The following is a 57500-nucleotide window of genomic DNA, read 5'->3' on the forward strand; positions in this document are numbered from 1 at the left end:
ACTCACAAAAACTTCAATTAGTTAAATGGTATGCCAAGATTAGGCAAAAAAATTGTTTATATTTTTTTCAATACTTGGTAGAAAATGTACGTTGTGTTTATTAGTTATAATTAAATATTTTTCCCATGTTTTACTGCAACCAACGGGTAATTTTTTTTCCTCCATATTGAAGTGTGTTTTTGAAATTAAACTGAAGATGGCAGATGCACTAGCAAAGTATACTATAGGTTCATTTTAGCTTTTTTCCGAAGATCATTATTTTAATTGCAATTTGTCATGTAAACAAAATACTACGAAGTTATTAACATTCAAATGTTGACATATACGATTTTCTTTGATTTTGGTATTTTTTATTATTTTAAGGCCTATGTTTGACTTGTAAATCACCAAAATACCAAGTTAAAGCACATTTTCTCGAATCAGATATCAGATAAAATGGAATTAAATAATTTAGAAATAATAAATTAAAAACTGAATCAATTATAGATATCCAACTGACGATTTTACACACCTTTCTTAACAAAGTTTTATCATGAATCAATTTATTTTATTTCATTTAATGAGGATTCAAATTTTTCCAAAAGACTCTTAAGTAGCAATAAGGAGAAAAATGCTTTCAAATGACGAAATTTCATAGTCAAAAAAAAATAGTTGACAATTCTCTAGTGTTATTTATGACATCATAAAATTTCGTTTAATTATGTGTTACACCTTTTTAAAAGTCTAAAGACAATTTGCTATAAAAAAATATTTTGATTTAAAAATTTTTCAAATTTCTCTAATTTACCAACGGAGATAAATGAGCAAAAAATCGTTTTTCTCGGAATGCAAAATTAATCGAGTAATTTAATATAAATTTGAAAACTATATTTTACGATTATTTGAAATATTCTACAATTTTGCATTAAAAAGTGCACTAATTTCTTTTAAAGATTTTTTTTATTTCTCAAAAGTAAACTATTGAATTTCAGCGACTAGAACTGATAGAAAAACAAAATAAATGCAAATTAGAATTCAGTTTCCTTAAAACAGTCAATATTTGATCTCGCATTCTTGCAATTTTTAATACAAATATTTAATTATCTCTTCTGATTGATTAAAACGTCCCAATGATTTTGTTGAAATGAGTAATCCAATTCACTATTTTCTTGGATGTACCGAATATTCAGCGTTGAAAACCGCATCCGTAAAGTCGAATATGAGGTTTATCGAAAAGTTGTGCTAAGTTTTTGGACGAATAGTATCAAGTATCGCAAAATATTTTGATTATCTTTTATTCCAAATTTTTCTGTTTGTTCCGTGCCTTTGCATACAGTACCGTTATTATAGAAATTGGAAGCACGCGCACTGTCATTTTGTCTTTTAACTTCCATAACTTTTTACTCTGATGATATTTTTTGATCGATTGATAGATCAACTATCACACTATCATTCCACAGAATTTGAGCTTTCTAAAGATTGTGTGACCAGAGATACAGTACTTCTACGAAAATCTGACATTTTGGACTTTGACTATTCTAACTGCAATATCTCGGAAACAAATCAATGCCTTTTATTGAAATTTTGCAGAGTGATTGTTAAAATATAAAGTTAACATGTCAGAAATTTTTGAAAAGTTCTATCGATGAGATCAAAAGTTATGCGATTCACAATATTTCAGGCAACCTTATGACGCGATTTCTATACAATTTTGGACGATTCATGAGAACAATATCTTTTCCATCCACAAATCATTCAAATAATGTCTGAAAGAAGCAATGAGGAACAGAAAAAATTGAATGATATTCCATGTGTGTTTCGAAATCAGACTCAAACAAAATTGTTCCAGGTTTTCTATTGAAACAGATGTACTGGTTGTTGAACATAAAATATGATTTTCCTATGGAAACATTCGCCCAAAATTCTATAGAAATCGTGTTTTTAGGATCATGCCTAAATTATTGCACATCACATAACTATTAATCTCATCTATAGAACTTTTCAAAAACTTCAGACATGTCAACTTTATATTTCAACAATCACTCTGCGAAAATTCAATAAAAAGCTTGAGTAGTTTCTGAGATATTGCAGTTTGAATGGTCAAATCCAAAAAGTCCGATTTTTGTAGAATAGCTCTATCTCTGGCCACACAATCTTAAGAAAGCTCAAATTTTGTGAAATAATTCCAATTTCTATACAATTATGAACGGTACTTTATATTCAATAAAAAAAAATCAAGATAGGTTAAATTTGGCCAAGATTCTCAGGAATTCTTAAAAACATTCCGAATTTAACATGGGTTTATTCACTCTATTTGCTAAATCAAATAAAAACTCGAATTCTTTTTTGAAAAGTAAATTTAAAAATAAACATCAATCTTGACTTTTGAATCCTTGAATACAATGTGAACTCTAATAAACCACGCCATAAGATAAGTTCAGATACCGGTATTTCGATACCAACTGAGTTCAGATACCGGTTCAACTCAATATCATCTTCAATGAGCGGTATCTGAACTTACCCAGCAAACATTTTTGTAGGTATATTTCCCAACATACTTTGTTAAACGTCTCGTATAAATTAAAAAATCATCGCATCAAACTCGAAAAAAACAGTATTTACCTACCAAAGTGGAGGCAATATACATACATAATTTTAACTTTTGGCTTGAGCGATAAGAATCATACAAATTGGGCGATATTCAACACCTTTTTCGTATACCCTGAAAGTATGCGAGATGCGCAAGTTTTCCTCTTAATGCATGCAAACCGTTGTCAGCGACAATATTTGCTGCTTCTCTCATTGGACAATTTTCCCAAATGAACCATCTGATTTTTAGTAATCTGGCTGCACTGCTTATCGCAGAGAGAACAACATTTTTTCTCACTTGAATCTGGCACGGGAGAAAAAATTTTCAAACATGGCGATTTTAAGTAACGATTTTTACGATACTTATTTGTTAGGAGTTACGATTTGCATTAACATTTTCAACGATTTGAGCTATCATTTCTAATGCAATTTAATGTTTGTTGGGTACCTGATACCGTGGTTGAGTTAAAGGGAATCTTTCGATTGATTTGATTAAGGGAAAGAGAAGAATAAATGAATTTTGAAAAGTTATAATTTTGCACTTGCAATAATTTAAGTTATTATATTTTCGTAAGTTTTTTTTTTCGAAACACACCGTTCGAAACACAACGTGCCGAGGCGGCTAAATCAAGATTCTATCAATTGCAATTGATGACCACGGCTGACAACATCAACCACGGACGGCAATGATTGCTGGACCAGGCAGGCCAAGTTGAATGAAACGATTGGTTGCGACGGATCGGTTGCGTTTTGCAAATTTGTTCATTGACCCATGATTGCATCCCGCGACAGACAACGACGGAATGGGAAGATTCAATTGGGAAAGGTCCCGAAGGTTAGATAAATTGTAGCTATGTTTACATTGTTGCCGGCAGCAGATGGACAATTATACGGGCGAATACATGCTGGAGTGACGCTTTCGTGTCAATAAAATTCTCTCCGAAGTGGAAGAACAACTTCAAAACCGTCAAACAATAATTTTCCTAGAAATCTATTGACAATTGAATTTGCTTCGGAAAGAGAAAAGTTGCTACGAACAACTGCAGCACCCAAAAATTTGGCATGTCTGAACTTTTGTCGAATGAGAGCAGAAACTGGCATCCAGCTCATTCATTGACCGAACACTTTGTGAACATTCATTATTTTGTTTCCACTTTTATTGGGCTTTCTCATGTTGCAAGTATTATTTAGGTACTAAAAAAAATCGAAAGTTGGTGGCATTGTTTATAACAGTTATAATTTATGTTAACGTTTACCAAAAACATCTTTGAATGCAATACTCGTGCTTTAAAAATTTAAACTTTTTAAATTCGACTTTGAAGAATTGTTTTCTAATTTTACTTTACGTTTGTAGAAAATAACGTAAAAACGTTAGTTCCACTACCATTTTGTGCCCTTAATCTGAGCGACTGCTAGACGACTTTGTGATATCAATGTTTCTTCAAGCCACCTCATGAACGTAGTAAGGTGGGTAGACTGTTGGCAAACATACTTCACAAAGCATTTTCTTTCTCTTGTGCGGAAGCACAAAATGTGCTGGATCATGTTGAACAAAGCCGCTCGCTGAGCAGCTTCAAAGAACAAAAGAAATTTTGATTTAATTCATAATTCATTCATGTGTTGTTCCTTCAGATTTGCTCTTGGGAAATCGTTCAAATCAGTTTTAATTCTAATAAAACTTTTATTATTCTTAAAAAGACTATCCATCGATCTTGTCTAAAGTATTATAAATCGAATTATTCTTGGAAAATTTCAAAGAACGAAACTGAAAAATCAACAAATGTTCCAAATGATGATCGGTAATTTAGATTTCATGTATGATAGATTAAGCGATAGATTAAGCAAAAAAAAAGCAATCTCGTCAGAATATAATGATGATTATCAATAAGAATCGAGAAAAAAGCATCGGATACTTACTTCAAACACCAAGTTGAAGTTCTTTCGGAATGATAATCTTAACGTACGATAACAAAGTAAACACATCCAGGTACCAAAAAGAACGAAGGTTTTACTTGTGCAGAATTACAATTTTGACATTGAAACTCAAGAATGGCTTGAAAATGGAAATTTATTCATATCATCTTCAGACATGCATAATTTTTGGCGTTATGTTTGGTTAGGTTAAGATTCTTTGAATGTTGATAAACCTGACAGTTCAACGTAATTCTTTTAAATTCAGGATTATAAGATTTATCGATTGAAACTCATTTATTTAAAATCATATTGAAAAAAACCAAAACAATACCATAGTCGGAACTGATGTCTTTTGCAGAAACTTCACTGAAATTTTTTTTCATGAAATCGAAAACCTAATACAAAATCTGTAAAAAAAAGGATGTTATGAAATTATTTGAATCAATCGTTACTTCAAACAGTCAAGGCATACGCACTTAACTGAGTGGATTTGTGGTCTTTTTCATTTTTCTAATACCCTGCTAAGACCATCATTGTTTCCGTTCAAAACGAATTTTGCGTGATTTTTTTTACATAGTTTTAAAGTAACGTTTACATATCTAAGTGTGTTCATCTGTTAAGTTGGTATGGATAAATTTCACATTTCTTTATTAAAAAAACAAACATGTTTTTTTTATTCTGGAGTTCAACCATGATGTCGTTTTTGTCGATGAAAATTCATAAATACATGAACATAATTTAGTTCCAGAAATTAAAAAAAATATGTTCGTTTTTTTTCCAAAACAAAATATATAATTCCCCCATATTAACTTAAAAGTTAAAATTAACTTGAGTGAACGTTACTTTCACATTTTACGAAAAAAAAAAATGGATTAACGCATAAAGTTTTTTTTTAAATCATTTTCAATTTTTTTTTTATGTAGTGCGGCAAAAAAAAATTATCCCCCACAAATATGACCTGCACGTTTTTAAAGTTGACCACTAATGTACCAATTCTTGTCCTAGTCCTTGTCTTTGTCCTTGTCCTAGTGCTTGTCCTAGTCCTTGTCCTAGTCCTTGTCCTAGTCCTTGTCCTAGTCCTTGTCCTAGTCCTTGTCCTAGTCCTTGTCCTAGTCCTTGTCCTAGTCCTTGTCCTAGTCCTTGTCCTAGTCCTTGTCCTAGTCCTTGTCCTAGTCCTTGTCCTAGTCCTTGTCCTAGTCCTTGTCCTAGTCCTTGTCCTAGTCCTTGTCCTAGTCCTTGTCCTAGTCCTTGTCCTAGTCCTTGTCCTAGTCCTTGTCCTAGACCTTGTCCTAGTCCTTGTCCTAGTCCTTGTCCTAGACCTTGTCCTAGACCTTGTCCTAGACCTTGTCCTAGTCCTTGTCCTAGTCCTTGTCCTAGTCCTTGTCCTAGTCCTTGTCCTAGTCCTTGTCCTAGTCCTTGTCCTAGTCCTTGTCCTAGTCCTTGTCCTAGTCCTTGTCCTAGTCCTTGTCCTAGTCCTTGTCCTAGTCCTTGTCCTAGTCCTTGTCCTAGTCCTTGTCCTAGTCCTTGTCCTAGTCCTTGTCCTAGTCCTTGTCCTAGTCCTTGTCCTAGTCCTTGTCCTAGTCCTTGTCCTAGTCCTTGTCCTAGTCCTTGTCCTAGTCCTTGTCCTAGTCCTAGTCCTTGTCCTAGTCCTTGTCCTAGTCCTTGTCCTAGTCCTTGTCCTAGTCCTTGTCCTAGTCCTTGTCCTAGTCCTTGTCCTAGTCCTTGTCCTAGTCCTTGTCCTAGTCCTTGTCCTAGTCCTTGTCCTAGTCCTTGTCCTAGTCCTTGTCCTAGTCCTTGTCCTAGTCCTTGTCCTAGTCCTTGTCCTAGTCCTTGTCCTAGTCCTTGTCCTAGTCCTTGTCCTAATCCTTGTCCTAGTCCTTGTCCTAGTCCTTGTCCTAGTCTTTGTCCTAGTCCTTGTCCTAGTCCTTGTCCTAGTCCTTGTCCTAGTCCTTGTCCTAGTCCTTGTCCTAGTCCTTGTCCTAGTCCTTGTCCTAGTCCTTGTCCTAGTCCTTGTCCTAGTCCTTGTCCTAGTCCTTGTCCTAGTCCTTGTCCTAGTCCTTGTCCTAGTCCTTGTCCTAGTCCTTGTCCTAGTCCTTGTCCTAGTCCTTGTCCTAGTCCTTGTCCTAGTCCTTGTCCTAGTCCTTGTCCTAGTCCTTGTCTTAGTCAATGAACTAGTCCTAGTTCCAGTCCTTGTCTTAGTCAATGATCTAGTCCTAGTTCCAGTCCTAATCCATCTTCAATAGTTCGTAAATGATAGGCTTGTGATATAGCACAGAAAACAAGTCAGTTGCCTTCTCAGCTTTTCGCGAATTCGAGCTCAGTTGAGCCGGATAAGCTTTTCAGTTACTTTCCACCGACTTTAATCCAAACAAAAAGAAATCTTGGAAGAATAATTTGCCGCAATTCATTTTTTCTTCTGCACTCCAGGAGTTTGAATTAATTTTTTCTGCTGGTAGGATTTAATTTTTCTTTTCTGATGTCAAAAACATTTGAAAATAAAATTTCACTATCATTATAAAGCTCCTAAAAATGGAAGAATCCCGATCTTATCCGATTGCAATAATATCGAGGAAAACATTCCGAATTCAGACAACTTAGCTATGGTCAAAACAAATTTGCATGTTTTTTTAAAGGTCAGACTATTTGATGAAAATTATCAGAAATGATCAAACTTTAGCTACAAGTTTAATAAATTTAGTTTCCAAAAATATTTCAACTAATTATCCTTTAAGCAAGTTCCACTCATTGGCTTCTAAATAAGTTTACCAGATAGACAATACGTTGTTTGATAACAGAGATACGCGTGAAATAATTTTAAAAGACTGATCCCAAACTTTTGGCCGTTAAAACATACTGCGGGTGATCCAAAACTTTTGGACGATAACTTATGTAGTTTTTTTTATTTATTTTAGGTACATTGCAAATTTTTTTTCACAAAACTGAACAAATGTGTTTTGATGAGTATGAAAAAAGGATTCAAATGCATTTCGAGTATAAGATGATCGGGTTTGAATTTTAAGTGCAGTTTTTGGAAAATGGCTCAACTTTAAGGTAATATAACTTTAAGGTGATATGAACTAAACATATACTTGTTTTCAAAAACAAAGTAAGAAAGTTTTGCTCACGATCTTTCGAATCAGATATAAAGAATTGCAATATGTCATCAGATGGCTGAGATATGACCGATAAAATTTTCATGTTTTTGAAGGGTTATCCCAAGCTTTACGGATATATTTTTGTTTATCGCCGCGATAGATTGTGAATTGAATAATCGACTTTTTTCGGCGGGTTATCGAATGATTAAAACTTTTTTACCAGTTGTCCATACGTTTCGAGCTACTATGGCATTCGCTCCTCTTCAGTGGACAATTTTACTGGCCTCCGTCTATTCTTATTTGTTTTCGGTCAGCTTGTTTTGTCCCAAGCTTTTGGCCGGCAGTGTATGTGCTTCGAAAAAGATAATTTAAAATTTGTTTATTTTTAACCATTTTATTTGATTTTTTATGAGAAATACCTGGATTTTGTACAAATTTGCCAGCTATTGCCAGATTTTTGAGTTGAAAAAATCGATTTTCACCAGATCACCTGGTTTAAACCAGGTTTTTTAAAATAAACGACCGAGATTTTCGCGGCTTTAATACGTTCAGAAAAACAATCTGGAAAGTTTATCTTTAAACCATGGCTCATATTACCTTGTACACTTTAAAACTTTTTTGTCATCAAACCAAATCATCAAATTTGTAGAGCAATCGGTGCATTTGCAAAAAAAAATAAAGGCCGATAAAGTGGATTTTGCAGTTTCGCTCAACAAATAATTCATGTCAAATGTTCAAACAAATTCGAGGCTTATTGATTGATCCCTTTAAGTTAACCAAATGAGCTGAAATTAGGACAGTAGGCCAAAGAACGATTTCAGCGTCAACTGTTTTAAATTTGGAACATATATTAGGCCATCCTACTGTATAACAATAATTGATGACATAATGCCTTGATTGCAAAAATATTGAATATGTTGGAAATTCTTAGAGTTATGCACAGACAACTAGAAGTAGTATTTTATTTTACAGATTATATCGTAAAGAATGTTATTTGAACTCATTTTCGTATATCTGCACCTAAAATGTACTACAAGAAGAGACTCGTATTTATGTACATATTAACTCGACCTTTGTGTACGACAATAAGCAAAAAATCCGTTGAAATATCGATATACGATGATCAGGCGTGATTGACAGATTTTGTCGTGCTATGCATAAAATCATTCGAAATTCAGATTTTTTTTAACATGAAATACGATTTTTATTATCATAACAACCAGGTGTTAGATCTTTGCAGAAAGTACATTTTTCTATCAAACAAGATTGCTAAAAGGGAGATTATATTATAAAAAGAAAAAATTTAAAATGTCAGAAGAGTGGTATCTGCAGTCGATTAGTTCAGCGATACAAAAGTACTAAGGTATCTACCCGAGCAGACTTTTATGGCAAAATTATAGCAAATTTTGCTATCACGCCCTGAGAGCCGAATTTGCTCTCATTTTGCTTGACATAAGGTGGTACACAGCAAAAATGAGAGCACAAATTTTCATACTTGGTTAGCAAAGTGATACCTAATTTTGCTAAAAGTGAGACCATAACTACACCTCGTTTTTTGAGAGCTTGGAGAGCACGATGATGCCAATATAGAACATCACTTATTTTTCATGTACACCAAAATTTGATATCATTATGCTTTCAAATCTTTTAAAAGTGAGGTGTAGTAAGGACTAAGTTTAAGCTAAAATTGGTATTATGTTGCTGAATATGTTCGAAGATTCCTTATGTCGAGCAAAATCACAGCAAATTTAACTCTCTAGGCGTGATAGCAAATTTTGCGATAATTTTGTCTGAAATGTATGCCTGTAGAGTTTTTAAGTCTTTTATTTCAAAAAAGTTCACGTGGATTTGCAACTTAAGTCTGAACGGGTATTCATATTATGAATATCGCCTTTAATATTCATTACATACGTAAAGGCGATTTTCACTATGCACAGAATTGCACCTACCATGTTAAACTATGGGTAATAAAAATCGCCTTCACTTATGCAATCATAATCAGAAGTGGTGGCGTTATCTGTATACATGACAATGTTCATATAACATGAAAATTTGCGCCTTTGTTTATACAATGATTGACTGTAGATGGAAAACCTCTATTTTTTGATTCGTGTGATTCCTAACCAAATGCGTTTAAAGTTTGTTACAAATTAATTTCAATATACAGGAAGTCGCAAAGTTTACGTTACTGCAAAGATTTTTTTGCTTAAAACTTTCTATTATCTGAGATTTGATTTTTTTTTATGTTTGAGACTTAAATACAGCACTTGACTTTTTGAAAATCTTATCGAATAGTGAGATAACATTTCACAGTTTGATGATAAAATATCACTGCAGTAGAAATTTATGGAACTGCAGGGTTTGGAAACCTGTGTGAGTGCGACTGTGAACGGTCAATTATGTGATTAACTGGTACATCTTTGAAACAAATTTTAAACGCATTTTGTTAGGAACCTAGCACACGAATCAAGAAAAGTATTTTATCATCTTCAATCATTCGTAGTGTAAACCAAGGAGCAGGCTTTCCTGTAAAAGAACATGTCTATGTATTATGAATGTCATCACCATTCACGATTGTATAAGTGAAGGCGATTTTCCTTATCCAAAGTTTTGTTTTTAACTGTATGTATTAGATAAAACTGAAAAGGCAAAAATATAACACTAGTGTGTACAATTTATTGAAAATAGTTTATATAGTTAAGTTAAAGTGCGTCTATCAGTGTTCTATTTTGACAATAACACAGTTATTTTGATAGAATTTAGATAAGATGGTGAAATTTTCGAAAATTGTGTTATTTTTTTAAAGATTGAAGCCATAAATGGTTACTATTACATTGAGTACTAATTTTCAATAATTACATTCACATATCAACCGTATCTCAACTTTATCAGCCATACTAAAGAACATGTATTTCACCCTGTTAGCCAAAATTTAATCTTATGATTTTTTACTATACCCGTACAAACAAAGAACATATGAATATTATTCAAATATTCCGGGATTCATACACAGTTATGACAGCCTTCACTTATGCAATGGTTTTAAAATCGAAGGAAGAATATTCATAGTACAATGGAATAAACCGTAAATTTTGAGGCCTAGAAATATTCAAATTTTTGAGTTATTTTATTACATAAATGTCAGATAAAAAAATGTCTGAATCCTTCTTACAAAAAAAAAACTGTTCTGTTTACAGAAGCCTGCAAAACTATGTTTAAAAAAATTGAGCGACCCGAAATATCAGCTAACAAAATGTACTCCCTTAAAAGCATACATGGTAATCACATGCATTGCATACCTTAAGGAGTTAAAATTTGTGATTGGTACATATATGTTGATACGATAATCAATATCATTTCGCTTTAAAATGGTTCAGAACTCTTGGTTGCTCTTGGAAAAAAGCATAAATATGCATTACATACTTACCTCTGCTACTTTGCAACACCCACGCTGTACCTTTGAAAATTCTAAGGACTGGCTCACAGAGAACTGCACTGGTTTCATAAAAACTTGTGATGTTACCGCTAAGTATTATCGAGCCGCCATCAGAGTTGTTCGCCTTTTCCAATGGAAATAGAATGATGATGCATTGATTAAATTGGCTCCTCTTTTATTGTTTCCGTTTGGAGCACTGGTAGTCGAATGAGGAAGAATTGCCTGAGCCGAAAACGATTCACTTGTTAGTAAAAAAGTTTAATTGTTATTTATAAAAAATAAATTTCGATTAAAATACTTACTAACAATCACAACTTTCCAGTACCAGTAACTGAATAATAACCGCTAGTGAGAATCACGCCAACCGAAACCCCGAAAAATGGTTTTTTTTTTCGGGCAGGGAGCAGCTGCTGGAGTTTGTTGAGTGCCTGTGACGAAGATTGTGTAATTGAAATTATTGAATATATACATATACATAATTGATGGTGGTATCGTAAATCTTACCTTTTTCTGAAGCTGCAGTTACCTTCAGGCTTTGTGCATGCATGCTACTCCGTATGTTCCTGAATTCACCTACGTTCACCAACCGGTTATCCTTCAAGTCATCTTCCATGACCAACAGAGATCTTGCCGGGATCCATCGCGTCGCAAACACTTTTTACCAGCCAGTGATAAAGAATTTGTTTTGTTGCTTTTCTGTTTTGTTTACTCTATTCATGTTGGATCAGTAACATAAAAATATGGCTAGCGCTACGCATTTTACGATCGAGAAATCAATTTTATTACTTTTTAAATTTGTGTTAAATTAATAATACTTTAACATAAAATCCATTAAGCCGAACCTCGTCCAAACGGTTAATTTGGTTGCTGAGAAAATTAGCCTGTTTGTTCGGGATAGCAAAAAAAGCGAAACCGTTGCCGAGTTTGGAATATGTCCGAGTAAAAGTTTTATCAAAAGCTTGGATAGAAATTTCTTTTTATGAATCCATGCGTTATAGCAGGAACATATGTGAAGTTCTCAATCTTGTTTTAAATTCAGTACACACAATGACTGTGGAATAAAAAAACGAAGTACGATTCGATTCATGTTTCAAGTTTTTCGAGGAGCAGATTCGATTTTTACATTAAAATGAAAAAAATATTTTGTTTACGGTTATTTCTTGGCAAAAAAAAATTTGTGAGTTGGAGTTAAAAATTAAATTAACCTCTTCTGCATGAATTTAAAACCGTTGAGAAAAATGTGATGCCAATGGAATGTGTAACTTTATTGACCTCTATCTAAACGATTTATGCCAAAAAACAGAATTGTTTTTGGTATAGTTTTGAGTGTTTAAATAGAGTAGAATATATATTTTTTAATTATTCTTTAAAAATTTAAATGTATTCTTATAGTTTGAAATCTTTCACAGTACTTAATCAAGCTGAAAATGTGAGAAAAAACCTCAAGGACTTTAACATAATATTTAGCTATAGTACAAGATAACTCATTGTGATTTTTTCATTCAGATAACAGAGAAATTACTATTTACGTTTTTTATTAAATAAAGGCAAATTTCGTGTTATGTTTTGCAGTCCATGTAAAGTGAACTCACTTAAACTTTTCATATTTTTTTCAAAAACAGTCTCTCAGTAATAATTTTTTTAAAAGTTTTTGATAAAATTTGAATTGCTATCTATGAAATGACCAAGGATTAAAAAGAATAAGGTTATTGTACCAATGTAGTTCAAAGAAAAAATTACAAATAAACTAGAGATCAAAATTTGAAAATAACATATTGCATACAAGGGTTACTACGCCATTAACAATTATTTTGTGATAGGAGTTTCAATTGCCTGTGTATCGATTCATAAACATGAAAAAGAAATTTATTTAAAAAATATATAAATAGCTCAAAGATGCCCAGTTTTGCTATCAATGTTTATTCTATTAAATGAACTCATTCTTTATTCGATTCTGTTATAATTTTGATTTCAGATTTATATTGTGTAAAAATTAAAGATGCTATAATGATGCCTAATTTTGCTAGCTTTTGGTTTGCAATTTTACAAACCACGTTGTGTATTCCAAACACAACATAAATTTGTGTGTTAAGCGATGGTCGAAATTGAATGATTTAGTTTTTGCTGTGAAAAATATATAAATTATAGATAGCTTATCATTGCCTATTTTTGCTATCAATGTTTTCTTTCAAAGAAGAAAAAAAAATTTATTTTATTTGCCAGATGAGGCTACAATTTTGATTTTTTTCTTCAAAATTAAGTGTACCTCAATTATGCTGAATTTTGTTGTTGGGTTAGTTGTACAGCAAATTATGCTATAATTTTGGTCTCAGGCTTCTATTCATAAAAACATATGGATACCTTTATTATGCCTAGTTTTGCTATCATATAAAATTCTACACCAAATTGTGCTCATCATTTGCTGTTGATACCTAAATGTGACATCAATTTGCTGTAAAATAAACGTTTAAGAAACCTTAATTATGCCTTATTTTGCTCTCGTACAAAATTTTACAGCAAAACATGCTGTCAGTTTGCTGTTGACACCGTATTATGATCTCAGTTTGCTATCAATTCGGGCATCAAAGTCTGCTCGGGTACTGGTAATAAAAGTTCTTCCCATAGTGCGGCGGCGAAACATTTCTACCCGAAATCCAAGCCGATGCTGTATCCAATATCGTACCTGTCGATGAAAATAAAAATTCACAGGAAATTTCCGATAGGGATCAGGAAGCCTCCGAAAACTGTAACATACTTTGGTATACATCTATATGCTTAATATATCTATATATATAAAAATGAATTTCTGTCTGTCTGTCTGTCTGTCTGTCTGTTCCCTATAGACTCGGAAACTACTGAACCGATTTGCGTGAAACTTGGCAGGTGGGGGTATTGGAGGCAGGGGAAGGTTCCTATTGTGGTTTGAGACCCCTCCCTCTCTCATGAAGGGGGGGAGGGGCCTCCCAAACAAAAGACAATTTTTTGCATAACTCGAGAACCCATCAAGCAAATGGTATCATATTTGGCATGGGATGGTATGTGGGAAAGAGGAATATGTCTATGAATATTTGGTACCCCTCCCTCCTTTCAGTGGCGTGATAGGAAGGGGGGAGGGGGGCTACCTTACAATTTTTCATATAACTCGAGAACTAATCAAGATATTGGATCCAAATTTGGCATGTGAAGGTATTTGGATACGAAAAATATTTCAATGATTATTTGAGACCCCTCCCTCTTTCCAGTTGAAAGGGGGAGGGGCCTCTTTCATATTTTTTTATATAGTTCAAAAACTAATAAAGCAATTTGAACCAAATTTGGCATGGGAGGGTATTTGGATACGAAAAATATTTCTATGATAATTTGAGACCCCTCCCTCTTTCCAGTAGGGAGATATAAAGGGGGAGGGGCCTCTTTTATAGTTTTCAACATAACTAAGAAAGTAATTAAGCAAATGGAACCAAACTTGGCATGGGCGGGTATTTGGGAACGTGACATGTTCTAATGATTGTTTGAGACCCCTTCCTTCTTACAGCGGGGAGGAAGGAAAGAGGGAGGGGAGTTTCATACAATTTTTACTGCATAACTCAAGAACTAAAACAGCAAATGGAACCAAATTTGGCATGGAACGATATTTGGGTACGAGAAATGCTTCTATGAATATTTGGTATCCCTCACTCTTTCGAAGAGGTGGATGAAAAGGGGGAGGCGAGGTCTCCCTTACAATTTTCAGTTTAACTGGAGAGCTGATCAAGCAAATTGAACCATATTTGACATGTGAGTGTATTTGGAAACGAGAAATGTTTCTATTATAAATTGAAGCCGTACCTTTTAAGCGGTAAGATATAAAGGAAGAAGGGGGGGTTTCCATTTTTTTCCATAACTCGAGAATTAATCGAGCAAATGAAACCAAATTTGGCATCAAAAAGTATTTGAGTACGAAAAATACTTTTATGAATATTAAGTAATCACCCCTCTATTGAAAGAAGAGAACGGAAAGGGGGATGGTACTCCCTTTCAAGTTTATACAAAACTCAAAAATTTACTACGTAAATAAAACCAAATTTGGCATGGCATGGAACATAGGAAGGGAAGAGGGAAGCTTATATTTAACTTTTATTTTACAAAATCCGAGAAATGGACAGTACTTAACATGGAAAATCATTTTGGTATGACTCTATGATTATTTGACACATCATCCTCCTTACATGGGAGGAGGGAGGTGAGCCCAATACAATTTTGTTAGCATATGTTCTCAATTTATGCTTACGAAGCCAACAAATGGAAACAAATATGGCATGGAAAGGTACTTGGTTACGAGATATGTTTCTACGATTGTTATAGACTCTTATGCTTTACAGTGTAGAGAAGGAAAGAAAGAAAGGGGCTCCATACAATTTTTGTTGTAAAGCTTAAATACTTATCCACCAATGGAACTATATTTGATATGAGAGGAGTTTTGGGAACGAAAAAAATATTTATTAAAGATTACAATCTCCATTCAGCAGGGGTGAAGGGAAGGACAGGGGGGGCTCTCTAATCAGTTTTTTAGCATAAATCCAGAACATATCAAGCAAATACAACCATACTTTATAAGTAAGATTATTTACGAACGATTAATTTGGGACCCTTCTTTTTTAGGGCCAAACTTAAGGAAACAGATGAAAATTATCAGATCTTTAAAACAAATTTATAAATCAAGATTCAGAATATAAGTAATGGTTTGTGTTGCAATTTGAAACTCCAGCTGAAGCTCTCATTTTATAGTGGTTGCTCATTAATTTCGTCATAATTTGATTTAAAATAATACCAAAAACAATAAAAATTTGAATGATTTCTGAAAATATCATTTGATTCTGAAAGGTGTAGCAAAGCACACCGGGTCAGCTAGTAGTCTTATATTTTTAGCTGACAGCACAAAACTAGTTGATAAAGTTCGAAACTGGTCTACCAAATTCCTTGAATTTATATATTCCTGTTGCACGACGGTTTAATCAGTCAATTTTATTATTAATTCCTTTTGAAAGAATATAAAATTCCTGAAAATATATTTCAGTGTTAGACTATGTCTGGTTATTTAGTTGAAATGAACTTACAGTCAGTGATTGATCGTCTAGCAACTCGATATGAACTTGGCTTAAGCCGTTGGTTCAGTGTCGTAACAACCTGTAACATTTTGAGGTTAAGTTCTCTTATTGCATTTAACATATTATATGAAACCTCACCGTGTAGTTATTTCGAATTTCAGCAGTCGTCTGCTTACTCAAAGCGTACCTCTCAATTACGATGTTGGGTACTAGATTATAATAATTTGGAATTACTTGTAGTGAAAAGTTTCTGATAATGTAAGATCTGCTTAACTATCATGAATTCAAGCACTTACTGCGGAAGGCACTGACGAAACTGATAGCGGAAGGGCTAATTATCGGCTAATAAATCTTCGTAAACTGGCTAATTAATCGGCTTATAAATCTTCGTAAACTGGCTAAAGATAATAAAGCTTATAAGTTTAGGTATCGGCTATAAATCGTATCTTATACCTGTTCACTTCGTAAACTACTTAAGAGCATAAGTCACCAAACCGAGAAATGCTGTGTCACGTTTTCTGCTACGCTTGTTTCTCAATCTTCGCTGTCGTGTGTCGAGATTACTGACGTTCCGTTGCTGTACGTGTCAGGGGTGTTGCTGTAGGCGAACTTGTTTTCACTTCGTTTCGTAGTTGATAGGGGAGCGATGGGTTCAATGTTGGCTCGGTGCGAGTAACAATTCCAGATAGCGTCGAGGAACCATCATGAGCTGCAGATTGTATCGTCAGGGGATCAAGTTCAGGTACTACAATAACTTCATAAACGTTGAAAAAATTCAGCAATCAAGAAAAGAATAATAAACTTGAACTTGACAGCAAAAAACGAATTAACTATAAATAATCTTATTTTTATTCAACTGACGGTAAATGAGAGCCCTGCACACAAGTCGCAGAGGACGTCCAAATAAGTCGTCATACTTTCCATAGTGTTACAAAAAATGTCGTATATAAAGATATACCCAATCGCAGATTGTGCGAAGACCTACAAGATTACAACCTAAATCATCTATATGATGATGTAAATTGTCGTAGTATATCCCAAAAAGAATCAGGGTAGTCGTGAATGATTCGCATGACAAATCGTGCAAATCGTAATTCAATACAATCCAAATCAAGAATAAGTGTACTTATGTACCTATATGCCCTCCAAAATGATACGTATATACTGGTTTTGTTGCATTATATACGATATGTTATATTTCAAAAAAACTTGGAGAACTCACAGAATCGAAAAAAAAAATAAATTGCTTATATGTTCAGTAATAGCTTTATTTTAAGCTTTGGTGACCAAAATTTTCAAGCATAATGATTTAATCGAGGTTCAAAAAATTGGCCATCATGACGTTTCTAGGATTAAAGAGGGTAGTCAGTTTAGTCCCTTTTAGTACATACGAGTATTTCTGACCTGAGTAACATCCTCGTAGCACGACGATACTATCACCCAAATCTTGAAACCGCTGAACGTTCGTCAAGCAATAAACTTCTCCTCAGGATCTCGTAAAGCAATTAAACCATCCTAATCTTCACTAAATACAAAGCCTTAAGTACTGCCCAGCTTCTCCTCGAAGCACTCCGGATAACTACCTCAGCAGAAGCCCTCACCCACTGGCATACACAACTTAATTCGTTAATTATGTGATGAAGAAAGATTTCTTTCACGGATCAAGTATCTTTTGCGTGCCCACCCACTACCATCCATTTGATTCCATTTCATCACGCGGCGTGGTCACGATGGAACGGTATCAAAAGATGAAGAGCCTCTCGTGATGATGATGATTATGCTGAGCACCCCGCCATGCCCCGCCACTTATATAGTCATCAACTGTTTGGTGTACCTATTTGCTTAAAATCCAAGACCAAATCAGAACCGGAAGCAGCACGATTTGCTGCTTCAGGAAGGTTAATCCCGCTGAAGGCAAATCGTCCTCAACATGTTCATTCTCAATGAATAAACTAAATTGAGAGATGGCATTATGTTCAACTACCTAAGTCTACAAATCTACAACAAGGTATTAAATGGGAAAGCCAGAAGATGAATTAGTGTCGGAAGTGAAATGTGAATAATTAAAAAACATTGTCGTAATTGTCGTAGAGTACACTCCTGCTAGCGGACATTCTCGATGGGATTTGCTTCGGCAGTGATGCGTGTCGATGACAGAGAAGTAATGTTGCTTTCTCGAGCATCACATACCTAAAATTTCTATAATTTCTTTTAGATTTCCAAAGAGATCGTAACATTTTGTTCATTATTATCCATTAAGCCTTTTTAATGTCACGATTCCTCAGCAAGCAGATAAAGATACTCATGATGTAATAAATATAATATTCCTAAGATCAACAGATCCTGATAAAATGTACCCAAGAAACGAATCGTTCCAGACAGAAAAACAAGAACCAAAAGGGAAAGTGGATAAAACTTCTTGCCTCCGCCCACACTATGATTATTTAGTATTCTTTTGCTCTTGAAATTTCCCTCAGCGAACAGACCACGGGCTAGGTCAGCTCAACTTGACATTGTCTTGTGCGGTGCTCATTATGTTCAAGATTTTGTAAGTCGCCCTCATTCTGGAGAATTCTCGGCGGAAGACAACGATAGAACCCTGGGCACTTGGTATCCAGAGAATGAAATGTGGAGCCCATTTGTCTTCGTTTGAAAGCCATTCATTCGTTCGGTTCCAGCCACCTAGTCCTATTTAGAGCAGTGAGTTGGTGGAACGCCGCATGGTTTAATTATTATGTTTATGGGCGCAATAAAACTACGTTTGGAAACTTTTTAATCTTTCATTGCGAAACGACTTGGAGGAAGTCCATCATGTTCAAGAAAGAAACAAGCGAAAACAGTGTTGGCATAGATAGGGTAGTTCATTCAGATGTAAATACAACAATGAACAGTTTTTACTTTTAAAGGAGGACCATACCATTAAGTTTTATTGCAGTAGGTTGAAGCTAATTAAGGTGAAGGCCATTGGGTCGAAACTATTTTTTCAAACGCGATTTTTGATCAGTAAAAGGTAGGGGAGAGTGGGATAACGTGGGCCATGGGGAAATGTGAACCCCTCTGAACATCTCAGCTGTGTGTTGAGATAAAAATATCAATTCAACTGTCATCGTTATCGCTTTGCGTAAGTATATATTTCTATATTAAGGATGCCAAAATTTTTTTAGCACGTATCCCAGCCGGATAAACGGGAAATTTTTTTAAAATAAAAACCTGGCAAATCCGAGCATTTGATGTGATCATACACAGCTCTCATATTTATATCCTCATCCAAACTTGCTTGAAAACCACTAGGTATATAAATTATGAAATTACAGTTTTGGCTCAACTCATAAACTTTGCATGTAATTTGGTCACCTATGATTTGGTGACCCACGATTCTGCACTTTTTTTTCAAAATCCAAAATGTATTACTTTTTAAAACAGTCAGAACTCGGGTAAAGTAATTTTTTGAAAAATATAAAAACAATCTAATGATACGTTAAAAGTGCTGAAAACCATACCATTTTAGTTTTATTTTATTTATTACTAGCTGACCCGGTGTGCTTTGCTACACCCTTCAAAAATAAACGATATTTTCATATATTACTCAAACTTTTATTGTTTTGTTAGTATTTTTTAAAACCAAATTATTACATAATTCAAAAACAACCCTTATACAGTGAGAGCTTCAGCTGGAGTTTCGAATTGCAACACAAATATGACTTAAATCCTTTCTTTCCCTCTTTACACTGTAAAGCGTGAGGGTCTATACCAATCGTAGAAAAATATCTCCAAACCAAATACCTTTCAATGCCATATTTGTTTCCATTTGTTAGCTTCGTTAGCATTAATTGAGAACTTATGCTGACAACATTGTATTGGGCTCAAAACCCTTCTCCTATGTACCTACTCACTGAAAGGTCAGGTGTGTCAGATAATCATAGAATCATATCAAAATGTAAATGTAAATGTAGAAAAAAGTTTAATATAAGCTTTCTTCTTCCCTTCCTGTATTCCCAATTCTATTCTCCTGCCCCAAATTTGTATGGGAAATTTAAAACCTGTAAAATGGTATACGCTGCAGGCTAAAATTGGTCCTGGGCCTAGTACAAGATCTCATGCCAAATTTGGGCCAGATCGGACCACGGGAAGGGGTCGCTCAACGAGCCTGAAGTTTGTATGGGATTTTGAGACATTTTGTTCGAGAGGAACATGAAAAACCAGTTTTTCGTCAATAACTTTTGTCTCCCTCGACCGATTTTCAAAAACGGGTTTTCTTAAAGCCTAAATTATGACAAATATTTCATCTGAAGGTTGCATTTCAATTAAAGTTAAGATAAAAAAGTTGTTAAGCTTCAAAAATTGGTTAACTTTTTTAAGGGTGATATTCATCACTTTTTTAATAAGGCGAATAAAGTCTGACCAGAACACTCAATGTGAAATGCATGCCGTTTCGTCAAATAATGACCGATTTTAACCATTGTTGTTGCGCTCGATTGCACTTTTTAATGTTTTTCTGATATTTGAGTTTGGATGATATTCACTTGATAGTTCGGAAAGAAGTAAGGGCGGAAAAATGCTTGACAATTTAAATAAATTGCATAACCACAGTGGCTTAGGAACATGACTGGACGATTTGTGATGTCAATAAAAAAACAGTTTTTCATCAATAACTTTGGTTCCCGTCGGTCGATTTCTTCCGAAAACAATGTTCCGCCCTTACTTCTTTCCGAACTATCAAGTGAATATCATCCAAACTCAAATATCAGAAAAACATTAAAAAGTGCAATCGAGCGCAACAACAATGGTTAAAATCGGTCATTATTTGACGAAACGGCATGCATTTCACATTGAGTGTTCTGGTCGGACTTTATTCGCCTCATTAAAAAAGTGATGAATATCACCCTTAAAAAAGTTAACCAATTTTTGAAGCTTTATAGCTTGAAGCTTTATTTTGAAGCTTTTTTATCTTAACTTTAATTGAAATTCAACCTTGAGATGAAATATTTGTCATAATTGAGGTTTTAAGAAAACCCGTTTTTGAAAGAAATCGGTCGAGGGAGACAAAAGTTATTGACGAAAAACTGGTTTTTCATGTTCCTCTCGAACAAAATGTCTCAAAATCCCATACAAACTTCAGGCTCGTTGAGCGACCCCTTCCCGTGGTCCGATCTGGCCTAAATTTGGCATGAGATCTTGTACTAGGCCCAGGACCAATTTTAGCCTGCAGCGTATAACTTTTTCAAAAGTCGGGTCATTTGGGGCAGTCTAATACTCATAAATGTATTTTTCGTACTCAAATACTTTTTGATGCCAAATTTGGTTTCATTTGCTCGATTAATTCTCGGGTTATGCAAAATACCTTCACATGTTAAATATGGTACCATTTGCTCGATCAGCTCTCCAGTTATACTGAAAATTGTAAGGGAGACCTCTCCTCCCCCTTTTCATCCACCTCTTTGAAGGAATGAGGAATACCATATATTGATAGAAGCATTTCTCGTACCCAAATATCGTTGCATGCCAAATTTGGTTCCATTTTCTGTTGAAGTTCTCCAGTTATGCAGTTAAAATTGTATGAAATTCCCCTCCCTCTTTCCTTTCTCCCCGCTGGAATAAGGAAGGGGTCTCAAACAATCATTAGAACATATCACGTTCCCAAATACCCGCCCATGCCTAATTTTATTCCATTTGTTTAATAAGTTTTTGAGTTATGTAGAGAAAATTAAAAAGAGACCCCTTCCTCTCTATATATCTCCCTACTGGTAAGAGAAAGGGGTCTCAAATAATAATAGAAATATTTTTCGTACCCAAATACCTTCCCATGCCAAATTTGATTCTGTTTACTTAATTAATTTTGATTTATGTAAAACATTATGAAAGAGGCCCCCTCCCCCTTTCTACTGGAAAGAGGGAGGGGTCTCAAATAATCATTGAAATATTTATCGTACCGAAATACATTCCCATTCCAAATTTAGTTCCATTATCTTGATTAGTTTTTGAGTTATATGAAAAATTGTAAGGTAGAACTCTCTCCCTTGCCTATCACCCTACTGAGAGGAGGGAGGGGTACCTTATATTCATAGGAATATTCCTAGTTCCCAAATACCACCCCATGCCAAATTTGATACCATTTGCTTGATTGGTTCTCGAGTTATGCAAAAAAATTGTTTTTCATTTGGAAGGCTATTCTAATCTTCTATCCGTCTATATTCTTTCAATTCTTAAATATTCTTTCTCAAAGAATATAAAATTTCACCGATATAGCCGATAAAATAATTTCATAAAATAAATTTTTGCTGAATCACTCTTCATTTCAAAAGTTAATAATAATTCTGGGCAAATTTTTAAACTACGCACTTCTGTGTTGGTCGATCGATTTGACTTGATGCTTAATTGAAAAACTTCTTTGAAGTGAAAGTGGTTCACGGCTTTAATTCAAGTTTTTTTTAAGTTTGTTAAAAATCTTCAAAGTATAAATTTTTCTAGGATAATAATATTTTCAAAGAAGGTTCAACCTAAACTTATTTAAACGAGAGGATTACTTAAATCAATAAAACATCCTCTTTGTTAACTTCTAAAAAGAAAGTTTGCATTCCGAAAAAGCAAAATGGTGCTTTATGAAACCAAATTTTGAAAATTACAAATCCTCATAATATCATCTAAGCTTACATCAACATTTATGGGAATTTTATGATACTGAAGCCATTTGCGATTAAAAACTAAAGTCCTATCAAAAAATACTTTGTTTTATGTTTTTTTATCCTTTTTTGATCTGTGAACAATTACACATATCCAATGAACACTTATTAATGGTTTCTCGTTTTTTTCTCTCTGTTGTTCCAATTACAGCTGCCACAAACAGAAATCGATGGGCTGGACCCAAACTGCAGGCGGTTTCGATTGGAAAACGGCGAATCGTTGGCGGAGAAAGACGAGGTACGTAGGAAAGCTATTTGTAATTACACGTCTAGTCACAAAAATTCTCTTATGCAGTGACTTTAAACTTTCTGGGGAAATAACACACAAGTCAGAAGAGATTTAATGAGGCAAAAAAGGGATTTCAACCGTGTCATCTTTATTCAAACCTTTGAGGACTGTTATTTGGTGGTTAAAACTTGTTCAACACATTAGAAAAATCTTGACTTCCGTTACCAATTAGTCAAATAGTTCTGTTCATTATTCATGGCTCTGAACAAAGTCCCATTTCCGCTCGTTTTGCTCCGGAAACTTTCCGTTTACGGAACACCTGTCGTCGCCCGGCTCTGAAGCATCGTCTGAAGGAAGTTTTACATTTTCGCACTTCTGGTTCTCACCTCAAAGTACCTAATGTATAAATAATTAGCCAGTGACAGAGCTGGTACCGCGCATAATTTAGTTTCCCCGTTGTAACAACATTAAACTTGCCACCTGTAAGGAGAGAAAGGTAAGGTTTTCCACCTGGTAGCTTCCAATGTGCCTTCTCGTTACCAGACGGCAAACATAATTAACTTTCGCTTATGCGGGTGGAAAGATTGTACCGTTTACCGGTGATCTAAAATTATCAACAGGTTGAAATTAACTGTTCTTGACAGTTGTATTTTACGGTTTGTGGTTAGAGCTCTTGATAACATTTGCCTAAACAATCCTGGCTAAACATTTTCAAACGCAAGAATGTTAAAGGTGGAACATTCAAGCGCTTTAAGCTTTAAAGAATCTGAGCTTTGGAAAGGACTGTTTCAATGAAATAATATTGAGGTTTTCTTTTCGAATTTATTTTTACGTGAACAATCGATTGTACATAAAAGTTGCTAACGTATTTGATCAATTTCCATTTCCCAGGTGTTTGGCTCCCCTAGTACCCCGATCCTGGAAAATCCTGAACATCAAACACGATGGTATTTCAAATACTTCCTAGGAAAACGTAAGTATTAAGAGAGTACTGCCACGAGCAGCGACGTGTGGAAACATGTTGATGTTGATTAATTCTGTGGTGGTTCAACGGCTTTAATTACAATTTTCTTTCGCTTTCGTTTTCATAACATTTGCCCACGCCTGGCCGCTCGTGTCGTTAACAAATTCGGAAAACGTGTTGCTGCTTAACCCCTTTCCAGTTCACCAAAACTATGTCGGCATCGACGCGGAGAAAAATGCCTATTTTTTATCCATCGTGTCCCAGGACTCCGGTAGCAAATGTATGCCGCTGTACCGGGTGATGCTGTTCCGGAAACAGGTACGTGTGCGTTGGGATGGTGCGTGGTGTGGCCACTTTTGGATGGAAATTAAACGGTTTCGCTGCTCTATTAAAGGAGCCATTTCCAGGGTCGAACGATGGTATGAATACCCGGTTGTGTGTTGAATAGCCTAGTTGAACCTGTGCTGGTAACAAATGCTCCTCTGAGATTTTCAAATGATTCATGAAATGAACGAACAAGAAATCAATGCGTTCAATAAGCCATATGTCAGCGACTGAAGAAAGAATACGAAGATTGACAAACTGTTAATTTTCTTAAAAGTAAAAAATATCTCAGCACATCACATACGCAAAAATGTTATCTCATCCTCATTTAAATTTTTAAAGTTTATAAAGCTAAGAATTGGATACATCTCGAGAATGGTTTGATGTTCGAGAGACATACGATCGCAATCGATTGTATCGTTAGTGATTGACTCGACACTGCTCAACATTATCGGAATTTTTCTATTATGACATGATCCATGACCGATCTTTTTGCTTTGGGATAGTGATCTATAATAAATTTCGCCATTCACAATAGAGTGTCCATTCCCGGAAATCCCGATCGGGAGTAAGTAAAATTTCAGTACCAGTTTGTAAATTAAATTTTTTCGGTTTGTTTTGAAGATTATCTGAAACAGATCCATGAAAAAGCTAATATTATCAATCACCATGCATCGAAAACTTATCGTCAGTTTCCTTTCCAGATATTTTCACGACTTTTATTGGAAAAATGGGTCCTATTCAGCAAAGAAATATTTGATCTACTTTGATATAAGGATCAAATTTTTAATTTCATTTTCCTAAACATGATTTTGTTTGTCCGAAAACATGGTATTAAAAGTTGAAAACTAACAATGAATTCAAATAAAAAAACCCGATTTAATACACTTAACAGTGGATTGGAGGCTTTCTTACAGAGTGTAAATTATGTAAGGAAACATACTACACAATGATGGATACCTTATTTCTGAATAATATATGATTATTCTATGAAAAAAGATTATGATTAAAGTAAATCGAAACAAAAATTACTAAACTCAATATAAAAAAAGAGGGCCAGAACGATTTTTGGAGGATAAGCGAACTGATATTCAAGGAGTTCATCTACTATCAAAATATTTCAAACTGTTCAAGTTTGAGAGCCACATTTATCGACGCACACTAGTAGTCTAGGGGTTAGCCTCCTAGATTCTCATGCTAGTTGACGTGGGATCAATTCTCTGCTGTTTGTTGAACTTTTTGTCAAATTTTCGATCGCCTCCGTAATAAATTTAGCGATTGCTGGCTACTGCTGCTGAGCAAATGACTACCTTTTTTGGATATTTTATGCAAACTTGTGTTAACATGATTATGGTTGAAGCTCTATCATGAATTATGCTCAACTAACAGAAAAGGAAAAAAAATACGGATTAAAAAAACAACTCCAAAGTCGAAGCAGTTTCCTGTGCAACCCCTTTTTATCGACGACTGAATCTAAAACTGAAATATAAACCTGAATTCGTAATCTGAGTTCTGAATCAGAATCTGCATTTAGAATTCAAGTCTTGAGTGAAAATTTTGAATTTAATTTTTCAATATTAGTTCAGAATCCGAATCTTTAACTGATGTCAATTGTAAACTCAATTTCTAAATGAGAATTTCAGTACTAAATCTGCATTCTGCATTTGAATTTTGAAACAAAATTATGAACAAAACTTTTAAATCGATCTGAGTTCTGAGTCTGAATTTACACTTTCTGATTCTTTTCTCAATCCGATTGATGGATCTGAATCTGAGATTGCAATTTGAATCTGAATTCTGAGTTCAAAACATGGAACCTGATATCTATTCTGAGTTCAATTTATAGTTCTTAATAAGAATTATGAACCTGACTTCTAAACTGATTTTAATTTCCATAAGCATTTGAATTTGAAATCTGAAATAAGAATGAAACTTTTCCATCGAAGTTTTTCTTATGAGTTCAGAGTACAAATCTGCACTCTGAGCCTGAACTTTTTTTTAAACATTTTATTCCGATTTTTTAATCTGAATCTGAGATTTTAATTCGAATTTAAATTTAGAATTCGAATTCTGAGTTAAAATTTACAATATTAATTCTGGATCTGAATTTAAACTCTGAACCTGATCACTATTCTAAATAAGATTTATAAAACGGAATCAGAGTTTTAAATATGACTTCTAAATCGGAATCTAAATCTAATGTTTGAAGAAAAATTTACAACCTAAATTGTAATGCCATTATGTATTGACAACAAAATTTCAAATTCTTAATGAATGAATTAACTAAAGTGGATCTGGATGTAATATCTTAAGTCTGAATTTGAACCAGAATTTCGCAAATAAAAAGGTTATTCAGAATCTGAATTTGTATTGACGTTCTTTGAATTCAATAATTGAATTCTGATATTGGATTGTGACTTTGAAATTTTAATACTATTAGAAATCAATGATAGCATGCCGTTGAATAAAAAAAAATCAGAAATTCTGAATATGAATTCGAATTTAAATTCTAGTCCTGAATTTGAATTATGAATCTGAGTTCAATGATTATGAATTCTGAATTCCTTTAATGTGAATTAAGAATTTCAATCTTATACTTGATTCTAAATTTTGTATTTTAATCTGATTCGGAATATCGAATCTTGATTCTGAGTCTGTCATAAGTTAATGTTTAAATGCAGTGCTCGATCCTTATCATCTGAAAATTTAAGCTTTAATATTGAACTAAACTAAGCTAAAAAATATTGAACTAAATAAATCAGTTTATTTTGAATTCGATCATGGCTTAAGCAATTGGTTAAGAACTAAGAAAGCTGAATGAATGGTAAATGGTGAACATGAAATTCGAATTCGAATTTTGTGATCCAAAATATCTTTTAATAGATTCCAAAAAGAAAAAATAAATTTTCATAAAATTAAAGGGCAACTCTTGGTAATTATAGTTATGTCATCTCCGTCGAGGGACGGAAATAATATGATAATGAAAATTAACCGAATTGAAGCTAATAGAAATTTATAAATTGGGAATCATTTTCATCAATGCCCCTACAACAGATAAGTCGAATTGTAGAGGCAACAAAAATGTTCAAATTCAACGAAAAGGTGATTTGAAAACGGGTGAGAATAACCACCCACTGTAAATAATGTAATTACCTACTGCATATACAGTAAGTTCATAATACTCACGGTTCTCAGATTGGAAATCATTTTTGTTCCTGTCCAGTTAAACAAAATTTCTTTTCTGGATTTATTGGACCTCACAACCATGGACCGTAGGGGTACGAGCATGTAAAATCTTCAAAATAGGTCGTCTACCAAAATACATATTTCCGATCCTCTTTGTTTTTATTATTGCTCCGATTGAGTATGGTTATCCATCGATGAAACTAAAACGAGAAGAAAATCACCCCGAAACCCCCCGGAAAGTTCCATCAATAAAAAACATTATTACTAATACATACTTTCTACTTTCCTGGGAAAAAAAACCGCCACATCAGCCTGGTCCATCGTTCCGGTGATTAAACGGCCAGATCCGGGGGTGTCCGTCGCAAGGAAACTCCGTCGCAGGAAACTCCGTCGCAGCAAACAACCATCAGATCGCACTTGAATTTTTGTTCACTATGACGTCTCTCGGTTTTGTTTTGATAAGTTTTCGTGAGGGGTACGTTCACAGAAGTGGGTGGAGGATGAGTTCCCTGTTGATAGGTGTGTTCAGTGTTATTTGTAAGATAGGTTTATTCTTATTTTCTTTCGTAAGAAATCAAATGCAGAAAAATTGGTTTTCACGTACGTTGTTTACATGAAGCGTTTTCTAGTCAATTAGGACAAGTTGAGCTTCATTGCGTCGAAAATGTTACTGTCATGTTTTTTGTCCACATGATACGTTTTTCGAACATAAGGATGTGGTGTAGTTTCAGCACGTTTCAGTGCGACAAACCGATCGATGTTTTGTGAAGTTTATTTAGTCAAAATTTGTCATATGAAGTTTTATTTTACTGAAAAAAGATGTTTTTTAAAGAAATTTAACTCACATGAAAATGCTTGCTGCATTTGAATTTCAGAAGAATTCCCATTGACAGTAGGTTATTATGTTTGATTTTAATCAGGATTCCGAATCTAATAATGATTGATTTCTGATACTAAATTTTGACCCCGTGATTTAAAATCCTTTTAGGAATAAGTGACAGCTTGCTGTTAAATTCATGAAAAAATCTGAAATTCTGATTATGGAATCAAATTCTGAATCTTAATAGCTTGATTGTGAAATTGGAATTTTATAAATGTGAATTGAGAACTTCAGATTCAAAGATTTAGATTATAAATCTGATTATAAATTTTACTCAAGTATTTAGATTGGAATAAAATCATGCAGTTATAAGTTCATTAAAAGTCCTGAATCGGAATTCCATTTAAATTTTTTTTTCATGAATAACAACAACTGTTGTCATCGAAAAATTGTATCAGTAAGGACAAATTTTGAACAATTTTTATCAAAACTTGCTGAACCATGGGGCCTGAAGAACATAATTTTCAGTTTTTCCAGTTGTAGTATTTATATAATCAAACCATTTTTTTCCTTAATTTTTAAAACATATTTTTGCTTCATAGCTAAATTTTTTATATAATTTTTGTTGTAATTGTTATGTAAATAACTGGATATAAAAATTTTTGTAAAAGAAAACTTTTTAGACATATGTCAATCTGGTGTTGTTTTTTTTCGGCCCAATTTTTTATGCAAATTTTTCAGAAGCATCTACAGGTGGGGTTGAGTTTTAGAGGCTTAATATAACTTTCCAATCTGAATCTGAATTCTTAATCTTATTTTTAAATTCTAATTTAAATACCAAACAGAAATAAAAAACCTAAACTAAGTCTAGCCAAACCGAATCAAATCTGTCCTATCTAATCTGAATTTTTACTTTCATATGGACTTCGATTTGAATTCAGAATGTGAATCCAGAATGTGAATTAAGAATTATATTTTTTTAATTAAAAAATAATATTCAGAATTCATATTTACAATTTACCTTCATTCATCTGAAACGGAATCTTTTCTTTGAATTTTTATGTTAACTCAAAATGTCAAGTCTGAACAGAACTCTGACTTTACAAGATTCCTAAATATGTATTTTTTTCAAAATCGATATCGATCGATAATGGATCGCGATCCATAAGTTTCGAATCCTTAGTCCAAACAGTAATATGCACAGCGGTAGAATTGATTTCATAAATAAAAGTTCAATGATGAATTCCATAATTCACACACAGCGTATTATTGATAATACATTCGTGACTCATTTTTAACTCCTGAAGGTAGGCTCATTATTACATCGAAGATCATCGTGCCGCGTTCTTCGAACAGAAAAAGAAACTTATTCGAAACGGCGAAAATTTCAAATTTTCTACCATCAGCAAGCTTTGTCCAGTACACATAAACCTTGGATGGATATTAGAAACAACCCCTGCCCATATAGTTATGAAAATAACCTCGGCAAAGTTGGGTGGAAAAAAATATGTCAGATCTGAATTCTGAAACTGAAGTATGATTCTGAATCTGAATTCTGATTTGAAACATTGTGTTTATCTTAATTCTGTCTAAGCGCGCTGTTCTGTCGACGCTCGGCTGGGACTCTCTAAATCATTACATTAAGAAAAAACACTTCAAATTTCAAATTTTAGTGATAAAAATTATATCAAATCTGATTTCTGAAACTGATTTATGAATCTGGATTCAGAACCTTATCCCTGATTTGAAACTTCTTCTCAAGCATAATTCTGTCTTGGTATGTTGGTTCTTTTTTTCTGTGCGGCTGCGCTGTTTTGTCTACGCCCGGCTCTCTGAAGGTAAAGCTGCGGTTGTTGTTGCTATGCCCAAAGTCGCCATTTGCTGTATCGAAAAGCGATGAAAAAGGAGAAATCAAAAAAGAGCCAGAGAATATCGGAGGGACCGACAAACCGCAAACCGGCCAAGGCACCAGAAAGGTGCAACTGAGTTTTACCATCAACATATTTCAAACTGGTCAAGTTTGAGAAGCACAATTCTCGACGCTCACTAGTGGTCAAAGGGTTAGCTCTCTGAACTCTCATGATGGATGTCGTGGGGTCGATTCTCGGCTGATTGATGAACTTTTTGACAAATTTTCGATCGCCTCTGTAATTAATTTAGCGATTGCTGGTTACTGCTGCTGAGCAAATGGCTACCTTTTTTGGAGCCAACGTAAGCAAGATATGTTCTATGGAATAGAAAATTTTTAAACAATTTTGTTTTTTTTTGGTTTTGAGATAGGACCTACAGGAAAAAAAATGCAATTTTTTGATACTAAATTCATCAAAATCGTGAAACCTAGAATAGGAGTTAATGTGTTAAGAACGTTTTTATGGAACATACAAATAAACGGACATCATCGTAACTCGTCGAGCTGAGTCGATTGGTACCTATAAAGTGGGGTCTTGGACCCTTAATTAATGATATCCCCAACTGACCGTTCCCTATGCCTTTCTGTAAGAAAGCCAAAAACACAATGGGTAGAATTTGAATGGTTCGTTTTGCAATAATCATCGTTTAGTTTTTCCGATTCCGTCATACTTATCGGCCAAAAAATACACTATTTGTAACAAATGAGCAATTACCGGAGAATTTACGAGATTAAATGCATAACTTAAACTTTAATTCTTAAAGTATATCCAGCTTATTTCTTTCGTTATTGGAAAAAACTTTCTCAGTTCTGTCAATTTTTTTGGCAGCAAGAAGCTGACAGTTTTGTAGGGTGATACTCATACACTTCCAAATCCATACTCATACAAATCCAAAAAATACAAGATTTTCGAAGTACGCTGATGAACTTACTGCACCTTTTTCGAATAACGAGCATGTAACTAAGCCATTATTGGTAAAAAATATTTCGATGGAAATACCTTAATCTCTTAAAGAATCCTCTTAAGAGTATATGTAAAAAAGGAATCATAATCAATAGTATGAATATTTAAATAGTTTAAAAATAAATTCAATTTATAAGAATACTGAAGGGGGGGAGGGGGGGGGGGGGTGGGGTGAACGATTAAAAAAACCATAAACGCACATTGCGTTAAAATATCATTTTTTTTTATTTTATCCGGGAACCCGGAAATTCCCAGGAAAAGGATGCTCAGATTTTTCGTATCCTGGGTTACAAAAATGTCCGGGAAATGGACACTCTAATTCACAACATTGAATGAATATCTGCTGTGCTATGACGAAATGACTAATAAACCATTTTGTGTTTTCACCAATAAAAGCGATTTCCTCTTTTAGCTTAACTTTCATTACTACAGGATTTTTAACGAGATATAATCTGTACAATCTGTTCTAAAATGTATCAGAAATATAGCTTTTCGGATTACAACTCCTTACTTTGCCTACACAAGTTTTAAACACACATTAGTCACTTTGCTTATGCTTATGCTTATGATACGACGATACGTACACTGCCAGATCTTGTCAGCATCCCGGTGAATAGTAAAAATACATTTACTATTCATCTTATCAAGGCCGGGCCCACTGTGCAGTATTGGACGCAGAGACGACTGGAACCAGGGGAGGAAGAAACGTGGACATCAGTACCTTACGTTCCCATGTTCATTTAATATTTATTCATTGGGAGCATAGATGCACAGATATTTCTATGCTCCTTGGTGTTGGGCCTTGCAATTCTTCCTTCAAGGGATAGAAATGAGGTTTTACATAGAGACCAAAAATTAACAATACAAAAATTAAAGAAATTTCTTCAACCATTATACACTGTTTAGTTCTGGGTTCTTGTACCTTCATCTCAGGTCAACGACCATGGTTATAGCGCTATTGCTCGCTTTTGAAAAGATTTGTAAGAGCAGATAAATTATTAATACAGCACCGAAATCTTTAGAATTATTCCATTCTAAAAGATTTCAGCATCAAAATGGAATACACACGCATTTGAACACCAAGATTACCTGTTTCCTGCGATTGAAATAGCGAACTAATGAAATCATAAACAACTTTATAATTCACTGCACCTGCACAATTCCAATCAAGCCAATGCAATGCCTCAGAATTTTTTAAATATGTTTTGCAGCAATGTGTTTCAAAATTGCGTATTTCAAATTTTTATATGCGTGTCTTTCAGTAACTTAATGATTTACTTACAATCCCAGCCCAGGTGCCTATAAAGTGACAAAAAAAAACGCGCATGCAGTCTGCTCAAGTGGATGACAGTAATAAATAAATAATTTGTTTTTATGAGGAAATATTTTTAAAATGTCATGAGAAATAATGATGAGTGAAAAAAAACTGATTTGCATCAAATATTTTATTGATCAAAGCAACCGATTTTACTAGCTGCTGAAAATAAGCATAAGAAAAAAAAAACTTCCGAAATCTTTCGGATGAGGAAACCTTTCGTATTAACCGGATTTCAGTACAGTACAGCAGCTAAAGCCATAGTAGAGTAAAGGTATCCAAAGTATTGCAAAAAAATCGGAAAGCTCTCACCGGGATTTCCTGTCTTTGCCGTCCTTGTCGACTGCCGTTCTCCGTATTGAAGCATTTAAGTTGTTGCAGGTCCAACTTTTCCTGCCACAAATCACTCGAACATTTTGAACTTCACTCCACACATCAGTTCTGATTGACACGATAAAACAAACTTTATATTTCTTCCACATTCCACTTTCCATTAGGAAAATAGGTAATTAGAAAAAAATTAAAACTACAGAGCAACGAGCAGACAGAAAAACGCGTCCGCACCCGAACAAGCCCTACTTGGAACTCCTTAAATACAAATTAGTCACTGCGTAAAAACGCAAATTTTGTTTTAACGATTATACGCCGAAGTATCTAATGTAATCGTTCTAACTATAGTAGGATGTAGGCTTGTGTAAACTTCCGATTCAAAGAAATTAAACAATTTTTGCGATTGCATTTAAATGGCCATGCAGTGTGTTGGAACTTATTCAGGCATATTCGAGCGAAGAGGTAGGTATCTTTGAAGATTCCGGAGAGTTTGAAAAGATGTTGGCAACAATAAATGAGAAATGAAATATTTCATCGATAAGAATAAAGTAACTACACCAACTAAAAAATTTGTATGAATTTCTACCAGCTGCGATCGTACCTAAACCAACAAAAAACAGGCTGCAAAAGTGCGAACAAAATATGCCAACGTGAAGAGTCATGCACTTTTCAACAAAGATTTTTGGGAGATGTTCGGCGGTAGAATGCATTTTGAAGAATCTTAACTTATTAAAATTTTGCTTTTATTTAATAAACAAATTTTTGCTTATACATGCAAAATATTTCATTTTAAATTCAAACTCTCAATGTTTTCTATATGAGATCATTGTGCACGAACGAATAATTTTAACCCATGCTTACATGATATTTTATATTTTCCATTAAAAAAATACATTAAGAAAATAATATCAAACAAATGTATTGATTTTTATAAATTTGTTTCTCTTATTCCATCATCAAACAACTCCACACTCAAATACTTCTGCTAAATTTGATTTTCTGGAAAATTATTAAAGATTTTTCACTTGTTGGTAGATTTTGTTATTTGTGATTGATTCAAATAGTTTGGGAATGCAGTATAGCTTCTATTAGATTTTTAACAAATATTTTTCAGGGTGATTTGCCAATAATTGTACAGCTTAGCAGATGATTTTGATATTTATGCTGAATTTAAGTCGTTTCAACTTGATTCGGCTGAGCCCGTACAGAATTGTTCAACAAGATTCAAACATCATAATTGAAACAAAAATCGCTAAAAATCAATTACCTGTGCACACGAAAATTTGATATCGTGTCTAATCTGCCGTGTTAGGACGAAGTGACATAGAAACCATTTTGTGTTTTCGCCAATAAAAGCGATTTTCTCTTTTAGCTTAACATTCATTTAAAAAAATGAAAAAAACCTTGTTTCTGAAAGTATATAAACTTGTATGAATTTGCGTATCAAATTTGATAAAATTAAAAATTATCGCTTTAAAACTTTCACAATTATTTCTATTGACACCCACCCCTTTCCCCCCCATTTCCTAAGATGGGAGGGGTATCTTCTCTACTTATCTTTTAAAATATCATCATGTCTAGATAGGTATATGTCCTAAATTTTATGAAAATCACTACAAAATTATTAGAACTGCTAGAGTTTTCCGTATCTCCTCCATGGATTAACGGATATTAGTCACATCGGTGTCAAAATGGCACATTTGCCACTTCGTTTTTCTGGATTTACTCGAAAACTATATGAAATATTAAAAAACTTTTAAGAGCATTTGAAAGATTTTAGAAACTGTTTTCTGATTGAACTGTAAGATGCAGGAAGATGTTTAACGATTTTTGGCGATTACAGTAGTTTTCAATCTTATAACACTTCACTGTGAAAATAACGAAACTGTGAATTTGGTGAAATTTAAAATTGAAGTGACAAAATGTATTTTTATTATCTTAAATGATTAAATGATTATCCTTAAATGATTTTTTTTTAATTTTTATCAATGGGATGATTTTTCTTGATGTAAAAGGATGTCAAATCTCAATTCGATAGTGTTTATCTAATTAAAATTAATTATTTATGTTTAATTTTCCATTCCTCACAGTCGTTATCTCTTATGCTGATTTTAAAAAGGAATTCAAAGATAATTGTATGACAGAATTATTTTCCGTTAATTTCATAGTTGAATATTTAAATTTTGACACACTGAAAAGATACCTTTTTTTTATTTTTTTTTTTCAGTTTGCCCTACTTAGACTTTTAAAGTGTGTTTCTTGAAATTTGATTTTATGATCCTTTTCTTTTAATATGTTAAAAAAATTCATCTGAGTCCATTTTACATATTTTGAGGCAATGCTAGAAAAATTGCATCTTGATCAAATAAAAATAATCAATTCAGACAAAATTCAAGGCTGTCGAATCGGGATTGCACATGGCACCGTCTGAAATAAACAAATTTAAGAAAACAGATAACATTTATCCCTTTTTAAAAACGCTTAAACTCACTCATATCTTTCTATGACTCGCATAACAAACAAAGTTTGTTTTTTAGAACGGTTAACTAACCGAACCAATATCAACACTAATATTAACGTGGCGTTGGAATACTTATGTCGATTTTTACAGTTGTTTTAAAAATCCAAATGACGATTTTAAATACTACACAGCTAAAGTAAGCAGTTCAATGACATTTTCATATTATTAAATACTTATTTACCATTACATAAAACATTAAAAAAAAATTATGAACAAAGACGCTCTACGCTTTTGAATGAACATTGAGGTCTTGGAAATGATCTTTGAATGATTTCTAAAAAAAACAATGATAAAATCGAAACAATACCTGTGATAAAATCGAGTGTTCATTTGGCGGCTATTGAAAAAAATCTAACAGAAATAAAATTGAAAAACTACTGTATTGATCAAAGCGACTAGTGATAAAATCGATTAACTACTGTAATGTCATTTGAGTATGGCAGAAGCCTAGCTCACACTGGTATAACTTTCAACATATTTCCATCTGTATATACTACAGTTTTTTTTCTAGAATTCTTTTATTTTTTGAGTTCGCGATTTGTTGAAATGCCAAAGTCAAATTACAAAAAAAAATGAAAATAAAAATTTAAACTTTGAAAATTAGAAGCTATAGCAAGAAAAAAATGTTAAAGAAATGCTTCGCACTTCAGAGTTAATGTGATTTTAAATCTACCAAAAGTTCACATTTGAAATTTTAGAAGATTGACTTAAAAAAAACTAGATTCAGAAGAAATGAGCACTCGTTAAAAAAAGTTCATAAAATAGAAAGTTTTTCATGCTTTCTCGTGAAAAATATTTCAAACTTTTGGCAATACTAAAACTAGTTACGTGATTTCTTCTCGTTTTCCGATCGCGTTAAATTTTGAAGGGTTACTATTCGTGAGAGTTATCAAGTTTTATTTTTCCCAGATAAAATATTTTTATTGATTAAAAGTAATAGCATGATATAATAGTTTAAATTCGGAGCATATCAAACATTCTTAAACATTTTTAACTGTAAAGCAACCTTATCAAAACCTAAAACACAAACTTATTTTCTTAGAGAATTGAATGTGTTCCCACTTCATATCGTTAAAATAGAAAAAAATGATTTCAGACAAAAAACTCAATTTTAAAACTCCGCTCTAAAATTTTTGTTTTTCGTTACGAAATTTGGTATTATTTTCCCTACCGAAAAATATAATGATGGAAAATAGTTCTTTTCTACAAAGTTTTCAAAACAGTGACGAAAAGTGCTACTGTTTGGATTTGGAGGGGAATAAAGTTCGTTTCTTCTGGTTGAAAACCTCAGTTCTGAAGGATGCAGTATTGCAAAAAATTATGTATGCCTCTCGTTGCTAAATTCGATTTTTTTTTTCAACACTCAGGATAATTCTTGTTGGATAAATTTATGACTAGAGCTGAAAAAATCATCTTTTTCAACTGGTTGCAAAATATTAATTGATTATCTGTTCCAAATTTTCTCATCCAAAAATTAAATCACTAGTTGATTTTCGTCGTGCAAATACTGGAATTCTTCAAATACATTTCACCAAAAAATAAAACAATCTGTGAAACTCAATCATGATAATGGGGCGTTCATAAGAGGAAGGCGAGCTTGCTATGAATTTATTCCACGAAGTATCTCCAGGGGTCTTTTGAAGTGATAAATTTTTGCTCCCCGCTCGGCAAAAACATTCTTCTGTGGGCAAACAATTTTAAAAGCAGATGATTGAATTTCGATGAAATGTATGCGCTGTTGAACTGTCATGTGTGCTGCTAGGGCGTTAATCGGTATTTTTCTACCGGAGACATTTCACATCCTTCCGGAATGTGTCCTAAAACAACATGGGATCAATACATTCGGTTTGCTTATTTGTGGTGAATTATGCACCTCCGTCGGAAGATTCTTGTATGCAACAGCAGACTAAAATATAATTAATTTTGATTTTGCTTTTAATCATTCTATTTTCGATTATCATTTTTTCAAACGTCTAGGAATTATTGCCTTATAAATTTTCAATAAAAAAATTATCACGAATGCAAGGAAATAATATCCGAGCATACAACACAGATGTCAAGAGCTTTAATAAATAATCCATGCTTTTCAACTGGGCAGCAAAAATTGGAAATATACTGCAAAGAATTGCAAAACGTATTAATTCTTCTAGAATGCGATAGGAGAAAAAAATATCCAATCCCAATCGTTTTTGTTGCACAGATTTCTCATATCCGATTAATATTTATCACAGCTTCACGCAACCATGCTAGTTCATCATCAATCCGAAATCCCCAAACGGCCATCCAGCGCAGCGGCCGTTCATTAAAAATTAAGCTTCGTAATTAATCCGGGGCCGTTTTTGCTATGGGCGCCGATTTTCGTTTACGTAAACCATCTAATAAGCCAGTTTTGATGTTATTCTCGTTTTTTTTTCTTCCTCCTTCGACGGATTTTTGGTTGCCTCGATTCCCAAAAACAGGGCGCCCAAAAATTGGCCCTCCCGTACAATCCGCAGCAGAAGATGACGGTGAAACAGATTCTGTCGAACTTTGCCATGATGGACGGAAGCAAATCGCCCAAGGAAGTCTTTTCCGCGGACATCCAGAAGGATCTGCTGCTGCTGGAGGAGCAGGAAGGTTCGGTAAACTTCAAGTTCGGGGTCGTCTACATGAAAATCGGCCAGACGATGGACGACGAAATGCTGAGTAATGGTGAGTATTAATGGGGGAGGGATTTGCGAGTTTCAATATTATGGTGGTTAATGAGGAAAAGACTAATGATGCAGTAAAAATTGTTGGATTAGTGATTATGAAAACAAAAATGATCATTTGGTCATTCAAATTGGAAAAATATGATATCGAAAGTGAAACCTTGATTTTGGGGGAAAAATCAACTTGCTGTCTCTCGTTTTCCGTCATACTACCTAACAGGGCAGAAGGAAGAACTGATTCATGGGGGGGTTATAGTGATTGATTGTAGTCTATGATTTTTTATGAAAATATGTAAATTTATCAATCTTTGTTACAGAAAATATTTGACGAGCGGTTGTCAAAAGTAACATCTAAGAGAAGATGAAAAATAAGAAATCTGGCAAATGACCAATTTTTTTCCAAAAATGATCAATTTGATAGGCTCAGAAATCCTTGGTCAATGTGTTTTTCGATTTTAAAAATAATTGGCCGTTAGGTCAAACAGTTACCACCATGCTGAGTTGATTATTTGAAAAAAAAAACCTAAGTTAGGAAGGAGAGATGAAACTTAAACCCTGTCTAAAGGCGGAGTTGGGAAAATACGACAACAATTCGAAAAATATGCACAATGGATAGATAAATCTAACTAACTATAAATCTGTGCTTTTAGGTTCCAAAATTTAGAAATAATTGGTTGCAGTTTGTAAAAACTATAACCGAAAAAGTACTGAAAGTCAAGTTTCTCAGCTTAAGAATATTTTTTTTTTAATTTTTTCTTCTCATCTGTGAAGTTATTCGTAGTACAGGAGATGTTTGTTATCATAAAACTAAGCTTCTGTGAGTTCTTTAGCAAAATAAAAAAAAATTGGGTTCTAGAGGGTTAAATCAGAACTTTAGAAAATACGGCCTAAAATCTTTAACATGGTTAGCTGAATTTGAAAAATGAAACTTTAAATAACAAAATATTGAATTCTGTTAGATTAGGCTCATTTGATTTGAATCTTAAATAATTTTTTTTTCTTGAAAGTTTCCAATTTATTTAAATAAAACCTTTATCTATGCTCAAACAACAAAAAACTTTATCTTCCAAACTTTTGAGCAAACTCGAAGGAGTTGATCATATTAATGATAATAAATCAAATTTTCAGGAATAAATGAAAGTGATGAAAAATTTTCGGTTCGATTCTGGATTATGCAAACTTGATCCAAATTTATGTTTTTTTTTAATTTGATATTTGAAAAATCTTTAATATTGATAATAATAACCGATAAAATATAGCATTTTGTGCAAATATTTCAGATGAAGATCATCTACACATGTTTCTTTATCAGAAAATATTTGTCCATTAAAAAGCAATTTCATAATAATTATCCTGTGCATGAGATTTTTTTTAAATATAATTAAGATATTTTTTTTCTTAAAAACGAAATAAAATGAATTAAAATTCAACTTTATATTTATGATTCTTCGCTGAACAGAGCAAACAAACTAACTTTAATAAAAAAAATTTAAATGTGAAATTCAATATGCAAACAATTTCATAAGTTTATGATCTTTTGAATTTCTCAACGAAATAGTCAATTTGATATTTTTATCTTGATTGTTAAACTCATTTAGGAGCTAAATCATATTCTGAATTTTGAACCTGCATTCTGAATCAAAACTCTTAATCTGAATTAAGCATAAGAGTTTTTAATCCGTTTCCGAATTTCAATACGATTACATCATAATTTAGAAAGCCAAGTTTCAGAGCCTACATTTCTGAACCTTTAATTTAAACTCTGTTGTAAATTGTAGGTTTTAATCTGAATTCATTATTTTATTGATTTATTTCAAATCTAAATAGTGGATCTGAAAAAAAAAAAAAATTCGAATGATGAATCTGATCCTGAGTCTGAATATGAAAATAAAATTTTCTTTTTAATGTTCGGAAATTTAGGATTTTACCAAAAATAAAAAATTAACCTATGAAAAGAAAATGTTTATCAAAATATGGAAAATATGAATAATTTTTAGTAAATCATGAATATAGTTTGATATGAAAAGAAAAAAAAAATCAACCAGGATTTTTAAGCAGTCTTTCATTTCAAATTTCATACTCGTGCTGAAAATCAAGAATCCTAAGCGCTGATACGGAGTTAGAAATATGAAAATAGAAAAACAAATTTGTGTTTTGGAATGTGGATTTAGAAACTTTGAAATTAGTTTAATGACATCCAAAATTAAATATTCAGAACTGAATTTCTAGAAACAAGTGAGAAAATTTTTAAAAACTGTAGCAGAACTCTGAACTTTGGATGGGTTTTCAAGGTTTTGGCATAAGTTTAGAGTCTAGATTGTTAGTCTTGAATAACCTTATTAAATCATCGGAATTTGATAACAAATTTTAAATTTTAAGTGTAGAGTAAAATACCTTGCTTGCTTTTCTTGGACTCTCATTGGGAGGGAAGGGGGGTTGAACCTTCCATACCCCCCGCCCCCTCCCCTCCGTTCTGATGGCCATGCTACCTAATTTTTTTATTACTAAATTGAAAGCTAACCAAACTTCTGTTGTATTTAATCAGTCATGTTGCGTATATCTCTAAAAACTGTATCCGTTTCGTTTTTATTTTTTTTTAATTTTCACACCACCTAGATTATTTTCGTATTTCCGCACCAGATTGTGTCAAATTTTTTGATGAACATTTTAACTTTTAGTTATGTTAGAAGACCTACACAACTGGTTACACTATCTGATTTCTCAGAAGGCATTTTATTTGAGGATAGAATAATGGCAAGTCAAATTTTATTATGAAATCGGGTTTAATTTTTTTTTCCAAAATTTGGTTATATCTGATTAATTATTTCTTTAACATAGGAAACCTCTGTAGAGATAACTAAAATCTTTGACTTAGTTTCAGATTTAATTTTTAAATAAAAAAACAGAGAATACAGTTTCTAAAGATGGGAAAAAGGATGGAATTCATTGTTAACGAAAAATATTAGCTGATAATGGAACACGTAATTTCCACGTGAAAAAATCTTTAGGGAGTTCTATATTTTTTGGTGTATTTTGTACCATAATTTCTATTGCAGTTTCTTCAAGTGCCAAATTTATAAATAAGTTTAAATAATTAATTAGCATAGAGATTGTAGGGATCTGATTTGAAGCATAAAATTTAAATCCCCTAATTTCACTTTTGAAAATTTGACAGTTTTTTTCAAGAAATTTAAGACTTCAATAAAAAACCTATTCCATGCACTCAAATCAAATAAGCTTAATCTTCCTCTTGAGCAAATTCAATGATTTTAACCATAGATGAAAGTTTGTTCCCAATTATGTTACTTAAAGGTTCATTTTACAAATAAAGCCTTTTAGTATGAAGTTTTCAGGATGCATTTTCAAAAGTAAATTCTTATTACAAAACACTATGAAATTAAAAAAAAATTATAGAAAAAAAAATTTAATTTATTGATTTATTGATTGAGCATAAACAAGTTACCAAACCCCAGAACGAATATTTTGTCGAGTTTTTAATACAAATACAAAAGCGTTTATTTCAATTTCTTTAAATTTCTGCCATCTTAATGCACCTCATTTATTTACGTCGATTATTTTCTACCAGATGATGTATTATGTACAAGATCTTTTCCAAGTAGGGGTCTCTCCGCTTTTTGAAATGTCACCAATAACGGAATGAACATCAGGTAACTTGTCGCTTCTAGAGGGTTTAACACCAAAGTGATTGGGTTCGTGTTAAATCTGGGACTTATCAAGTCGAAAAAGTTGCTAAGCAATTCCAAACCGCTTACTTCATATCGAACTAGATGAATGTCGAATTTGAGCAACATATCTTCAAGAAAGTTGTTAACAAGAAAGATGATCTCTAGGCTTAAGCATACCAAGTTTCTACCACAAGGTCGGGCAATTCAGGACGACTTCTTGAAAAATTTGTAAACAAAAATGCGATTCTGAATAAAATCCAAAACCATGCAAGAGGACAGTGAAAGAATACCTTTAACTGGGAATTTAAAGTTTTCATATAATCAGTACAGTGTAAAAATCGAATCTAAAGATATAAAAAAAATATGTTTATTTTGAAACTTTTTTTAAATCTTTTTTGAACACAAAATCAAAAATTTTTAAAAGAAAAAATTGAGTTTCTTTATTTGTTTTATCAAATAATTTGCATGGGTTTAGCAAATTCGGGAAGTTTTGAAAAAAAATCTGGGTATTTCGGTCATATTTGTCTTGTCTCGAATTTGTTATTGGATTTATTGGATCTGGATATATAAAACAAATCTGGAATAACGGCAATCAAAGAATGAAGATATCTACTGTGAAAAATATACGGATTCACATAAGAGGTTTTACTGAAACCATAATTTTTTGATAATTGTGTAGCTTTTCAATGACATTTTTGGATATTTTATAAATTTTCTGAAATCATTTGAAAAAATAGACCTTAATGTACATATTTGTATAAATTTTAAATATAAAAATACTTAGCATAACTATTCGATGAGTCGAATATTAGGCATAACAGTTTTGGGCGGTATTCGACGCCGAATATTCGGCCGACCGATTATTCGGTACATGTCTAGCTTCTTTCATGTTCATTCAATATTTTTTCGTTAATAGACGGACGATACTGTCCATAACCATAACCATGTGGATATCAAATAAAGTTGAAAATATCATTTTTCTAAGCATCAAATTCAAAATTTCGAAAAGATATTTTATTTTTGAAAAAAAAAATTGGTAGAAATAGGCTATTTGTAACATTTTTAAAATGCAAATTAAATAAAAAATAGGATATAATAGTATTTTATTTCTGCTTTTGAAAACTTATGGAAGCTGAAATTTTAAGTTTGAAATTAAAAAATAATAATCAAATGTCAACGGATATTTGAAACTGAAATCTATCTCCAAAATTTTTTTTAATAAGGAAATTAGTTTACTTTAAGAATTCTAAACTTGAAGAATTCTGAATACAAGTAAAAAAAATCATGCTTCAAAACTGTATTTTAATTTTCTTTGCTGGTTTTTTTTTTCAATTCAGGTCTCAAAACTTTTTTTACCGAATCCGATATGAATTTTAATAAAAAAAATTTCGAAAATTATTTTAAAATTTTACTAAAAACCTGTTTATGATTCGATTTTAATCGAAACCTTGAAAAATGCATTCAAATTGAATATTATTCTGGTAATTCCCATTACCAGAAAACTGACAATGTTTTGTCGACGTAAGCATCAAAAGTACCTTCCAAATGCTTTTGAACGATTTTCAAAACATCGTGTGCCTGTTTATTTTAACTTTTTTTTTTAATCTGGCTAAAGAAAACCCCATAAAAATTTTCTCAATTCAATGTTGATTTTGAAACCTTTAAGAAAAACTAATACAGTACAGGAAAGCGAGGATGATTCATCCTTGAGGTCACTTTATTCTTCAGCTTGATTTTTGATAAAAATTTAATTCCAAATATCAAAATCGAAAAGAATTTTGTCCGAATTTTTTCACTTTATTTACATAATCAAACGAAAATTTCAATTGAGTCTTTAAAATTATAAATTTTGAAAACAATCCATTGAAAAATTTCCATATTTGCCTAAAAACTAACTGGGATTTTTAGCAAAATTTTTTGATAAAAGTTTCGAGATTTGCCCGGTTATGACAAAATCCTGACTCTAATCTTGGTTTTGTATTTTAACTAAAATTATATGCAATTAACATATTCGAATTAATCATTTTGGAGCATGCAATTCATAATAGTGAATCAAATTCATCCGATGGGCTTGTGATATAGCTCAGTTGGCAAGTCTGTTGTCTCCTGAGCCGATGTCCGCGAGTTCGAGCCCAAGAGTAAACATCGAACACAGTTGTACCGGATAGTTTTTCAATAACTGTCCGCCAACTGCAACGTTGATAAAGTCGCGAATGCCATAAAGATGGTAAAACGACTATAATCGAAACAAAAAAAAAAAAAAAAAAAATTCATCCGTCGCAATTTTCTTTAAGATTCATAACTTGAATTACGAGTGAATAATAAAAGTAGGATATACATTGAAACCCAGAAATTCAGAATTCGGAAAAGAGATTTTTGATAGAGGGCTCTGTTACAAATTTAGCATTGTAGGTTCATATATCAATGTGAATATTTAATTTAGCAACTGATTTGTAGGACATCGCAGTTTCATAATTTCTTTTCTTGATTAACAGTTAAATTTTTATTCTCCCTCAAATTCAATTTGGCAACACAAATAAGAAAAAATCTCGAATATAAAATTAAATTTGTACTTATTTTAAACATTTCGTTCTTTCAAAATCTAGATTTTAACCTCAACAAGTTGAGCACAGGATTCTAATTGTTAACTAAATTTACAATGAAAATGTTTTGTTGGTCAAAGAACTTGTACTTAATTTTCACATGAAAATTCAGCTGAATATACATTTTTTGGTTTGTTGTTTAACATCATTTGCATTGCAGACTTTTCAAATTCAAAATTCCTAACTTGATTCTTAAATTTTAGTCAAGTTGAAAAGGGTAGAAAATAAATCTGATTTTAATCCCAAACCTAATTTCTTACTTTAATTTCTAAAAACAGATTTGATACATTTTCTTCAATGCTCAAATGGGAATGCGGGAATGCGTGTTGTTAAAAAAAACCTTAACTTTAGCTTTTTTTATTAAAAGCAAAAAAAAATCTTAAAAATGAAGCTTTCAAAATTCCCTATTCCATTTTTTAAACGTCCTTCTTCCGGAAATTCTGGCTTGAGTCTTTTTTGAAGCAATACGATTTTTGTTTTTATAAATCCAACGTTTCAATCCACTTTGTACCTTTTTTAGGGACTGAAAATGTTTTCTTATAAAGTATTTTGCCGATTACAAATATATGAAATTTACCTTAAAAGTTTTGTTTTTATGTTGAGGTCGACCCGGCTAGTCGTTGGAAGCTGTCTTACAATCAGTTTTTAAATATTGCCAAACTTAATCGTATTTTTTATTACAAAGGTGTAGTTTTTTTTTCTTATTATGAATATTAAAGATGGATAGAAAAGTTAGGAGGGTTAAAGGTTCTAAATTTAATAATTCTGAGCTTTTGGGAGACTAAGAAATTTCTTACTTTTAGCGTAGTTTATATGGTTTCGAAATTAGTTAGAATTTACTTCAAAGTTATGAACTTTGAACAGAAAGGAGTTCTTTTGTTAAAAATTCTCAACTTTGAGGGCATTTCTAATTAAATTTGAAATAATAATATAAACAACGCTATAATTGAGAAAATTTTCAATCTCCCAAAAGCTCAGTAGGGTGATTTGCCAATCGTTGCACAGCTAAGCACTTGATTTTGGTGTTTATGCTGTATTCTAGTGATTTTAACCAAATTCACTCGATTTTTTTTTGTCGATGCACTCATATAGAATTGGTCAACAAGATCCAAAAGTTCAAGTGTTTGGAAAAGGTGACATAAAAAATAAAAAATCATTTAAAACAGCTTATCTGTGCCCAATAGTTGCACAGGCAAATTTTGTGTCGTGCATAATGTTGTCCGATTTTTTCCAATGGTTGCACATTTTAAAAATCAGTCACCAAGAGGTCGAATAGGCTGATATTTGTTACGGAAGCTTATTATGAGATCTTCTAGTTCAAATGCAATTAATTTTTAGACGGCCCCTTATGAGGGGGGGAGGCGTCTTCCACATAAACCGTCCAATGCACTTTCCAATTCCAATTCGGCCTCAAAAAAAAAAAAACACACAAAGCCGCCGGTTTGAGTGTCTGGAATAGCATTTATCACACGTGAAGTTTTCTCAGAAACTCAAATCCACCTCTTAATTTACCCGAAGCCATTTGAGTGGAGTGTTATTTAACTAATTTGCCCAGTGTTGAGCCTTTTTCTTTATATGTCCTACCAACATAAATCTTTATGTCTTCAAAATCCCATAGAATGAACTGAAAGGTATTTAATGCTTGATTTTAAAGTGGCTATTAACAGGTGAAAAAATTAGAGAACGTGATCTGTTTTGCCCCCTTTTACCCCTATGAAGAAGATCCGATTTTACAAAACAAATGTTTTAGGACTCACTTGGAAGTCGATAGATTTTTAAAATAATAAATCTCAATTTAAAACTTGAAAATGGACACAACCACGCCCAAAGATTCAGATCGTTTGACTGATTTATGCTCATGCTATACAATTTTGTATGAGATTTTTTTTTTCGAAAAGTTAATTGATTTAAATATCTTTTTCATACAGCTGAGTTGACTTTGACATTTTTCAGACAATGCAAATTGCCCGACTTTCATATAAAGAACTAAAATTAATTATAAAAATAAAATTAAAAAAATTTTTTTTTTTTAAACATAAGTTTTCAACGAGTTTAATAATTTCAAAACTTCATTTTTAAGATTTGACGGTAGAAAAAAAAGACTTATGGATATATAAAGTGTCTTTGAATTATTGAATTAACTATTAAAATCAACATTGAGTGCAAAAAATGTGAAAATTCTGAGCGTAAAATAATTAATTAAAGCACAGAATTTACTAAAATTTCTAGTTAAACGTAAATATCCACTTATTCAGAAAAAAAATGTTATATCAATAGACAATTCGAGTTGTTTTAGTTGCATGTAGTCAATGAACGTGTTCAATGTTGTATGACAATTTGTATGCAAGAAGAACTTTTCGCATATACAAAAAATTCAAATAAGTTAGAAATGAATTTTGTTGTAAATTATTGATTTTGCCATCCCTAAGAATAATTGTTTGCCAGCATGAGAAGAAGCAAAGTATTTCATGAAAAAAGTTATAACAATTTCGAAATAAAAAATCGTAATCCGTTGAAAACTATAGTAAAATTGCAGGTTTTGCTTTCTGAAGCTTTCAATAATTTCATGACATGTTTTTGCGAAAGTTTTGAATCATCACACTTATTGGCTACGCAAAGCAGTATAATGCGATTCTTATTTTCATCTGGTTAACCAGCTTTCAAATTAGCTGTCAATAAAATATTTACCTTTTTTGAATTTTTTTGTATGACAACGACTATCATTTCTGAAGTACAAGTTAGGTTTAGTTTTTGTTCACATGCAATGTATTGCAAGAACCAAGAAATATTATTATTAAAATTATGTTTTTGAACTTTCAGTACATCTCTGATGGTTTTTGAATGAAAATTTGTGTTTTTCCGTACAAGCCTCCATAAAGTCTGCTTCATTTAATATTGGAACAAATTCTTTTGCTCATTGTGGCGCTCCTAGTGGACGGATTTGGAAACTTTTTTCACCCACGTGTCGGGAAATTCATTACCTTTCACCATGTATTTATGTCATAACACCAAACGATAGCATTTTGTAAACAACCACCATGGAAGCCGAACGGAGAGATCAAATTGTGCACAGTTTTCTTGAAAATCCATTGTTGTCGGCATCGAAGCTAGCTAAACAGCTTAAAATGCCCAGAAATACCGTATGGCGTGTTATCAAGCAGTACAAGGAAACATTGACGACGGCTCGGAAGCCGCATTCGAAGCGTCGGAATGGAACTGTCGACCGGAAACTGCGTGGGAAAGTCATCAAGGCCGTCTAGAGGAATCCCAATCTTTCAGACTGCGATTTGGCCAATAAGTTCCAGGCCGCTCACAGTACGGTGCGACGAATTCGTCTCCGGGAAGGAATAAGGTCATTCCGAGCCAGCAAACAGCCAAATCGGACGCTGAAGCAGAACAATGTGGCCAGAATCCGTGCTCGGAAGCTGTACGACCAAGTGCTGACCAAGTTCGACGGATGTAAAGTCTGCTTCATTTAATATTGGAACACAAACAATTGCGTGTAGTTCAGTCATTTATTAACGAATTCATAATTTGTTTTTCATACAAATGTAGCATTTTCTTTACTCTTTCATAAAAAAAATTAAAAAAATTATTCATTCTGTTTCGAAGAAATTCTCGTACTCGTACTCGTAAAAAACTGTGCACAATTTGATCTCTCCGTTCGGCTTCCATGGCGGTTGTTTACAAAATGCTATCGTTTGGTGTTATGACATAAATACATGGTGAAAGGTAATGAATTTCCCGACACGTGGGTAAAAAAAGTTTCCAAATCCGTCCACTAGGAGCGCCACAATGAGCAAAAGAATTTGTTCCAATATTAAATGAAGCAGACTTTACTAATTCAAAACACGTTATAGTTCAGGACTTAATCAATCGCTTTCAAAACTTTTATTGCTATTTTTTGTTGTAAAAACTACCAAACAAAGTTATTGGAGGTATAAGAATTTATAAATTTGAAATTTCCAAACAAATTTTGCAGCGGAATTATGTACAACAATGGGAGAGGAAGAGATTGAGCGGACCAATTGTTGCACGTTCCAACATATTTTCTGGTTAAGTATGGATCATAATTTTTTTTCAAAATCATGGTGCTAAAATTGTCCTACAAACGTTTCGTATCGAAAACTGATACGAAAAATGTTTTGTTCTGACGTAAAACCTTATTTGCCATAGAAGGAATGTTAAGGTTTTTGTTAACAATTAGCACAAAAATCGCGCGAAAAAAACAAGAAAAATTAAAACTGTCGTAAGATGCACACTTACCAGCAGAAAATATCACAAAAGCCTCATTTCATCAGAAAACATTCCGAATTACATGATTCAGTATTATTTTTGAGGAAAAGTTGAAAAACAGCTAAAATTTTGACGATTTAAGTCATGTTGTGCAACAATGGGATAGGGGACAACGATTGGCAAATCACCCTATTACAAGGAGCTCAGAAAAGAACAGCGGATTTATTAAGTTTATTTTTTTGCTTTTTTTATATGCACATTTATGTAAATATGTGAAAAAATGTGATATCTACAAATAATTCGAAAGCCAATTTTTTATCATAGACATCTTTTAAAGCGAACTTCTTATTTTTATTAAACCCAAATAAATACTTTGGAATTTTTATACTTTTTTAAACTGAGATCTTTAATTGATTAAATAGTTAGCAGGCAATAAGTTATATAAGGATCTGATAGTTTTGATAATAATTAAATTCAATTGATTTATAGATTGAAATATTAAATGTTTACTCTATTTTTTTTTCTTTTACATGTGAATATTTCGCTTGATATTTTGACTGTGGAAGATTGTGCATAAGCTTGAATTTAAAAAATCCTTAAAATTTTGTGCTTACAATAAATCAGCTTATGAATCAAAATTCCTCCATCCTGCTGCTCCAAAATCCCAATAATTGATGTATGCATTGTTAGCATTTTTCTGTGCTGCTATCATAAATATGTATCCGAGACTCGGAAAATAACAAAATTATGCCTCTGTTTCGAGAATCTCGTTAATGGTAACAAAATAGAACATCGCGTGAACAAACAAGCTCAACTCGTTCAAATCACTTGATTCTGCATCTTCCACTTTCGGAATTTTTATCAATAGAAAATAAAGAAAGCTTTTCCGCGTGATTGAGCTACGAAATAACGCATCGATGGAATTCTAATCAATATATTAAAATTTTCCCTCGCTTACCTATTATATGTGTTGTTTTTTCCGCCCTGCTATAAGGCTTTTTTTACCTCATCTAACTTCGTTCCTTTTTCGTCGTAAACTTTTCCAGAGTATGGCAGTGCTGACTTTGACGAGTTCCTGGAACTTTTGGGCGAACGAATACGGCTCAAGGACTGGGAACGCTATCGAGGAGGGCTGGACGTAAAAGGTGAGTACGCAAATAAGTAGGTTGTTACGGAAGAGAGGGCGCCTCAAGGGGAACCCTTTTCCTTTTTTTGCTTTTCAGTTTGGGTTCTATCATTTTCCCATTTGGTTCTCCGGGTTTGTGTCCGTCGTATGGCATCGGTAAAAATAAGCACAATAATGAACGGCCATTTCTCGACGCCATTGCACGGTCAAAAGGTGATGGGAAAACATTTCGGGAAAAAAGTTACCGGGAGCTTTCAAACCGTCATGCCGGCCGCCCGGTCTAGTGTGATCTAACTTTTGATGAACTTGCTTTGTTTGAGAGCAAACGAAAGTGATAGTAACTTTTTCCATTACGTTTTTTATGTTTCTGGGTAATAAAATTTAGCTTGAGTGAAATCCATCATACTTGAAGCACATCTGTATGTTTTCGTTTATATTTTCAAGTTTTCTTCACCGGAAAAGGATTTGCAATCAAAAATTCCTTTTATTAATGTAACTTTCTTCAAACAGGTGACATGACTGGCAAATATTCGATCTACACTGTGTATGAAGGTCACGAGATAATGTTTCACGTTTCTACGATGCTTCCGTTCAGTCGCGACAATCGTCAACAGGTAAGTTTTTACATTTCCCACTCACAAGTTCATCCTGTGATGCATCGGGGAGAGTGGAGTAGCGTGATCCTTTAAATGTTATGCTTCTGGAATAAAAAAAATTCTTCAAAATGTTCCATTTGATGCGAAAAATTAAAATTTATTCATAGTCTATGATTCCATTTTCAAAATAGAATGATTGTTTAAAATTTTAGATACATAAATGGGAAAAAAACGTGTCTACACTGCGAAGAAATTCAATATCTTCCCTCCTACATTAACCAAATTTATGAAAATATACCTTTCTTTAGTAAAAATGTCCGAAGAATCGAAAATCGATATAGTTTCAGATTCCGCGCAAGCTTAGGAACGAAAATATAGTGCCTTTTTAACTTCTAATTCACCTATATTTTGAAAACAATCAAGAAAGACACTGATTTGGACTAAAAAAGTTTGAACGAAGATCTACCGAGGAATCAAATGAAGGCTGTTTGAGCCAACGCACGCAAATTATGGAACGAATAAGTACTATCTAGTGTAATTATCTCCAGGAAATCGAATAAAGGCTATTTGAGCTATCGCAAGCATCGGAAAATGGAGTTGAAAATGAAGGCTGTTTGAGCCACCGCAAGCATCTTAAAATGGAGTTATAAACTAAAAAAATTTAAAAATGAAGGGGAATTGAGAGTAAAACGGCCATTACTCAATGTTACGAAGTTTGCGGTAGCTCAACCAGCTTTCATCAGATTTCTTTAAAAAAAAAATACACGCAAGATAAGCCTGATTTTGTTTTAAATTTGAAGTCCGAACATAATTTTTTCTAAAATATTTGAAAACTGAAGGGTGATTAGGGGTAAAGCAGCTATAATTTTATTTTCCGATGCTTGTCATGGCTCAAATTTGTTTTTTTTTTCTCCTCATTATTTGAAAAATGTAGGGGAATAGTGTGTAAAAACAACCATAGACCATTTTCTCAATGCGTGCGGTGGCTAAAATAGCCTTCAATAAACTTCTCAGAAAAAATCACATAATTTAAGTCCCATTTAGTTTAAAATTATCAAGTCCGAACATGCTTCTCTGCAATATGAAATTTTTATGTTGAATTGAGGTTGAATCCGCTATAACTCCACTTTCATATGCGTGAGGGGGCTCAAATAGTATTCATTAGATTTCTCGAAGAAAATCACACTAGATAGCTCCAAAACTCTCCAGTCCGAACAAGCTATTATCTAAACTAATTGTAGAATGTAGGGGAGTTGAGTTAAAACAGCCATAACTCCATTTCACGATACATGCGGGAGATAAATAGCCTTCATTTGATTCCTTGGAAAAAGCTAGATATGATAAGTCTCATTTGGTGGTTCAAAACTTTCAAGTCCAAACGTCTTTTTTTAATAATTAATAGAAAATTATTGGCAAATTGAGGGTAAAATCAGCCATTACTTCATTTTTTGAAGCGTGCGGTGGCTCAAATAGTGTTCATTTGATTTCTCGATAAAAAAAAGCACACAAAATAGGTTTATTTTCCGTTCAAATTTTTTAGTTCAAATCAGTGTTTTTCAGAATTGTTTACAAAATAAAGGGGAATTTGGGGTTAAAAGCACTTAATCTCCGTTCGTCAGCTTGTGCGGAGTCTGAAACTATTTCTAATTAATTTTCCGGACATTCTTACTAAAGGAAAGTAAATTTTCATAGATTTCTTTCAAGTGGAATGGGGAAGATATTGAATTGCATCGCGGTTTATACAGTTTTTCTGACTGGTGGCGTTATATTATCACAATTTCAATGTTCTGGCATTTTGAAATTCTCATCTTTGAAACTTGTATTGATATTTGGTTTGTTTTGTAAGCAAAAGTTTACTTGAAAACAAATTTTAAAAAAATTAAATTTTCTTGGCAAATATTACAATTGTTTTTTTGAAGTTTGGGTCATGAAACTACTATAATGCAATGAATTATTTTTTATTTTTGACATTATAGGTCTTAGGAAGGAGTTCTTCTTCAAAAGTAGCGCAACTAACCAAATTATTTTCAAAACCTGTCATACGGTCTCGTATTTTCAATCAAATGCACTCTCCACTCTCTGGAGCCACCAGGTTTGTAATTTAACCATCAATCAGAAACAGAATGCAACAACGATAAAAAGGCAAAAATATCACAATGCTTACTGTCACATTGAAATAAAGTTGCTGTAACAGTTTCATTTCTGTATTATTTATTTTTGATGAGCACATGCACATTCCGCTCTCTGGAGCCACCTGATTAGTGATATCTGGTTGATTTGAAGAGCTTAATGGGCACAAGGACTGTGATCGAAACAAAACATCCATTTGTGGAAAGTATTCCTAAATGCGAAGTTAAATGCTCTTACAGCCGTTTGACGAAATGGCTGACAAATGAACACATCTAATAAATACATTAATTCGCTTTGAACATAGGACATGAAAGAGTTTTTATGAATTTATAAACGCAAAAAATGGGATTTCATACGATTTTTTTAATTTTTTTTGTAACATTTTGACCATTTAAAAACCATACATAAAAAAGCCAAACCAAAAACTTAGGTGGTTTTTGTCCCTAATTTTGTTAAATATCAAACGAATCTACAACAAATTTAAGCTTTTCTGCAGGTTTGATAATGCTATGAATTTGGAATAAGAGAAAGTAAAATGTTTATGTATGTCCTCATCATGTTTGTTCAATGCCTTTTTCCCAAAAACAGGTGAAATTGAATAAATAAACGATTTTTATCACTTCTACTTTAAAACTTAGCTTTAATAAACATCTCAAATGGGAATTGAAAAGCTCAAAACAGATTTGATAAAGTTTTTCTTATAGATGAACTGATTTTATAATATTGCATACCACACTTATGTTTTATTCCATAAAATGAAAAAAGTCACAGATTTTAAACACTACTGCTTTGTCGTAATGTAAGATATCGGTTTTTAGTATATGTAATGAAATGATACGAAAATATTGCAAGAGAACTGAAATTTTTCTAAAAACCTCAATAACCGCATTTGGCCCGCACGGTTTAAGGCTCGATAATGTGAACAACTTTTATGACAAAATCGTTTTCTCAAGTACTGCTGGAGATTTCAACATAATATTACTCCTATATTTATAAATCAGATGTCTGCTCATGTATATAGAGGCGTTATGCATATACTCTATGGAATATTCGATTACATAAGTATTCTTCTTAATAGGCACATAAGGCCATCTTCTTTGCTTCTCATCTCCAACTAGTGAAAGTCAATTTTAAATTATTCTCTTCACTAACTAAAGCATAACTTAAAGATTTCACAATATCCTAAAAGATCGGTTCATTGGTTGGTAATAAAAGTTCCCAAATAATCTTGAGTAATTTAAAAAAGGAAAACTATCCTTAGCTTTAATAAAAACATAATAAATCCATAACATATTTTTTATCAAATGAAGAAAACTATTGAGGAGTGCTCTCAAATTGTAACGATTGTTTGTAATCGATTTTCAGAAAACCGTCCATTTTTCGGAAAACCGACAAAATCTCAGAAAGTCGAGTTTATGGATAATCTTTTTCTATCGAAGTAACACCAGATTTCGATGTTTCATACATTTCTTAGTTATTTGGCATAAAAATTAAAATTTCGAATTTCCGAATTTTCCATTGGTCCCCCCTCACGTGTTTTTTTTTTTTTTTAAATTTTAGAGTCAATTGTTGACAACAAATTTTCAATCGGGATAACACCAGATTTCGACGTTTTATGCAGTTTTAATACATTTGGGATCAATTCAAAATTTAAAGATTTCTTTTGGTCCCTCCTTTGGCGATTTTCGAGAGTGAAGAAACTGAAACTTTGAGCACCCCTTAACCAAGCCGGATTGAGATGACATTTTGCACAGTGAAGTTTTTTGAGCAAATCTTGAAAATATTCATATGATCAGTTTCCAAAATTCGATCATGCAGTTTTTCCCACTTTTTTTTTGAGCAAGGAAAAGCCCCTGGGAGTGTAGCTATTTTCAGGCCACTTCTCCCAAAGGCATAAAACCTCCTCATCACTTTATTATAAGATTTTTTTTTTTCAATGATTTTTTATAACATTTGGTTTCACAATTCAAGTTTTCATAACGACAGATTGATATTATGCACTTTATTATTGGGCGATGCGGTGACGGTGGATGGAGGCGATGTTTTGTGCGGTGGGCGGTGGTGGAGGGCGGTGGTGGAGGGCGGTGGCGGCAAGTGGCGAGAAAAAAAAATGTGTATACAATATACACACATGCATTAGTGACAAAGCGTGATGAGGAATCAGGCATTGCGCGTGTTCCCAGTGAGGAGATCCTCTTTTAAGGGAACGCAGTCAGTTAGATTACGGGAAACCGGACTGTTGGCTTAGATCATTGGATGTACGTTTCTAAATTAGATCTAATGTGCCTCTTAATGAGCACTTTGAATTTGGCGAGGTTTCTTTCAAATCGCATATTTGCCGGCAGTCGATTATAACAGACTTTACCATAGTAGGTAAAAGCTATCTTGGAAAATTCTGAAGTGGGCTGTTGTACGTACAGCCTACTTTGATGTCTCAAAGAATATCTGTGGTCTGGACGATCATATTGCAGATTATGATGTGCAAACGGGTTATGTAGGTGATTGTGAATGATAGATGCAGCTTGTAGTTCTCTCAATGCATTCAGTGGTAGAGTAGATTTTTCTGCTTCGTGGTAAAGGCTCCTAGTTGGATACAGCCTAGGTCGCTTGTATACGGCCTTTAAACAGCGGTTTTGAGCTATCTGGGTATGGGTATGGGTATGGGTTTGATACTCGTTTTGGAAGCGGCTCCTTAGATGAATATCAGGTACTGTAATTTGGATTGAACAAACGCCTGATGCATAATGGAAAGCTGCTTTTGGGGTACGAAGCTATTTATTTTCCAGTAGAGCCCGCACGCTGCGGCAACTTCATTTTTGAGTGTTTTAATATGGTGTGTCCATTTTAAAGCAGAGTCGATTGTTAATTAGAGTGTCCATTTCCCGGCCATTTTAGCGTTCCCGGGAATCGGGAAATCTGAAGATCCTTTTCCCGGGAATTCCCGGGATACCGGGAAAAATTTAAAATAAAGATTTGAACATAAGGATCTTAATCCTTTACTGCGTATGAATTCTTAGCAATATGGTATTGTTAAATTTAAAGTAGTACCTAGTATTGCAAAATATTTCAATTTTTTTAATGCGCCAAAAATTCAATAAGCAAACCCACACCCAAAAACAAAGTACTTTAACAGAAAAACTGGTCTGATTCTAGCTTCAAAAATTTGAAATTATTGAGAAAGATTTCTCACAATCGATAGAAGTTAGTTAGCTACACTGTAATCCATAGAACATCGTAAATTTTCAGATAACTATCCATTTGTTTAACAATATGTCATTTCTATGCTGATGATTTTGCTACTGTAGCGTTTCATTATTGGTTTTATAGATTCTTTGGCGTTTTTCACTATAACACAAGTTTTTGATAGAAAAAAAAACATGTTTTTATCAAATTCCTTGTGTTAACCAGATTCAAGAGAAAAAAAAATTTGAGACTAAGCCATCAAAATTATCCACCAAACGAAATCGAGTGTCCAGTCAGTTAATCAGTGGTAGAACTATCATTTCTCTAGCCCAATATGATTTGTAGTAATTGGAACATTTTACTGGGTTCGGGAATTCCCGGGATTTTTTAAGCGATTCCCGGGATTCGGGAATTCCCGAATTTTTCTAATTCCCGGGAATTCCCGACCGGGAAATCCCGGGTAGGACACTCTATTGTTAATCCAAGATACGTGAAATTCGTGACTCGTTCGATTTTAACTGATTCAACAAAAAGCTCACATTGTTCAGTTTCAGCGGTCCGAAATGGATTCAAAACCATGTGCTTCGTTTTGCATAAGTTCAGAGACAACATGTTTTCACTGAAGTATTCCTGGAGGAGTTTCATATCTTCAGCTTTGTGCTGGATCATAGCGTTGAGATTTGTCTCGGTATACAACAAGCAGGTGTCATCAGCAGATAATCGTGGTTTTCCGTGGAGCTGCAAGTTAGGCAAGTCATTGACGTAGATGAGGAACAACAAGGGGCCCAAGTTACTTCCTTGGGGCACTCCTACTTTAAGGGGGCGAAGACGACTTTTAAATCCGTTCAACATTACATACTGATTTCTGTTAGGCAGAAAGCTTTTGATGAGATCGTACGCTAGTCCACGAATTCCATAGATCGCTAATTTCTTTAGAAGAATAGTATGGTCAATAGTGTCAAACGCCTTTTTGAGGTCTATAAAAAGAAGGCCATTTTGCTTTTTCTTCTCTAGTGCGTGATAAATTTCAGAAAATAGATCGCAATTTGCTGTGGTGGTGCTTGAGCCTGAGCGGAATCAATATTGGTGTTCGTAGATAATATTATTTGGTTGGAAATAATCTGTTATTCGTGAGACTAACATTTTCTCGAAGAGTTTGCTCAGGACTGGCAAAATTGAGATTGGACGGTAGTTGTTGGAATCTGTTTTTGACCCTTGTTTATGAACAGGGACAACTCTGGAAATTTTAAGGCAATCTGGAAACTTTCCAGTTGAAAGGCTCTCGTTAAAGACGTCTTTTATTAAATGCGAGAAAAAATTGAAGTGTTGCTTGACAAAATGGGTTGGAATTCCGTCATCACCCACACTTTGTAACCAAAATGAATATAGCTTAGCTTAGCTTAGCTTGATTGACTACTCACATCCACCCTAAATCATTGAACTCGAAATGCAACCTGAGAAATGTTCAAGACCAATATTTTTAATAAGCTAAGCAAACTTGGTTGATGTTTTTTTTTGTTTTTTTTTTCAATTATGGGAATCTTTTCAAAACACACACATTTCGAATTCCATGATCGCAGGCGTGGTTCAGTAGAATAAATTCCACATCGCCAATGGTTGCTACTCCGTGATTGACCGAGGCCATCAATTTTGCCCAGAGGTCAAAAGAATGGTGCCTGGGATTGACAACACATTCACAATGAACAAAATTGATGCTCTCTCTTTAAACATCAATAACGGCGCCGGCCACGTCCTAGTAGTCAATAGATAGATTTTGAAAAAGAGAGAAAGGGATAAAAGAACAATTTTATGCTTTAGGACCGAGGTCACCTCTGCATCCTAGCAAATAATTATTTTTGGAGGATGGGTGAAGGGATATGATCAGGAGACACTTTAGACTAGTGTATAGAT

At 33.3% G+C, this 57500-nt stretch overlaps 1 protein-coding gene across 1 annotated transcript; it reads left to right on the forward strand.

Moving 5' to 3' along the window:
* Positions 1-22858: 22858 nt before the first annotated feature.
* LOC129759502 (GTPase-activating Rap/Ran-GAP domain-like protein 3) lies at positions 22859-50294 on the forward strand (the record flags this gene model as incomplete). The annotated part of the gene is made up of 6 exons (XM_055756969.1): positions 22859-23015; positions 23898-23979; positions 24170-24288; positions 37799-38030; positions 49601-49699; positions 50191-50294. Coding segments are annotated over exons 3-6 (471 nt in total), but the record flags the coding sequence as incomplete, so codon positions are not given.
* Between the last annotated feature and the right edge of the window lie 7206 nt (positions 50295-57500).

The sequence above is a fragment of the Uranotaenia lowii genome, unplaced genomic scaffold, assembly GCF_029784155.1.
Source record: "Uranotaenia lowii strain MFRU-FL unplaced genomic scaffold, ASM2978415v1 HiC_scaffold_169, whole genome shotgun sequence".
In the NCBI taxonomy this organism is placed as follows: Eukaryota; Metazoa; Arthropoda; class Insecta; order Diptera; family Culicidae; genus Uranotaenia; species Uranotaenia lowii.